The following is a 72089-nucleotide window of genomic DNA, read 5'->3' on the forward strand; positions in this document are numbered from 1 at the left end:
TTGATAGTGTTAAAGTGACTTGGCCACGCGCCCTTCACCTGTGATCAAGATATGGGGTTTATTACAAAACAGAACCCCCGCATGTCCTCAAAAAAGAATTCTCAAAGAGTTGGCGACTCTAGTACTCATTTTAAAAGACTAGACGAAACTTTGTAATTTGTGTTGATCCGTACAATGTGCATACTTAAATGTGTATTACCAAATATGTTACATGCTTAAGTGTAAAATCATAAGTCCATGAAAGCACGTATTTGTGTCACCCAAAGGCGCTAAGTTTATGATTTTATCAAAATAAACTTACCGTATAAGATTTTCTGAGCTCATGTCCGCTTAGATCTACTAAGATCACATAGACTCTTAACATGAATGCACAACTATGTCGTACTGTGTATACTTTCACGAATAAATGTTATGGTGAGTCGAAATCCAGCAGAGGTCATAACATAGAGCATGGTTGTAAACTGTTTACAATAGATAAGCTACAATCTCAGTTGTTCGCACATTGACGGATTATTCGATGATGGTTTGGTTTAAAGCGGGTATATACGATTTTGTCAAATATTTATGAATTTATATAAAATGTGTAAACAACTTATTATATATATATATTTCAATATAAATTATAATACAAGTTAAGAAGAACATGTGTCGAAAAATGCGAAATAAGTAAGATATTTAATTCTGAAATTGAAAACAGCTGTACAGCCGAATTCGCCAGCATGTATACCATACATGTACGATGTGAATCTAAACTTAGTTTAACGACTTATTTGAGTTCCTGCAACGATATCTATTCATACGACACACGAACACTAACTCCAATCCTAATACAAAGACGAAAGCTTCGGTTATTGTAGGAAAATATGTACGTCACAATCGGCTCGAGGCGCTAATTTGTCTTAGCTGCATTTTATGAAATTCGGCTTTAATGTACAATTTTTCGTGCCTATTTTGTGTAATTGTAACATATTTTATCAATATATTACAATTAAACACATATAAAAAATCGTATATACCCGCTTTAAACAGGGTTTTACTCATTTAAACATAAGTCGATATACATCGGTCGATTACGTCTAATTATTTGGACTAAGCAGGTTTTTAAAGCGTAGTTGTCTTACCCAGTTTTGACCTTAATTGACCTTTACCAAGAACCAATAAAAGCTTTTAAAAATTCCCGCCAGTAGGCCTGAGTGAACTTGAATTTGTTGAAAGTATCTTAACTAATACCTCAGTCACAAATAGACACCTATCACCGTCCGATCAGCGGCCGACGTATTTTTCCGCTCATCGGGCTGGCGACCGGCCGATGATCGCACGGAAACCGGGCCAATTTGTAGCATCGGGCGGCGTCCGGATTAATTTTAAGTCTTACTTAAAATTTTACATGACGTCGGGCCCGGGAAGAAATCGAGTTGAGATCGAAACAAGATCGGACGATCAACGCACGGGTATCGCCCGGCGATAGCCCGGCATCGGATTCATCGAACGTGTATCGGCAAAAGTAAAGGTATTTCCCAGGGACATATACATCGGTCGGTGACCGTCTGATTGCCGGAAGGCCTCCGCACGATGCCCGACGGACGCCGGACGATGCTCGTTATGATAAACGTACAATGAATCCGACATCGGACGCACGCCGGGCGTTAACCGTTCGTTGATCCATCTTTTTTTTATATTTCAACTCGATTCCTTCCCGGAAAGGGTAAAACAAACTGTGATATCAAAAATTAATCCGGACGCCTCCCGATGCTACAAAATGACACGATGTGCGTGCGATCATCGGCCGGCGCAAGCCAGATGAGCGGAAAAAAAAACGTCGGCCGCTGTTCGGAAGGTGATCGGTGTCTATTTGTGACTGAGGTTTTAAACTTTGTCACTCATCGAACGGCGGACGGCTCCGACGTGTCCAGTCTTCCCGATGCCTGGAGATCGGACACATCGGCCGGCGACCGTATTATTTGTGACTGAGGCAATAAACAAACTAAAAAACAATGCGTCTCGTATTAAAAACGTGTTAAATATTACTATGAAAAACTGGTTGAGTTTGTTTTGAAGCATAGCATGAATTATGTTCACAAAAGGAATCCCCACTATTTCTGTACATGTTTTCAAATGACACATACTAGTATAAACATATTTGGATATGAAACTTATGTTGGTACGGGCTTTGTGCTAAGAATAACTCACGTATATATTGTCAAAATAACTGCGTTTTACTGCCAGTTTGCAAAACAATTGTATTAAGGTCTTCGTAGAAACGTATACAATGTATAATTCTAATTTGCAAATAAAACAAAGATTTAAAACAATTCAAAATGTGACATAAAGATTATATACCAATGTATTATTTTGATCGTCCAGCATGGTCAAACCTGAGAACTTGTCCAAACGTTTAATTATTCAGAGATTTTATTTCCTTCTTTATAAAGTACCGGAAAAAGGCACCCAATTAGGAAAACAACTACAAATTTTCCAATTGCTGTCGCAAAAAATCCCAATTGAAGGTTTTCAACAAAAAAATGTTTAATTAATAAAATGCAACATTTAGTTAGTTTTTCTTTGCAGCTGGATGTCTTGAGCCTAAGTTTATATAATATTGACAGCTTGACAACACTTAGTTATCAATTTTAAATTATTTGGGAGCGAACAATCAAAATACACCAATTTCCCAATATGAAGACTTCACGACGCGATTTTCCCAATTTCAGTTTTTTTTTCGCGCTTATTTTTCCAAATTGGTCTGGTACTTTTCCCAATTGTGCTAAACAAATCGCTGTTATTTTCAGGAGTGATCAACAGTGAAACACGGCATTTGTTTATATTCAACCTCGATTTTCTTTTGCAAATACTGGTCTTCGCTACACGTTTACATTCTCGTAGTAGGGTCTGCTATAAGATTATTAAACCACGTTCATACTGATTTAAATTGAGCAATGCTCTGTGAAAAAGGGATTCAATGCATGTCGTGCCAGATTAGCCTGTGCAGTCCGCACAGTCTTATCAGGGATGACACTTTCCGCTTTTATGATATGGTTCGTGCAAAGAAAGCACAAATCAAGTTTAGGCGGAAAGTGTGGTTCCTGATTGAACCCATTGTTCACAGAGCACGGCCTAAATGTATATGGATGTAATGCGGCTAAGAACTGTACAGAAAAAAATATCCGCGACATTAGTCGTTACTCTTTGATTTTTATTGTCAATCGTCATCAAGAACAAAAACAAATTAACATAAAGCCGTATATTTCTTATTTCGTACATCAATTATTCATAATGTTTATTTATAGATCTTTGTGTTATACCATATATGGTTAGGTTTAGCATATATGGCATAGACATCCAGGGAACAAACGAGCCCCGTTCGCCTGTGGGAGAAATGTGGCGGGTCTTTTCAGATGGGGAAGTTTAAGGCGAAAGTGGAATTTTTCTTTATAAGAATGATAACATGTTTTATATTCCACTTTGTTATAGAACATTAATAAAATAATTTGTTACACGTGCTAAGTTAAATTATGCTCAAAACTTTATTTTAAAAAAGTTGGGAACAAACATACAACTGCTTCTTAATTTGTCATGTTTGTTCCAAATGAAGGCCTTTTTTGAGAAATGAAGCTTACACTGATAGGGACAGTTTTCAGTTATTACATATTGGAAAATACATGTGAGCCATGCTCTGAGAAAATGTGGTTTAATGCATGTGCGTAATGTGTCGTCCCAGATTAGCCCTTGTAGTCCACACAGGCTAATCAGGGACGACACAAATTTAAATGGGCAATGCTCTGAGAAAATGTGGGTTAATGCATGTGCGTAAAGTGTCGTCCCAGATTAGCCCTTGTAGCCCACACAGGCTAATCAGGGACGACACAAATTTAAATGGGCAATGCTCTGAGAAAATGTGGGTTAATGCATGTGCGTAAAGTGTCGTCCCAGATTAGCCCTTGTAGTCCACACAGGCTAATCAGGGACGACACAAATTTAAATGGGCAATGCTCTGAGAAAATGTGGGTTAATGCATGTGCGTAAAGTGTCGTCCCAGATAAGCCCTTGTAGTCCACACAGGTTAATCAGGGACGGCACATTCCGCTTTTATAGTATTGTTCTTTTTTATGAAGTCTCTTCTGAGCAGTTGAGGCGGAAAGTGTCGTCCCTGATGTAATAGCCTGAACGGACTGCAATGCTAATTTTAGACGACACTTGACGCACAAACATTAGACCCCCTTTTCAAGGAACGCGGCTCATATGTTTTGAGCCGGTGAATGGGGTCGATTTATTACCCCAAATAAGCCCTTAAATTTACTGTTAAGGAACATTTTGTTGAAGATTCGTGACATTAGAATTTAGAACCTCACAGTAAATCACAGGTGATCAACCATAATTGGTCGACATACAAATGCGAATTCAGCTCCAAGGAAGTCAAGTCAAGTCAAGTTAAGTAATATTTATTTATAAAGTCGGGTATATAAACATACTTAACACAAGCTCTGAAGAGCTTTGAAAACCGACTTATAAACTCAACATTTACACGATAACACAAAATCACATTCAGTATACAGTTACATAACTTAAGACACATTATTAAAAATGTTAAAACTGTTTAACATGACAACATGAGCAATACATGGCGACACAATATTGGATAACGAAATCGATTATTTATCAAACTAATCAATCAATTAATTATTTATATAATTATACACTCAAAACAATCATCCGAGCAATCTGCTAAAATTGAAACTACTCAAGGACAGATATCTGTAGATACAGATTATGAAACAGCATATCTATAGCATTAAAATATAAAATAATCTGACTAGAGTTATTAAACATTGATATCTAAGCACAATAATGGCTAAACAATATGTTTAGCACAAAAAGGTTTAATATCACTAATTTCAGTGTGTATTCTATAATATGAAAATAAGCATGTAGACACATATAGTATTTTATAATCCTCTTGAAATCAAATCAATAAAACGGGCATATTTATATGTGGACAAACAATAACATGCCTTATAAAATATCCAAAGCAAATTTTGTATTCGCATATAAGTATGATAGTTCACAGATGATAAACAAATGAATACCGCTAATTTCTGTAATGCATTTAACAGTATAAAATAATGAACAAATGTCCAAACACCATTGTTTTCTATAGCATAGGTTAAAGGCTCTATAAAGGTGAAGATCCGTAATTATTTACCGATTTTTAAATATATTTTTTTATATTTCATTTATAAAGGTTATCAAAAACCAATATATATATATATATATATATATATATATATATATATGTATATATATATATATATATATATATATATATATATATATATATATATATATATATATATATGCTATAAGACATTACAATAAAAAATAAGCAATACAACTTGTTTTGAGCTCAAAATAAAGCGTCCTCTAAGTCAATTGTGTTTACAAACAATCAGTTTATTTACATCGCTGTTTATTCGGAAAAGAGAAAGTGAAAGTGACTCAGGTCACCAAAAATATAACGATGATTTTTAACGTTTTCCGGTATCACCCACAAAGTAGGTCTCTTCTAAATGGTTAAAACGTCTTTCTGCTGGTTAAAAGTTGTTTAAAATAGAATTAAAATTTAATTTTCTTTCGGCTATTTTTAGCATATGTCACCGCTCTGAGGCTACACATCACGTTAGTTGCAAAAAATGTTAACATTTCTTCCAATTATGAAACGGGTTTATCTTCCATAATTCTTGACACCGTTGTACCTAAGCTGTTTTATAAGCAGTTTTTATGCAAGAGTAACTGAAATCCGGTAAAAATCATACCAGTTGATATGCATAATAATTGGATTGTCACCTTTATAGAGCCTTTAAAGAAATTGACATAAATTTCTCACAACTAAATATCGTACTGAAACATGTTAGTACTGCTTTAAAGTTTAAACACAAAATCGGAATGGAGAGCACCGAACTATTATACCGTTCATCATAAAAATCTAATGCTCGCTTTAAACTATCTATAACAGTACACTTTAACAAACCGGAAGGCCGTATTCGGAAGCTTGCCACGAGATCACTCAAGGTTCACCGTATTTACTGGTATCTTCGATGAAGACTCAGAAGCCGAGTTTTTCATATTGCCACCGGTCGACGTTGTTTGCAGATTTGTCGGATAAAATCGTGTTTAATGCTTGTTTGACAAATGGATGCATTCATTAATTTGCTATTATTAGCATCACTTAGTATTGCTTCATGTACGCTACACGAACTTTTCCATGCTCGTTATAGTCTTACCATATTGACCGATTTTTAAAATTTGCTGTTACAGCATCACTTAGTTAAGCTTCATGTACGCTCGGCGAAGATTTTTGCTCAGTTGCTGACTTATTCCCTTCTTTAGCAAAGGCCGTATTCAAGCCTCTTCCACCAAGAGAAAAACCCCTTTCAAAACATAATTTCTTTAAAATTGTACAATATTTAAAGTTTTACCTTAAAATATTCTTTCCCATTTTACAGTTTTCGTATTTTGACCCAAAAAATGGAAGGCCCGGTTTGTTTCGAAATTAAGATTAAAAGCCCTGAGTTGGTTGACCTAGTTTTCTCGTTTGCCAATACCTTCGGAAGCTTGAAACACGTTGGAAACAGCTTTTTCTACGCAAAAGCCTTTATGAATTAGTGATTGAATCTGTCGCTTGATTGCCCTTCTCTAAATCACTTAACACTGCTCGAAGATATTGTCTTGTCCGCACAAATGTTGAACCTATTCTGTCGATGACGATGATTTTCTCGATTCCTGTCGTTCACCTCCACACAACCCGAAGCAAGAGCTACTGTCCTGAACGCGTTTATCTTTGTACAGATAAGCTAGAAGTGGTAGATTTCCCGTCACCCGTTGTCCACTTTAAAACAAATCGCCGCTTGCTCCACGGTCTTGTGTGCTAATTTCCTTGTACCGATGTACTAGCTGTGGTAGATTCCTCACTTCCCGTATTTTACCTTTAAACAAATCGGCACAAGAGCTACTTATTTGCACGCCCTTTTCCTTGGACAGATGTAATGGTGATGGTGGTTTTCTTGACTCTCCCCATGTAGCCTCACACAATTCCGAGCTAGAGCTAGTTTCATGTAAGCGAAATTCATTGGCATCTAATATTAGAGGATCCATTACAAGCCCGTGGGTGACTGGCTCGATGTTTTGACACCGAGAATTGACGCATCCGTTCAGCTCCATCATCGTAGCTTCGCACAGCGTGTCCTGTAGACCCGACAAGAATTCACTGACACTTGGGTTATGCCACACCGATTTGTGATTCAGCTATTCCAGGTGGCTGGAGGCAGTTTTCTGCGTCGGAGAACGATCTTCTTCTTCTTCTTCTTCTTCAAAGTCTTGACGATCCTAGTGGATCAACCGAGTTGTAGCACCCGTCAGGCTCTTTAGCTATCAGTAAATTCCCAGCACTATTCCCAGAACAAACACTCTTTGAAATTGTATTAAGCGGACGCGCGGATGCAGCACCTTTCGACAACTCAAAAATTCTAAAGCGTTTCGTATGCAATGTAAAAAATAGACGCCGACATTGAAAATCAATTTTGTGAAGTCTCTGGCATTCTACTTTGGAAAGTTTGTGCTTTTTGTAAAGAACAGTACAATCAATGAGAGCAGTTACTTTCTGATCTTGTGTGTACGATTGCCACAGACATGGGAAGGATTTTTCGATCTCACTTTCTATGTCAAGGAGGATAGGATCTCGTACCGCAGACAAGCCCGAACATTCAAGGACCATGTGTTGAAGTGTCTCAGGAGACTTGTAGCACACTCTGCATGTGTCATCTACCTTGTTTTTACTAAAGGATGCCCGGTCACTCTGCAAAATGTACTTGCCACACATAAACTTGAGTTTGAGTAATTGCCGGTTCGCATCGTATGTAGAGACCGCCTGTTGTTGTAGAAGAGGGTGTGGTTTTCTTGGCTTAACCATGTTCATGTTAAGATTTTGCAAAGTTTTCATTGTTTTTGATTCAGCAATTGTCTGTTGTAACCATATATTATCTATTGTCCTGTTAACTGTTCTCTTCCAGTGTTCCTTCTCTGTTGGAGACTCGAGCAAATCTTCTGGATCGCCAAGTTCATATAGCCAGAATAACTTACGGATGTCTACAAACCAACTAGCGCTCTTGTTGCTCTTTATAGTCAACTGTCTAACAGCTATACGACGTTCCACTGCACTTTCACTTTGTAGACACACATTGTTATACATGATTAAAGCTCTCTTGTGTATTTGGATTTTTACTGGAAGGAGACCACTTATTGAGTAGATTGCAATGTCAGGTGTACTACTAGGTACCACAAGTAGTTGCTTTAGTATTCGTTTTTGAAAAATTTCGAGCTTATCAATTTGTGTCTTTTTAGGTAAAATAATTTCTAGTCCATATAACAGAATGGGAATGATATGCATTTTCAAAATATGTAGAATTGATGGGACGTCCAAACCACCAGCACCATAGAAACCTGACGACATAAAGCTATATACTGTTCTTCGTGCTTTTTGAATATTGTTTTCAACATTTTGTTCCGCTGTAGAGCTGATAGTGTGAGAACGTTTCAAACCTAGATGAGTACAAATATCAGCGTTTGTAATTTTATTTCCATATATTTCAAAATCTTCTTCAACTATTTCTTTTCTAGAACTTGTAACCACTTTGAGAGCCTCCGTCTTTTTAGGCTGTAAAATATATCTTTCGTAGATGGCAAATGTTTCGGCCATGCTTATAAAAACTGATGTTTCTCCTGGTTTTTTAGAATTCAATGTAACATCATCTGCACATGCACTAGTGTTGCACCTAACATCACCTATAACACATCCTTCTTCCGCCATCTCTAAACGTTTCAGCAGAGGGTTGATGTAAATTTTGTATAGGTCAGTACTGGTGATCCCTCCTTGTCTCACACCCTGAAGAACCTCAAAGGGGTCTGATCTTGAATTTGCCCATTTCACAACACTAGTCGACTGCATATGAATACTTTTAAAAATTGTCCAATGTCTATCATTAACGCCAGAGTGGTATAACCTGCGTAGTAGGTGATGATGATCCACAACATCGAAAGCGGCTTTTGCGTCAAGGAAAACAAGGTCAATGTCCTCTCCCTTATCTTTATACTCGCGGGAAACCTCTTCAACTATCAACGCTGCGTGAAGTGGTGAGGTTTTGGCAGTGAACCCCCGTTGGAAAGCACTCTGGTCTTTTTCAAGAGTTGGAACGAGTCGTATTTTCAGAACCATTTCCAGAATCTTTTCTATGACAGGTAGCACAGTAATTCCTCGGAAGTTACAAGCGTCGTTCCTGGAACCCTTATTTTTGTATATCGGTGTTAAAATACCAATTTTCATACACTCAGGCACATATCCAGATAACATGATAGAATTCAAAAGTTTCAAAATCACATTTTGTAGAATAGGGCCACCATTTATTACACATTCAATAGATAACCCATGGTAGTCAGGTGCTTTCCCGCGGTTTATTCCCCGTATTGCCCTTTGAAGTTCCTCAGGAGTAATTGGCTGTACTTCTGTTTCAAAAACCATATCACTGATGTGGTTACACTCTTTGATTACTGTTTTGTGATATTCATTGTCAAAATTTGGGTTTTCTGAATGTCCCGCTAGCGCTTTGAAATGCTTCTTGAAACCATCAGCTACCTTGTCGACTCCTGTGAAAGATTCACCATCTACATTTAAGTATTCAATGAAAGAATTCTTGTTCTTTCTATTTTTATTGATAAGTTTATGAAATGTCTTAGGATCTTGGGCTCTAGAGTTCAACATTTTGTCACGGTCTTGCATTGTTCTTCTGGCTTGCTCACAGCGGATTGAACTACGAAAGAGTCTTTTTGTGGTTTTGACGTTAGAGAGTAACTGACTATTTGGATCTTGCGGTTTGCCTTCGGTAGCCCATTTCTTATACGCTTCACGCTTGTCTCGAAGAGCGATTCCAATGTCTTGCGTCCAGACTTTTAGTTTAGGATTGGAGTTCATATGTTTTATTTCAGTTGAATGCAGATTCATAGTGTCTTTCATAACAGACATAATGTTCTGAGCAAAAACTTCGATATTCTGATTTTCTTTAAGTTCATTTGGTTTAAGCATTAATAAACCTTTTCTCATGTCTTCTGCAAATGATTCCTGATTGATTTTGTCCCATGTAACTTTAAACTTTTTTACAGATTTTTGAACTTTGTTTTTCAAAAGAATTAGTTTATTAACTTTAACCGATATTTGAACTGGGTGGTGATCAGATACATTAGAGTCGAGTTGGTTCAACACAATTTTTCCCATGGACTTACTGTTTGCATTTCTGAGTTTCACAAGAAAGTAATCTAGTTCACTTACTTCCCTGCCAAGAGAGTTTATGAAAGTTTTTCCACTGCAGTCATATTTTAAATTCAGTTCGTCTATCATATGTTTGATGTAAACTGTTCGTTTTAGAACTGGGCCGTTCACCGACAGATCAACGTTCAGGTCACCTCCTATAATGATGTCATGCGAGTTTTGATATTGAAGACTTATTTCTCTTAAGATGTCAACACATTCTAGAAATTCTGTTTCAGTTTCAAGTCCACCTGTCGTTGGGAGATATGCAGCTACTATCAGATATTTTGTATGTTCTAACGCTAGCTCCAAACACTGGAGTCTCTCATTTCCGATGGGTAGCTCTGTTATGAGGTGATTAATTTCTTTCCTCCATAACACTGCTACGCCAGCGTGGCCCCTGTTACGTTGTCCAGGAGGAACTGGATTGTAGAGATCACTGCATTTTCCTGCTGAGCAGATATTACTGCCTATTTCATTCAAGAGGTAAAGTTCATATTCATAAAGCCATGTTTCAGATAACAATACGAGTTGAGCAGTTTTAAATAGTTCATTGATGCATGTAACACTAGTTTTAACATTCTCGCAGTTGTATGCGACCATATTTATAGTGTCTGAGTTAGTTTCTTTGTTTTGTGCTATCTTCTTTGGTTGAAATCCTGGCGCTCGGCTAAAAAATGATTCTTGTCTATTGATTGCCCTTTTGTTAGGTAAATCGTTTGGCTTACAATAGGTTTGTTTGCATTGGACAGTTCAGCAGGTTGGTTATCAGGTTGTTCACTTTTGTCAGTATTAGATGGTTCGATAGTTTCGATATCAGGGCCAGTGTTACTAGATTTAAGCTTTAAGTCCTGTTGAATAACTTTATCGACTTTTACAGTTCTTGTTTGTGGTTCAGTTATTATATTGCAGTAGTCGCTAATGTTATGCTTAACTGTCTTGGACAGTGTTAGACTTGAATTACTCTTGTTACTGTTTGTGTTATACTGAGTGTTGCTTGGAGGTTTGTACGAACGAGACTTTAGTATAGGTCGTCCCTGCATCACAGCGTGGAGCTGGTTCCTTGGAAATGCCACGAATCCTTCAGGGAGAATAACGTCACCTTCAACCTTCGTCACACTGCCTGTTGATTGAGGCACACCAGTATGAGTTCGCCCATCTCTTTGATTTGTAGTGTTAGCATTTTTCATAACATTGAAGTATACTGTATTTTCATTCAATTTTTGGTTTGGAATAGTTTCTTGAGCAGTCTGCTGTTTCTCAATGCTTGTGGTAGTTGGTTGTGTTTGTGTACTAGATTTATTAGCGGTGTTACTTGATGCAAGCCATTGTGAACCAAAGCTTTCCAATTCTTGACTCACTTTTTTTAGAACTAGACTTGTCACTTGACTGTGAATTGAAGCTGCAAGCTCATTGTTTTCGGATGTACCATTCGACTGTGTTGGGTGGTTCGAATATTTAGCAGTTTTCTCAAGGGATTCAACTTTGTTTTCCAAGAACTCAATTTTATTCAATAGAGTTTTAATTGTCCTTTCTTGTTCTTCACATTTAGCTTCATGTTTTTTAATATATATGTCAGTTTTTGGCTTATGCTTGTATGCTTCTGATCATTAAATCATTTTGCAATTTCCTTATCTCTTTGTCTTTTTCATTCAAACCTTTTAGTAGAGCTCGTTTTTCGTCTTGGATAGCAATCACATCTGTGTCTGTACTAACCAGCTGGTTCCCCTGTAACTGCAGGTTGCTATCGCCAGACTGCTCTCCTGCCAGATTTAGCTGCTGATTTTCCCCTACACATGCCAAGCAGGAAGCTGTAATATTGTCAGTGCTAAACACAACACAATCATGATGACAAATACCCTGACAAGTTTCACAGACAATTTGATCCTGTTGTATGTCCTTACAACAGATATAGCATTGTTCAGTGTAAAGAACAGGTTCAGTGTTAATCTCTTCCTTGGTAAGAATGGCAAATGCATTTGAAACGGGTATATTTGGTAGAGCAGGAATGTTTAACGTAGAACGGTTTGCCGTTATTTTTACAGGTAGAGTCCTTGTATTATCATGCTTGGCACACAATGTACATGTGTATGGAGCATCTTCAGGTTGGTTTTTAACAAGTTCAAGTTCAGTGTCGTTCAAATTCAAGCATCCATAATGTATCCAATGAGATTCATTCTTATGATTTACTGTACATTCAACACCAGTTTTTAGAGTTCTATTACACTTGAAACATTTAACCTCAGGTTCATCACTATTGGTAGGTTTACTTTAAGTACTCTTCGCCCTAGTATTCATTGTGTTTTTTGAAGAAATAGAAGTTTTTGCCTTACTTGATTGTTCAGTTGCTATTGTAGAGTTGAGCAGTGCACTCTCGATACTTTCTGCCAACAGCTGATTCACACTGTCTAGGTTTACAGGTTGTCCATTCACAGTAGCATGCCTTACAATGTTCTGTATCGCTGAAAGGTGCTGCCCTACAAACAACTGTGTATTCTGTCCATTTACCATGAATTTACTTGTAGTTGCATAAATGTTAATAGTGTAGAATTTATATTTTATGGCATATGAAACTGAACTATTTTTCTGATCGACTGTCGATTGGATAACTGTATCATCTTTGACTGATGTATCATTTTTATAGAAATACAGAGCAGCTTCCTTAAGCAGTTCGAAGGTAGCCAGATCAGCGACGATTACAACATTGCCGTTCTTAATTTCGAAGTCCAAATGTTTTGTACGTCTAGCTGCAGATAGTTTTTTTGCTAGACTCTTATCCATTCGGAGCTGATATTCGGTTACCTTTTGTACTCGTACGGTCCGACTTCCAGAGGAGCCGGGTACTTCAGGTCCCTTACCAATCGCGAACCCTTGCTGTGCCCATCTTGTCCGTTGGACTGCCATGCCATCCATACCATTCCCAACCATTGTACCAATTAACAATCTGACCAAGTAACTCTTAATGCAAAGAGCTAGACAGATATTATAGTAAAATCAGTATAAAATGTGTACAATCGACGATTTAAAACTTAAAAAGATTGTTTGTTTAAAGTATCAACGCTCGTATGATCGATAGGTGCTGCATAAACAAACGCGCTCGTAATGCAAATGTTATTTTTATATTTATTTGTTTTCACTCGTGAAAAACAAGATGTCGGATTTTCAAATTTGTCCTTTCCAACTACAATTACACTTCTTACACAAACCGTATCTGGGTTTTACCTACACAAATGACTAAAAACCAGTCATATAAAATGTGTGTGTGACAATAAATTGTCTTAAAGTTCAGTTAAAATAAACAATTTGTAAAAAATCTTCTCTAAAATTCTCATCCGTTACACTTGTTTACATCGTGACGTCATCATTCACTATCCCATGCTGCTGTTGTGTGTATTTTCTTTAAATCCGCGAAAATATCTTCGTCGTACGTGCCGTTATAATCCTTCTCTGAGATCATTGTTGATATCTGTTTTGGTCGGAAAGTTGAAGTCACAGTCATGTTCTGATGATGACGTCATTGCAGGTCGCCTGATGACGTCACTGGTATATCATTAATTTTAACACGGCACGCGACTTCTTTTCTATAGACAAAGAAGGAAATCAAGTGTGGGTTATTCTGCTATAACTTATGGGCGGAGCTTAATGTTTCGAAAATAGTTCCGAATTAATAAAGAAAATATTGCAGTAAAATGCACGTGCTAAACCCCGCTCTAAAAGATATGTAATAAATGTAGCATGTATATAAATGTAATGAAACAATAAATTGTATATTTGGTGATAAGTGGCATAACCACGTCTACAAAGAATGTTATTTGTTAGGAAACGTAATTCAGAAAACATTTATAGCATGTCAGCTTTTCAGAAGCATCAATAAAGGTGACGTCATTTAGTTTCTACGATTGTTGTTTTCAATGAAATTGACGTCATTTGCAAAATATTTATGAATGAAAATGACGTCATATGTTTGTACAATTCAATGACGTCACTAAATAGTGAACTAAGTACTAAGAAGGGCGGAATTATTGAAAAATATAGATCACGTCATAAAGCTTGAACCAAATCAATCAGAATCGTGTTAGAATCGAAATAATATTTTTCTATGACGGTTTGTTGTCGAATAACCCACAGTAAGTTGTATAGATGCGTGTTATCAAATCACTCGCGCTTCGCACTCGTGATTTAATTCCTACGCATCTTTACTCCTTATTGTGGGTTATTCGACAACAAACCATGATAGAAAAATATTATTTCTTAAATAAGAGAGACCTATACATAGGCGTAGCTGAATATGAAACGATTATTGTGTTGGGCGATAAGGAATAATATGATTATAGGTGCTACCTAATTTACGGGCAAAAGCTTTTTAAGTTTTTTTGATAACCATGTATTTTTAATAAATATATGGACATGGACAGGTATCTGGCAGGATTCTAATTTTCTTTCGCAAACTGTTGTTAAATAGTTTAACTTTTGTCGCCACGAAAAAACTAGCCATTTTGTAGAAATTCTTAAACCACAGTCTAAACTGCATACATTTAGCTCTATAGTCACAATTTGAATGCAAATATTAGAATGCATCATGTTATATCATCCATATTATTTTATTTAAACATTCAAATATCACATAACACAGTACATATATAAAAAAGGTATGGGGTATTGTGTGGAGATACAAAACACTTCACATCATTTATTTGCACATAAAATAATAGTTACAAAATAAGTAATACTAAAACACTGTCATCAACCTACAGTACACGAGTATTTATGTATATGAAATTACAAAGTGGTGTTATTTTATTACCTTTAACAAAATTAACAATGCTGGTTTTGTACTAGCCATAAAACATTTATCATTGATTAACAAGTAACAACCAATTTATTAATTACACAATATAACGGAAATCATATTAATTGCATTATGCATTTACTAAACAAGCTATTTGCTACTATTTAGAATTACACTATCTTACTAAAAATTATCACAACAGGTACTTAGTGCTTTTACATACTTTTGGTAAGTTTTGTATTACTGGTTTGACATTTATTGGCAGACACTTGTCGATATACAGACTAAATTTGCATGGGAACTTTCATATTTTTTCAGCATAATTGCCTTCAAATTGTTAATTTAACAACCCTTTGACATTGTTTGCACATCTGATCTTATTATACCATAGCTAAATTTTGTTTATAGATAGACAGATATAGACTTTTCAAAGTTCTATAAAAGTTCACACATGTTCCATCCAAGTAAACCAACAGAACCAATAAAGATCACCACAGATTATAACTCTGTGTATAGTTTGGAAACTTTGATAGTTCAGGAATCCCTCCTTTGTTGATTTCTGTAAACCAACACTGTCAGTTTTGCTGGATAGAATGGCTTGTGTGATGCCCAGCTCTTGCCTTGGCAGATCAGCTTCTAAAGACGGAAAACCAACAAATATCTTAAAATCTGATCAATAATGCAGACAATTTATACATGTCTTGTTTTTGTTGACTTCGAATCTGGAAGATTTTTTACGTAAAATTGTGGTAAGAAAATCCAAAGGTATCGGATTTTGTGGTTTTAGGCCTAAACTTATTATAGTGATATTTAACCTTTCGGGATATCGGTAAAGTGCGAGCAGACGAGGTGTAAATACGTTAAAAATTAAAGCTAAACGACTAAAAAGTTAGATCGGAATATCTTCAAATTTTGCGAAGAAATGTGTTTCTAATGGATAACAACGACAACTTACCAGAATATTGCTCATGATCACACGTACAACTTCTTTCTGAGAGCGAATAGAAAATGCGTCACGAATTCTGACAAATAAACAGTAGGGTGTCGTTATTGAAATACCGCGATAATACTGGAAGAATAGAGATGCCAACACTAATGTTAAAAACAATTTTTTTTAACAAGCGTTTGTGATTTGTCAGGATAATAATAACAACAAGATATCGCAAAGATAAAAGCAAATAAATTCGACAGAAATCTGAGATTCGGCAATATATTTAAGACGGGTTATGTTCAAGTAAATTGTGTTTGGTAAAGACTGTCACTATGTAGTGAACCAGTCTTTGGCTTATACCCACTGAAGAAGATTATTCAGGGGAGATAATTTAGTAATGTCTTAATTCTGGAACGGTTGCGAAGAAAAACAAATAATGCGAGAATATGAAGTGCGATTCGCTACACAATTATGATGTCATTGATATAACTTTTCCTGAGGTATGTATTTACATGTGATTTAGCGTATGTCAAAATGTTTTTGATTTGTTCAAGGTCATAAATAGCATCGCGAAAATATATGTCGCGTGGCAATTTTTTTTAGACGTATCCATATGTGGTATTCTTATGTAATTTTCTGTCTAAATACCCAAGTGAGGTGACTATCGTTGGAAACTTTACACTTTGTGTAGGAATTTTATCGGTTTTGGCGTTATCAAGAGTCGAACATAAGTACAAAATTATAAAATTGTATTGCTTATGGACCAATTGCTAACGGTAATGCGAAAGTCATTCCGTTTCTTACATAATTTGACAAACGTTCGTGCAATTAAATTAATAGATCGAGACATACTTTCGCATTGTTTACGGTTAGTTATTCTGAAGGGGGGGGGGGGGTTTGCTAAATCTAAGTTGTTTCTCGTCAAATGATACTTTTTACACGTAGTTGCAGTATCATTTCTTACATCTAAATTTAAAATATACTGTACGGTATTGTACCTTAGATAGTTTATTCAAAATGTGAACGTGAAATAAGTACATTCGATCCCACATCGCAATTAATGGTGCTTGTCCCATAACAGGGTGCAAAATCGACGTGGTTTTCAGAGGGTTACACACGGGCTGGACAGAATGTAAACGCACCGTTAAGAACTTTATTTTTGCAAATAGCTCAAGTTATTGAAATACATTTGCACACATCTTCAGTGCATAAAAGGCAGTTTTTACTGCAATTTGTGTCGATATCCTTAGAATAAATCATCGAAAACGTCTGAAATCGGTGACAACATTTCACGTTGCGTGACGCATAGTCGTGGGCTTTTTGAATAAGAATACAGGCTTATTAAATAAAGTAATTCTGATGTTTTTCACCTTGCCACATGCAGCATAAAATCTGTCTTTTATGCACTAGTTAAATTTCTTAAGAAAAAAATCTTTAAAAAAAAATATTTGGAAAAAGCAGCACTTACCGGTGTGTTACATCCATAAACGTTCAATTGGGAAACCCCAACAAAGTCACGAGATCCTGCACCCTGATGATGGTCTGTGATTGAAAAAAACGCGTGTAAAATATAATAAAAAAATAACTCAGAGACAGAAACCAATTGTTATTTTATTTTACGGTTTTGGGGTTTAAAACTGTGTACCCTCATGGAACCATATTGATAAACATTTTCTTTGATGGTAACGACGAGATATTAAAATATAAATACAGTGAAACCGCATTAGCAGGAGATACACTTTTTTATGTTTATGAATAGAGGCAAATTGCCAAAGCGTGTAATACTAAACAAATACGCTTTACACAGTACACAAATATGCAACACCTACACAAATCTTGTTAAGGTTAGGGTCACCGCCTTGGAACGGTCAATTCAAAACAGAAGTGAATATCAACATAAACATTGAAGCATTTCAATTTGTATTCAACTCAACTCAACGCAACTCAATTTATTCAATAATAAGGCCTCCGGCCCATAATATATAGGCAGCAATAGAAAATCATTTACATCCCTCGATCAACATTTTTTGTAGAAATGATTTGGTAAACATAAGTACAACCATTGCGAATAGTTCTTTCACAACGGATAGCTGGTCCATAATATATAGTCAACAATAAAAAATGTGATAAATGTAGCAAGTATATAAATTGTGACGTAATACCCTAAATCTAGTTAACATTTGAGGGTCATTCATGTACAAAATAACGATGTCATGGTGCAGCCTGATTACAAGTTGTTAATTAATTTTCCATACCGTTTTTCCCATGTACTGTCAATTTAATAGACCAAAATGTCATTAATGTGTGAGTGTACCTTCCTTAATAAGCTGGACTTTTCCTTATATTACATACTAGCGTCTAGTGTTAAATGGGTATATAAACTGTCACTTTTTGCATTAAATAAGGGTACCGCACAGGCAAGAATGTAGTTGTACGATTTCTTGTTGTATTGGGCGAGACCCCGTTTATGGGCTTGCTTGTATCTCATAGATTAACTACTGTATTTGTTAATGGACTTTGGAAAGTTTATGAATAAAAATATATGGAGCAAAATAAAATGAAACCTTATCATCTATGTTTTAGCGTCATTGTTTAGATCGAATAACGCAACACATACTTTAATGAATAACGCTACAAAATGTAACGAAAACAAACTACAAATTGTATATTTGGTAAGTGGCATAACCACTCCTGCAAAGAATGTTATTTGTTAAGAAACATAATTAAGAAAACATTTTCATCCCATCATCAGACGTGCATTGTCGAAATAAACCACTGTGAAATAAATTTTACTCTATTTAGGCAGTGCTGAAATATAGCTGTCACGCGCGGCGGAGAATGGTCATATTACTCGGAATCAACTATAAAGTAATCATGTTTAGTAAAATCGAATCAGATTCAACAAAACAAACAATTTGATACCAATATGTAATATATTTTTAACACATAATGCAACTCAAAAAGAAAAAAAAACCTTATTTACAAATATTAAGTACGCGTAACGTCATTATTAACACGTCATACGACACAATGCATGTTCTTTCACGCTTAAGCTGCAGTTATTTAGTGTTTTTTTTTTCATTGTTTCTTAAAAATAGGGGACGTCGAGGTATGATAATCAGAAAAACAGGTTAGTTACTGATCTTTTTGTAATGTATTAGGCTCGGCACGATTGAAATAATAATACAATGTTTGCTTAAAAAAACTTTGAGATTTTCCGTGTAGATCTAGTTCGATTTTCCTATTCTATTTTTAAAGAAATAATTTACGACTAAGAAAATTGATGGGATAAATCGAATAGTAGGTCGGTTCCGAATAAAGAAAAGTTTATTTTGCTCGGCACGAAAATCTGAACCACTCGCCAAGGCTCGTGGTTCAGATTTTCTAAGCCTCGCAAAATAAACTTTGCTTTCAGCGCCAAAGCCACGCTGAGGCACATGGAGGCAGTTGCCTCGGCTAAAATGTGTTGAGCAATGTTGAAATTACAAGGAAAAAAAGGAAAATTTATGTCAAAGCAAAAAATCTGTATAAGAAATTGAGGCAATTTAATGAATTTAAGGGACTATGATATTGACAAACAAATATTATCATTGAGTACAATTGGTTCATGTTGAGGCAGATAATTATTTCATTTTAATAATTTCAATTGATGCCAAATGGCTGAGCAAAATGATTAGGAAAATCGTATATTAAACAAAGCGTCGCAATGTACACTTCGATGTTACAATCATTGTGGACATCGGAACGTACCGAGCGAAGTTCGGGTGTTTTACGGCCTGGTTTGGGTCTATTTTGGACCTAGACACACTTCGGGTGGTTGGCGTTTCGCCTTTATTGGAATTCTTCTCTTTATGGCCGGCGTCGAGTTTAATCCGGGACCGTTTCAGGTGGTAACAATCTTCGTTACATTTTCAAATTATGATATCCCGCGTATTAAACTTTTTTGATATAAAGATATATAGCATGTCAGCTTTTCAGTAGCGTCAATAAACGTGACGTCATTAAGTTTTTACGATTGTTGTTTGCAACATATTTATGAATGAAAACGACTTCATATCAATTACGTCACTAAATAGTGAACTGTATACTAGGAAGGGCGGAGTATTGAAAAATAAAGTTCACGTCCAAAAGCTTGAACCAAAATAAACAGAATCGAAATAATATTTTTTCTATGCTGGTCCGCCGCCGAACAACCAACAGTAAGGAGTATAGATGCGTGTTATCAAATCACTTGTGCTTCGCACTCGTGATCTAATCCATACGCATCTACTATCCCCACCGCAGGCCATTTGACAACAAACCACGACAGAAACATATTATTTCTTATTATTTCGTATAAAATAGAAGTACAAGAGAATAGTTTTGATTAAAGTCACATTTACTTACGCCATTGTTGAATGCGAATCAAACCTAATAAACAAAACTTATCGCCACAGTTGTTTTTTTATTTAACAGATAAGCTACGAAATATTGACAACTGGAATACCTAAAAAATATCAGTATGGGAACACTTTAAGGCCTTTTGTTTCCAAACTAGAACAAAGTCCTTTGAAATAAACATATTAACACCGCGAATAGAAACACAATGCGATTAATTATGTTACAAAGCAGCATGTTACTGTGGTTCGTTTCAATTAATTCATAACATGTATACTTGTATTAATTGTTTTCAATTATGTAATCTCTAACATTAAATCTATGTTTTTGTTATATTATTGAAGTAATAACCAAAGTTCATGGTATGTTAAAAAAGAACTCGTATTTTAATAACTTTTAGTATTGTCTGTGCCGTTCAAATCGTTCTGTGGATTAAATTATGCCCACCGTTCCTTCATCAGAATCAACAATTCTGCCAAGCACGTAGTAACTCTTGTAATAACTTGAACTATTGTATGTGCCGTTCAAATCGTTTTGTTGATTAACATAGCTAACAGTTCGTTCCTCAGAATCAACATTTCCGTCAAGCACGCAGTAACTCTCATTTCTTTCATTTCTTTCAACCATGTCTTCATAATTCATTTCTTGTCTTTCGTTTGATTGGCCATCTGTCAATTTGATCTTCCCACATGATAAAACTCCTCTGAAAAATATAAAATATGTACGACCAATGGCATGTTCCCATTTGGACTATGTACGACCAATGACCTGTTCCCATTGGGACTAACTTGAAAATCAGACTAACACTGATCCAACCAGCAAGCAGACATTGATCCAAATTCGACAAGAGATGTCGTCAATATTTACAAGTCATCAGGTGATGTCATTTGATATTTAAATTGACAAGAAAAGGGAAATGTACTGTTGCCAAAAATGTGCCCTTAATTAAATGTCCAGTTGTTAGAAGACAAATATGTGCCGGTGTTACAATCTAGACTAGCTGGACGTGCGCGATGACCTTGTTAACATCTTATTAACATAATTATTTAAATAATTCTAATACGACATTATCTGATTTAGTATTTATTCGTATACTTATGGCACCAAAAATGTTTAAAAATTGTGTATGACAAAACGATTGATACCATGTGTTTGGCATAGTAAAAAATGTTGTCTCAATATTGCATATGGATACATTAATTAAACATGGATGCACAAGTCAAACTAATATTAAGGGAAATGAAACTTTAAACATAGAATCAAGCCCCATGATAACGAATTACAAAATGACAACGGTTTTCGAGTTCCTTGGACATCGATGTTAACCTTTCTCTAACGATTTCAGCGACTTCAAAACATACATCAATATCATTAAAAATCAATTTTCTTTGTCATGTACACATAATTTTCAATGCTTATAACAGTTTTTTAAAACAATGCCAGGATTGATAATTCAATATCATTTATATTCGCTAACAAAACGCTCTACAGACGTAACATGTACACACGTTCATACCTTTTTCTGAGACAACCCATGGCAACTACACCTCCAACTGCTAAAATGATTCCGATTGGAATTCCAATGCCCACTCCTATAGCCAGAAAGTCTTCAAAACATAAAACATATTAAAGAAAAATAAGGTTCTTAAGACATGTACATATATGGATGCTTTTATTCTATATAATACACATTTGACATTGGTGTTTAAGCAAGATCGTGTTCGATGACAATTGCGTTTTAAATGTGAAATTTATATGGTTCATTAAGCATTCCTTCTACAATGTTTAATTTAAAAATAAATTGAAAAAAGCTACTAATTATATAAGATTATTGATGTAACAAATGTAAATTAACCACCAGTTGCATACCTCTGTTTGATGTTTTGGATTGGTGTACCTGATCCTGCGTATCTTGTTTAGTTTCACATGTCGGAACTGTTGTGAGACCAGTAGTCGATGAAAATTGTGTTGATGTATTGGCAGGTTGAACGGAGAACGTCGAAGGTGATATTGAGCTGGTTTCTGTTTCTATTTATAATTAAATAGTAATGTCACTGATATAAAATTGCATTAACCTGCATAAGATATATATTATGTACGAATCCGGCAGTATTGTTCTTCATTTAACTAAACTTTACACTTAAAGTATCACAAACACAATCTTAGAACCTACAGAACGGATTAGATTTGATTTTGTGGTATGTTAATGATGTAGTTTTAAAGTGCATTTCGTTTATAGTTATGAAGTTTCAAACCGAGTGCGGGATTGCATTATCACAACTGAATACTTCACTAGTATTGACACGTGTATGTCATCTCATAAGTATATTTCTGATTACTTTGATCTAAGATTATGAATCTCGGATTTCTTGAATTGTAACTTTTTTTATTGTCACTGGCTTTAATAATTTTATTTTATTACATTAATGAAACAATATAAGTTATTTGAAACTCTTAAACAATACCAATTCATGTATCTAAAGATAGATAAACAACCTTTTTAATACACATGTAAATGTTTAGTGTAAAGTTCGGAGCTCCTTAAATCTGGTTTAAACCCCAAGTGATTGTGTATTAATTTTTGAGGCGGTGATCACAGTTTTGTTCATGCCTTTTTCTGAGTCTGATTGTTTGGCAATTGGTTTCTTGCAATAAATAAAGAATTGCATTGCATCATTAGTTTTTTGTATCCCGCTAGTGCAGATGAGGTATCACTGTATGTCTATTTGATGTAATGTGTGTTAGATGCACGAGTAACACATTACTGTACAAGTATACTTTTTCAAGATTATTGATGCTTCGTACATTCAAGTTTTATTGAAGCAAGTAACACAAGTGTTACTGTGATTAAAGTAAAAGAATAGTGTAACATAAAACGAGCAAATATCCAGGCCTCAACATATTATGCCCTTAAATCACATCTTAATTCTACCAAATTTATCAGAATACTCTCGAAATTATGATCATATTTAAGTTAAGATCCGGTGATCCACGATATGTATTCCATGTGTCATATAATGCATCTATACAAGATCCGAGAAGTATAAAATAATATGTGTGTGAAATAATTATTCAAACGGTTTACCACAAAGAGCACGTTTGCTTCCTTGTGTTGCGAACTGCATAGTCATGTTATTTGTTGTCAGGAACGCATAGCGTACATCTTGATACAGCGTGAGATCTCCTAAAATAATGGCGGTCAGAAAATATACAATGACTTCGGCTTTATTGAGACTTGCCTAAAACATACGATAATTAAAACTACTCGACGAATAATACGTTAAAAACGATGTGTATTTTTGAATTGTAATAATTTATCTGCATATTGAGTTATCAATGTATTGACCTCATATTTATAACACCGCTTACCGATGGGATATTTCGGGAGCAACGTGTTTGCTCTGATAACTCCTGTCCAGTAATACTGTAAGTGTGTCGAATTAAAACCGCTATTCATGATACTGCGTGGGGATGCTGGATAGAGGCCTTCTTTTATGCATAATGCCATGCCTTCAACCCATGATGTCGCCATTTTGGATACAATTAAGGCCGTTGATTTCACGTCTGTTGTGCGACAAAAAAGTGCATTGCAACATTCTTGTTGGATTCTAATTAAACCGATTGTCGCAATACAAATATAATGCCACAGCGTTTACGAGATTATCCTTTAGGACGTTTGCTTACTATTATTAAACATACCTTCGTATATGTAATTGCTACACATTACTTTTTTATATTCTGCCATTTTGCACGGTTCCCATCGGAAATAAGGATAGTAGTATGTAAGACAATCTTCTGTTGCATTTTTCGGATTTGTGACATATGATTCATTTACTGAAAAATGGCCCATATTGCTTTACAAAAACATTCATATAATTATAGAATGTGTTAATATAGATTGAATTGAAGTATAATATATTTATTTAGGGGTAGAATATATAATAATAAAGCCATACAGTGTCATAAATTGCGCAAGTGTTACTACTCTTATACTCAACGTAAAAACAGACAGTGTTATAACAAAAAATTATTAACATGGTTTTGACATTAAAATAACAGAGAAAAACAATTGTGTCAACAGGACATATATTTTTCATCACTTTAAGCAGTATTATAATTAATACTTACAGTTAAACTGACCATAAATAGAATAACATTTTTTCCCGCACATGTTATTTGCTGAAGGTATGCAATTTTGTGAATTTGTAGCCGAAGACCCGTTTGGGCATTTACATTCTAGAGTCTGAATCAGACAAGAAAAGCACCATTCATTAAATAGCAATGTCTTTGCAAAAATACGTATGGTTTAGTAAAATTAGTATAAGTAACAGACCACGTTTGTTCGTTTTGTAAAATTCGTCCACATTTTATAAAATTGAAAATGTTGTACCGTCAGTAACATCATTTATTATCAATTAAATAACATATTCGTAAGCAGAGTTTCATTTGAATCAGTCATGAGAAGAAATTGTACGTTCAAACATATGATAGTTTCATTGGCAATTTTTATAGCCAATGGTCCTCCTCCACCGCCAAAGTAACGACGATATCGGATACTGGTAAACACTTAACAATATGTATTGATAAATATTGGTTAAAAGTGCAGAAAATGAGAAAATGCACTCACCGATTTAGAAAGAACAACGTCGTCTAGTGCCTTTATTCCGAAGAAACCACCACAGAGGTTGTAGCAAAACCCTATTGTAGTTACGTTGTATGTAAAATTGGTATTCAGTTCTCCACAACCTGCGTAATATCAAACAATACGAACATTAACTGCTGTCACAGTTATTTAATTAGTATAATTAGCATTTCACGTTTATCTTGTTATGTTAAAATGTTTCTTTCAGACTTTCTTTTTAATTAACAGCGCAAAAACACCGTGTGCTCAGTTTTTATTTTATGTTTATATAACAATTAATACTTCCGAATAGTCATAACAGTTTTTTGGTATGGATGGTCCCATTCCGGTGAAATCAGTTTGTACTATGGGCTTGTGCTTGACCGTCCGTCTGTCTTCCGTCTAACTAGCTGTTTTGGTTAGTTTTAGCTCTATACCCATCCATAGAGTCCCGATTCTATATCGATTTGACTTGTACTACGCATAAATCCGAAGAGACAAGCGCGCAAGGTCAAATTCCTTAAATAAAAATGTCGCGATCTAAATATAAAACTGTATCTTTTCTGCTTCCGTCTCCATTCTGTTAACTCTTAAGCTCAGTCTTTGTTGTCCTTTTTTTGCTTAAATATTTAGAGGCATGTGGCTTGTATCGAGTGAAGATTTAGTAGGTCAGATCATCTTAGATCAACGTTACATAAGGAAAACGGTGCATCTTTGCTCGTGTTCGCTTTATAATTATTTAATAAGAAAACACATTTGTCACTCTGTAAAGATGTGCTACGCGCAAACCCCATGTGTCATCCTCTTACACGAATGTCATAATGGGGGTCTAATGTACGAATTTGATGTTGTCATTTTAATATGTATCATGAATATTGCTGGGCCAAGTGTGAGGTTAAGCCCTCTAAAACCGGTTTGAACCCTCAGTGCTTTGCATTGGCCGTTCCAAGGCGGTGACCCCATCTGTATTATACTACGTGTGTATGTTGTGTCGCACTGTGCCGTAATGTTTTGGCAATTGGTCGCTCGCCATAAATAAAGGACCACGAATCTGTATATAATAAGAATGCAATACTGCTGGAGCAGCTGGATTTTCACTTGTGTATATTGCATGAATACGGGTTAATCAGTATATATGAACTCACGATAATGCAAACCCAAGTATATTTTGTCTCGCTACTTGATGACGTTGTATTGTTCCAGTCGGTTGGTCTATATGTCTGTCCTAACACTTTATATGCACCAAACATGCCCCGGCCGAGAAGTATAATATTTTCACAAGCAATTAAAATATTTTTAAATATGTGTGGATAGTAAAACGTGATACATAATATATACTAACCAATGAATAGAAACGGGATCTTTGCTTGTTGAAAGCCAATCCAGACCTCAGAAACGTTGTTATGAACACCAAGAGTTTCATTGATTTGAAAAGAATCATCGATATAACTAAGTTTTGGTTCTGCAAGACTGCAGTTAGCCAATCCCCAATCGGTAGAACCATTGCTTAAAAAGTAGTCTGCTGACACTGAAAGAATTATGCTTAGTTAATAAAAAGTGTGATATTGATATATGTTTGATCACAAGTATTACTCCAAATTTCGTACCGATTTCAAGCATGCTCTTATGTCATTAACACTAAAAAATCGGACACTCGTTCATTGCCGCGTGTTATAAAAACACGATGTGTGAAGAAACGTTTTTAGTTTTGTATAAAAAATAAACGAGCTGTTCGCGGTAGTAATGCAAACTTAATTGTGACAGCGAACGGGTTTTACGCTGTTTTGTAAATGTTGATAAACCTTAAATGTATCACAGCTATCATCCGTTACCGTATACACATACTTAACCATAAAAACTACGAGCACTTATTTTGCACTTATTTTACTTATAATAATTTTAGTTTTGAAATGGGAAGATGCATCGTAATAAAAAGGAAGGCAAATAATGTATTTCTTTAAATAGAACGTAGACTGGTATTTGAACGTCTGATATAATGCTTACAGACAACTAAACTTTTAATAGTGATTTAATGTCACTGTCATGAATTTGACAACATTTAACAAGGAACCTAGTTTCGAACATTGAACACATTAACCAAAACGTCATGATATTAAATTCTCACTTAAATTGTAAATGCTATCGCTTATCCATATGTAACGCCCTTCCTTGACAACACTTATATATATACAGTTAACACCCTTCCTTGACAACACTTATATATATACAGGTTACACCCTTCCTTGACAACACTTATATATATACAGGTAACACCCTTCCTTGACAACACTTATATATACAGGCATACTTTCCAGTTATTAAAATTTCAAACATAATCACGAAAACGTGTGCACTAATACGGATCATGCGCCGATGATGCAAGTGGTGAGATAATTCACGAAAGAATGACAACATTCTCCATTTGTTTACTTCCGTTTGATTCAATAGTGTCAACTCTTTCGCCGTCGCATGTTTAAATTAAAAAAAGGCATTCATGTACGTCAGAATACATTGATAACAAAAATAACCAGATACTAAATAAATCAAAGATACATCTAACAATGAAACGTTCAAATTAATGAAGAGGTATGTGTATCCATGTTTGTATTCGATATGTGAAACATTTACTGACAAAAGGTCTAAATTAATAAAAGTGTTGATCTTGTTCAAAACTTTTTTTTAATACTTTGAATAAATTGGTTGTCGAGATCCAGTGTTGTCATTTAAATATTTGGAATATCCATAGAATTGTAAAACCTGTGTAATAACGATAATACAATATATACTTACCTGTACATAGATATAAATAGAAAACTACGTTTATTTACCGTTTATTGTAACACCAGCCAGTATCAAAACAAACGTACTTTTGTAAAACCACATTATTCACATCGTTCTTTGATATTCAATGTGACTGAATGAGGAACTCAATTTGGTTCAACAACGCAGTTGTTATCTTTCACTTTCAACATCGTGATTTACATGGCTTTGTTACCATGCATTTTTCGTCGGTAATATAATCTTGTTAAAACTGATAACTACGGGTTAACATTGACGGTTGCAACTGTGTGTCAATTAGACGAAGCCATAAATAACACTCCTGAATTCATGTGGAAACTTAAATGAGTGTTGAATAGTTATGTTTTATCGTAAGTCTACGGTTAAATAAAGTAATAAGCGTTTTTTAACTACAACAACAACTTTACAACATACTAATATGTAGTGAAGTGATGTTAAAGAGATTTTAAGGTCATTTTCCCCCCAGTGTTGAAAGTATTGGATGTTTTAAGACATTGTTTAAAATATAACCATTGTATGGAAAGCCAAAGGGGACCCCCGCTAAAATACATATACTTATATAGTAAATATCGGGATTTTCATTTTTCGCGGAACTTTCACTTTCCGCAAAAAACCAAGGCCAGCATAGCCATAAAATACTACATACAAATCGAAATCTAAAAGGCGCGAAACTTTCATATATTTTCCGTCGGAACAATTATCTTTCAACCCTGGAGAGAATGCGGGCTCAAATAATCGCGCGGAACCTAAATATTATCTACTCTGTACAAATAGTAGTGTATAAAATCGCGCGGACCTTATCCACAAAGCGCGGAACACAAATATCTTCCGCGAAAATTAAGCATTGAATTACTGTACAAATCTCGGGTTGCTATGTAAATTGCGGGTTGCTAATGAAAAATCGCGCGGAAGATTCATTACTCCGCGCGATTTTCAATAGCATTGAATTACTGCACGAAATTCGGGTTGCTATGTGGTTACGCGATAAAATTTGATTGGTTCCGACACCTAGAAAGAACCTATCAAAACTCGCGTCTTATCCAGCATTCATGCAGTCATCATGATGACGGTTGTTTCACATTAACACAAAAAATTTTAAGGGCGAAAGAGTGATCAATTTTGATGACATTAGCAATGAGGTTAGTATTTAACATACATGAATTTTAATGCAATTAAAACAGCTCAAGAGTATCGAGTGTTGTTTTCACGGTTTGTCTATATGCAAACGTCTCTGATTAAACATAAACACCCGCAAAAACACGTCATAATCATATGTCGGCAAATAATGAAATATAGTGTTTGTGTGTAAGAAACATCTTCCCTTAAGCTCAGTTAGTAGAGAGCCAAGTTATTGTTATGGCAGTCGTATGCTCTAGTCCAGCGGCGTATACATCTTCAATTAAAAAGAAAAAGAACAAGGCTTTACAGGCAATTCATCCCAAAGGCAACTCGTACCTTGGTCAACTCGTACCCATTTTTAGCTCGGCGTTTTCGGAGAAAACCCGAGGTATTGTCATAGCCAGCTCGTCGTCCGCCGTAGGCGTCGTGCTAAAACCTTAGCATTGGCTCTAAAATCAAAGTGCTCCACCTACAACTTTGAAATTTCATATGTAGATGCACCTTGATGAGTTCTACACGCCACACCCTTTTTTGGATCACTAGGTCAAAGTCACTGTGACCTCTAATATAAAACTTTAACATAGGCTCTAAAATCAAAGTGCTTCCACCTACAACTTTGAAACTTCATATGTAGATACACCTTGATGAGTTCTACACGCCACACCCATTTTTGGGTCATTAGGTCAAAGGTCAAGGTCACTGTGACCCCTACTATAAAACTTTAACATTGGCTCTAAAATAAAGTGCTTCCACCTACAACTTTGAAACTTCATATGTAGATGCATGTTGATTTGTTCTACACGCCACACCCATTTTGGGGTCACTAGGTCAAGGTCATTGTGACCTCTAAAAAAATAATCTGACAAGCACCTGTAGCAGAGCGTGGCATCCGTTATGCGGTGGTCTTGTTGTCAACTCGTTCTTCATTCAAACTATTCAACTTGTTTCATTTGTCTTATTTTGTCACAATCGTAAAATTCTTGAAAGACATCAACCACAAGTGTCAATTTTCATCAACACTTTCGCTGCTTATACATATCTGCAGCAGACAACTTGCGTGAGCAATGCTTAGATAATTTAAGTTGAAACATCAAGAGGAAAATAAAAATTGTTTGGGTAGGTACAAGTTGACTAAAAAACAGGTACGAGTTGACCACAATGGGTAGGTGTTTACCACGGAACAATTTGACCGGCATGCAGAACAAGATTATTGATTATTATATTTAACTGTCACACAAATCTGAAAGATAACACAATGTATTACAAACACAATGACTGTCAAGACATTCTAAACTCTTACAGTTAACATATAACAGGTGTACACATCTGATATACTGACCAAATTAAATAACTCAAGATTTACACCAGATACGACACAGTTTCAAAACTTAACATTTTGTCTGCATGCCACGCCAATTTAGTCCAAAAATTTTGATTCAACCAGTGAATTCTGAGCTATATTTCTTAAAGCAGAATGCACATTATGTCTAAAAAGTGTTTTTCGGCTAATTTCTGTTATGAACTATCTTCACACAAAGCATCTGGTAAACCTTCAGATATTAATAGCAGAATGCAAATAATAAGTATAATGTCCTGTATTGTAGAAGAAATACATGTAGTAAAATAATATGATAGTATGAAACATGGTTTTTGTATTTTATAGCTGTAGCAGTGTTCCCAACTTGAACATCATCTTCTGTGTACATATCTGGGGCAGAACCAGCTTGCCCATCTGACATCTGTTGTGGACAACCGAGTCAGAGCCAGCTTGCACGTCATCTGTTGTGGACATCCGTGTTAGAGCCAGCTTGCACGTCCTCTATTGTGGACATCGGTGTTAGTGCTAGCTTGCACGTCATCTGTTGTGAACATCCGTGTAAGAGCCAGCTTGCACGTCATCTCTTTTGGACATCAGTGTTAGAGCCAGCTTGCACATCCTCTGTTGTGGACATCCGTGTAAGTGCTAGCTTGCACGTAATCTGTTGTGGACATCTGTGTTAGAGCCAGCTTGCACGTCATATGTTTAGGACATCAGTCAGAGATAGCTTGCATGTTATTTACTTGTAGACATTAGTCAGAGCCAGCAAGGACAATCTCTGTTGTGGATATCTGTCTTAGAGCTTGCACGTCATCGGATGTTCACATCCTTGTAATAACCAGCTTGCACATCAACTGATGTGGAAATCTGAGTCAGAGCCAGCTTGCACATCATCCGTTGTGGACATCTCTTTATGATTCTACTCTTTGCTTAGATTGACACTGTGACTTTAGTGTAATATGTTACAACCTTAAGCTATTCCTATTGTTGAATAAAAATATTGTGTCATTAAAATATATTTTGTTGGATAATTTGTATGTTGAGTTGTATTGTTTGGTCATTGCAAAGTATCAAGTTATTTTAAGACAAGAACAAGATGTGTTTGTGAAACACAATGTCCCCCTATATGACGTTTGACCTTGTAGAATGACCTTAACCTTGACCCTTCACCACTCAAAATGTGCAGCTCCATGAGATACACATGCATTTCAAATATAAAATTGCTAGCTTCAATATTGCAGAAGTGACATTACATGAGCAATTTTGACCCATATATTTGACCTTGAAGGATGACCTTGACCTTGACCTTTCACCACTAAAAATGTGCAGCTTCATGAGATACACATGCATGCCAAATATCAAGTTGCTATCTTCAATATTGCAAAAGTATTCATAAAATTAGCAATTTGGGCCACATATATTTGACCTCTGACCTTGAAGGATGACCTTGACCTTTCACCACTCAAAATGTGCAGCTCCATCAGATACACATGCATGCCAAATATCAAGTTGCTATCTTCAATATTGAAAAAGTACTCATAAAATGAGCGATTTTGGCCACATATATTTGACATCTGACCTTGAAGGATGACCTTGACCTTTCACCACTCAAAATGTGCAGCTCTATGAGATACACATGCATGCCAAATATCAAGTTGCTATCTTGAATATTGAAATACTGCAAAAGTGTACATTAAATGAGCGATTTTGACCCATATATTTGACCTTCAAGGATGACCTTGACCTTTCACCACTCAAAATGTGCAGCTCCATGAGATACATATGCATGCCAAATATCAAGTTGCTATCTTCAATATTGCAAAAGTTATTGCAAATGTTAAAGTTGGCGCAAACCAACCAACCAACCAACAGACCAACAGACAGGGCAAAAACAATATGTCCCTCACTACTATAGTGGGGGACATAAAAAGCTCATCTTTCATCATGTATTTATATTAAAATTCTTGAATGTTAGTGAAGGTACAGTTCATATAATTAAAAGCAATTGTAATATGATTGCTTGTGTTTTATTGCACAGTGAATACCATCTTGTCTTAATGCTGACATATAGAACGGAGAAATAGTAAACTGTCGTTTTTATATGCAATGGGATTGTATATCAAGACTTGTATGTTCAGATGAAAAAATTGCCATAATTTTTCTCTTTATATTTTATTCCTGCTAAATGGTTGATGCAATAAAGTTAAGTCTTTAATGACTTGTGTTTCTTGTAATATTATTTGTAAGCAAATTTGGCTGTAGTATTAGATGCATGCTGTACAAGATACTGTAGATCAACATTATATTGTTTGAGTATGAATAGATAATTCAAGGTGCACAGCCATTAATTTTGCCATCCACCATCTCCGATTTTGGTTAGACAGTTGCAAATTACTTGCATAAGTATGAAGTCTTAAAATAACTTAAGTATAATTGCTGTTGTGTTATTATTAACCTTTTCCTGCTCTGAGGAAATTTTAAATTTTCTAAATGCAAACATCATAAAACCAGAACAGCCTGCAAGTAACTCACAATCTGTTCAGGTTTTATGCTGTTTGCTGCTCATCAGTATCCATGGGTTGGAAACAAAGCCTTTAAAACTTTAATATAGTAAGAAAGGTCTTAAATTAAATTTATTCTCGAATGTGTCTTAGTGCGTTTTTGAGTGGAACAGGGTTAAATGTCTCATTTTGTTTTTGATTAAGCTTTTTATTGCAAATTCATTAAACATAAATTGGTAACCTTGGGTATCCAAAAGGAATCCAAATTTCACTAGCCATAGACTTTCCAAAATGCAATTGTTTCTGAGAAGTATTTTTCTCTAGAAGGTTGCAAAACTCCTAAGCAATTCCTTTTTGGGCTAATGGTAGGGCTTATGCGTGTAACACCCATTGACACATTATTAAATATACATTGAAAGGTCATTGTTCACAAAACAGATCATGATATAACATGATGCAGCATTGTGTACTATATCAAATTAAATGTTGCTGAAAACAGTAGAATATTCAAAGTATGGACATTTTATTCTGTTAATAATGCTATCTTTCTAACATTACAAATCAATAAAGCATGCTTAACAATAGCAGAACTCTTTTGACTTTTAATTATCTTTTCCAGTCTTTAAATCTTTACAAAATTCATTGTCCCACTAACACCATCCTATAAAACAGGTTATGGCTTCCAATTGTTAATCAACTATAAAGCATGAACAAAGGCACAAATATTGCAGTATCTTTTGCAAATGATACAAATGTCCATGGCCTCGATACGGAACAAAAAGCAAGATTTCTTGTCAGGCGGTAAGCTGAATCCTCAAGAACATTAAAAAAATGTCCATTTAATGCGCCACTGGGCCGTTCCTATTTAAATGGGCATCATGCACAGAACTTGGCCAACCAGGTCATATGTCCAAACATTTCAAGTTACTGTCACAGACTGCTTGAAGAACTAAACTGCTGATAAACAAGGACCTATGCTCAGATGTTGAAGCAGGACATGCACTGTGGGTTCCATCAACAGTCCAATCATTCTACATCATTCATGAAATCCATAGGCAATGATCTTCAGCTCATGACGAGATTCTGGAAATCTGATGTACTGCTCCATCATTGCTGACAAGACTCTACATGTTGAAATAACTGTGTAATGTTGAGTCCCTGAAATACAAAAGTATAATTCATGCTAGAGTTAAGCCATATTAATTATGCTTGATTGCATTTAAAGCTTTAGGCTTATTAAGAAATTCTAGAGTCCGTTTTCTGGGAATAATCAGTACTTTGTATATATGAAGATAAAGAGACCACTAATAAACAGGGTTGAACCCAAAATGTTCCCATCACTAGGTGAACACCATATCCACTACGCCAGCCTGACAAAGTAAATGAAGTGAAGCTTCTAAGTTATGTCTCATTTGATTGTTAACAAGAGCACCGCCCTGCGGGTTCAGACCTCTCATCTATTTTTTTTAAGTTGAAGGGACCTATCTCAATACTTCAATCACAAAGGAGGGAGAGGTGGGGTGGAGAAGGGTGTATAGTGTGGTGGTGTGGTCATTTATAACACTATCTTTCAAAAATGAAAAAATGATAACAATAAATATTTGTGTTTTTTAGCCATGTTTAAATAAAATGGGCGTGGGGTATAGTGTGAAGGTTTGGTCATTTATTAGATGATCTTTCAAAATGAAAAAAAAGTACTTTTTTCTTTTGGGGGGGAGGGCGTGGGGGATGGTTTGGGTGGAGTCTATTGTGGTATGTCAGATAAGAGTTGCTTTGTAACGCTTATAAAGAAGTTATGGAAATTTTAGCAAAATTTAATAATTTCACCTTGAGAGTCATGGTCATTCAAAGGTCAAGGTAAAATTCAACTTGCCAGCTACAGTAACTTATGATAGCATGACAGTATTTGAAGTTTGAAAGCAATAGCCTTGATACTTGAGAAGTAAAGTAGATCAAAACACAAAATTTAACCATATATTCAAAGTTACTAAGTAAGAAAAGGACCATAATTCTGTCAAAATGACAACCAGAGTTATTCAACTTGTCCTGTACTGTCCCCTTATGATAATTTGCGAGTGTTCCAAGTATGAAAGCAATATCTATGATACTTTAGGAGTAAAGTGGACCAAAACACAAAACTTAACCAAAGTGTCAATTTTCTAATAATAAAAAGGGCACATAATACTTTCAAAATGCCAGTCAGAGTTACATAACTTTGTCTGCACAGTCCCTTTATGATAGTAAGTGTTGCAAGTATGAAAGCAATAGCTATGATACTAAAGGATTAAAATGGACCTAAACACAAAACTTAACCAAATTTTCACTTTTCTAAGTATAAAAAGGGCACATAATTATGTCAAAATGCACGCCAGAGTTATCTAACTTTGCCTGCCCAGTCCCCTCATGGTAGTAAGTAAATGTACTAAGTTTTATACTTGATACTTTATGAGAAAAGTGGACCTAAACACAAAATTTAACCGGACGCCGACGCCAAGGTGATGACAATAGCTCATAATTTTTTTTCAAAAAAATAGATGAGCTGATAAATAAAATGTAACAGATTGCACACTTGATTACACGATTTTTCATTAATACTCCTTTGGCTTTTTATTTACATATGAAGGCACGGGCCACTTTCTGCGAGCCTTACAAAAAAACTAACCATATTTGCAATTGTCAAGCCTCCTTCACATAAAATTTACCTTTGCTTATTCCAATATCCTTTTTCCAACAGACATTGTGCGCTCACGTACCATTCATGGTGCCACAGTTTCACAGAATTCCTACAAAACAAGGGCTGTTTGTAAAACATGCATGCCCCCCATATGGGTTCTCCGTTGTAGTGACAGCCATTGTGTGAATATGTTTTTTGTCACTGTGACCTTGACCTTTGACCTAGTGACCTGAAAATCAATAGGGGTCATCTGCCAGCCATTATCAATCTACCTACAAAGTTTCATGATCCTAGGCCTAAGCGTTCTTGAGTTCTCATCGGGAAACCATTTTACTATTTCGGATCACTGTGACCTTGACCTTTGACCTAGTGACCTGAAAATCAATAGGGGTCATCTGCCAGCCATTATCAATCTACCTACGAAGTTTCATGATCCTAGGCCTAAGCATTCTTGAGTTCTCATCCGGAAACCATTTTACTATTTAGGATCACTGTGACCTTGACCTTTGACCTAGTGACCTCAAAATCAATAGGGGTCATTTGAGAGTCATGATCAATGTACCTATGAAGTTTCATGATCCCAGCCCCAAGCGTTATCATCCGTAAACCACCTGGTGGACGGACCGACCGACAGACAGACAGACCAACATGTGCAAAGCAATATACCCCCTCTTCTTCGAAGGGGGGCATAATAAATGAAGTATACATTTACAACTCAAATTTCTTTTAAAAGAATGTGTAGGTAACTCAATTCCCTATATATTACTTTATTGTAATAAAATAAATTTCTTAATATTTAAACAGACATTTAACAAAAATTAACTTGATTCATCAAATTAATCATAATCGAATAATAGACCAGTTTCACAATATGAACACCGATACTATTTTAAGATATCAATCATATCACATGACGCGTCGAATTGCAGAACGAAGCTGAACGTGTAACTGCATTTTCTTTTGCTATGCAAATTGCGTTGAATATCAAGATTTTAATGCGAACTGACACTGGTTACAATTAAGTCAAACATATGCATACAGACAACCATCACATGTCATGCTGTGTTAAGTCAATAAATTAATAAGTAATTCTTATATAAAAATTATAATACCTAAATAATAATTCAAGGACATAATATTTAATACTATTAGTGTATATTAATAAATTATATTTAATCTTTATAAATAACACGAGATGTGTTCATCAGAAACACAATGCCCCCCTACTGCGCTGCTTAAAAAAAAGTTTTGTTTTTTTTTGACCTTTGACCTTGAAGGATGACCTTGACCTTGAACTTCCACCACTCAAATTGTGCAACTTTATGAGATACACATGCATGCCAAATATCAAGTTGCTATCTTCAATATTGCAAAAGTAATGGCCAACGTTAAAGTTTTTTTTCGGTCGGACGGACAGACTGACATACTGACTGACTGACAGTTCAACTGCTATATGCCACCCTACCGGGGGCATAAAAATACGAGTTACCCATAAGCATCAGAGTAAATGTGGTCTGAAGACTAAACATCGATTATTGCACAAATCGAAGTCATAAATTAGCAGTATACAATACAAAGTATTATAAGACTACAATTCTCAAAGGTATGGATGTATTAGTGTGTGAACTATTTCATAAATCATAGAACATGTAAGAGTTGAATCAAGCATAAGACAAATTCCTATAAAATAGAAGAAAATGACACTAATGTTTATATTATATTTAAAATATATAGGTATAAAGCACTTTATAATTATGATAAAACTGGCTAATATCTATAAAGTATTTAGTTTCTGACAATCTGTTTGGACAGATGACTTTCAATGTTGACAATATCTTTTATGTTCAATAAAAGCAACAATTGAGAATTTGGCGTTAAATTATTCCAAGAAACAGCTACGCAATGCTACAACCACGAGAAGGCATGGTCCCATGGAGGTGTCATTAATTGTGTTAAATGACCAGATATCTGCAACCTGTGGATTATGACATCACGTTGTTATTTAGTATTTGTCTGCACAGTATCTGATCATAACGAGGTTATGGGTTTGTGGTGAATACAGGGGCATTTAAACGCAAGATCTATCAATAAACAAAATAATTGATTGATCGCCCAAATAATGCGCAAACAAAGAGTGTCAGATAATCCAATAAGTGTTAGACTGTCAATTTACACACACTTAGTATTGAAAGCCATACTTGGAGTGTCAGAATTTGTGCAAAAAAATTGAATACAAACAAGTACTTTAATCAAGAAAATGTATTTCATATATTGGCACTTAAAATGGAAAGTATATATTAAGTAATCAACGGCTGATTCTGACGAAGTCAACTTGTGTTGGCAATATCATTAAATCGCTGAATGATCAAAAGCAGAGCGATATTGCGACGCACTATTAGAAATCTCTACACATTAAGCCTCATTCTCGAATTCTGCAAATCATTTGACTACACGCTATTTGCTTATTGTGAAAAGGGTCTATTCACTTATTAATATTTTAAAGAAGTAGATTTTCCATCACTACAGCAGCTGCACTTTCTTAAAGGAAGTTTGGGAGTAAAATAGATCTACTCCAAGTTTTTGTCACAAAAAACTTCCAACATACAACACTTTCAAGTGGAGAATTAGCCGCATTTAGTGGATGATTTAGAAACATGATTAATTAAAATTATAAGTAATAGCTATTGAAAAGTTAAGTTATCCAGTTATTCTTGCTGCAATGTGGATAAGAATAATACAAACCAATAGCTGACAAACCTGATATCAGTGATGTGTTGACCTTTGAAGTTGAAATTGAGACCTGAAATCTGTCTGTATAGAGAGGCACAATTTGTTTGGCATATCTTCAACCATTACTGGCAACACACACCTACAAAATTTATATATAAATTATATTAAAACATAAATTTATTAATAATTTTATTTATTAATTTATGACGAAATGTTTTAATCTAGGTCAGCTATAACGAAACTAAAAACGGATTAAAAACAATACCTTAATTCCTTATTTTAATTAATAGGTTGAAAACAAAAATAAATGTATTAATATATTGACGTTCAACTGAACGAATACAAGACACAAGTACATTACATTACAATAAGTTATTATTTCAGTCGCATTCGGAGAAAACTGGGCTTAGTGCATCAGCGTAAAGTGTCATCCCAGATTAGCCTGTGCAGTTCGCACAGGCTAATCAGGGACGACACTTTCCACATAAACTTGATTTTCGGTAAGGAGGGACTTCCTTGAAATTAAAAATACCATAAAAGCGGAAAGTGTAATCCCTGATTAGCATGTGCGGACTGCACAGGCTAATCTGCGATGATACTTTACGCACATGCATTAAGCCCAGTTTTCTCAGAACGCGGCTCATTTAATTAACAATTGTCAACATTATGCATATTATCGGATAGTTTTACACAATATTAAAAAGTACAAATAAAAACCTGGTAATACATGTAAATGATCGTATGCAATAAAGTTATTGATCCCAATCTGATCTATTTCCGAATTATCTGCGAATCCATCGAGTAGAAACAATAACCATGAAATTCGCTCCGCCATCTTGAAACGTTATACTGGGTCTCACTAAAACGCTTACGGAATTTGCATACAATATAGATAACGTTGAAAACTGCATACGATATGAACAAAGAAGGAAATTGCAGACGGTAATCGCTGTCCGTTATTATGGTGTTTATTATGGTTTAGTTATTTTAATTTTAATTTTTGATGTTAAAAATACACGATGGATACTTAAATATTGATGTTGACCTTTTTTATTTTGATATTTTATGGTGTAGATTAACCTAAGTTAATATAACAATCAAAACAGTAGGGCATGGAATGGCAGATCAACATTGTTAATTTTCGGATAAACTTTCTGGATTTTGCCAAGGTATATTTGTTCATAGATTTTCAGTTTGTTTGCTTCAAGAAGTAGTATGTGGATAAAACATTTCCTGTAAAAAGAATATATTTCATCAATCATAACGTGTTTATGAGACGTATTGGCTCTCATAATGACGATTTCTGTCTGTTACACAGTTGTCAAAATCTAAAACGCTTCACAATTTATCTGTCAAATCATTTCTTATTATACGATTTTAAAATGACATCAACTGTAGTAACACATCTTTGATAAATTTTAGTGCTTATATGCTTCTCAAAGTTTTCAACTTTCACTTTATTGATTTTTAAGATGATTGATCAATTGATAGCTGAAAGACAGTCAAATGAATATGGAATTGGGTTGTAGTAGATACAGTCAAGTTACCATTACCGGATCATTACCCATAGAGGATCACTTTCATGTTCAAGAATGCGCTTCCCGATAAATAATTGTCAGTTTTGGATGATATTTTGAACACAGCATTTTCAATCACATATAGAAAACAATTATAACAAAAACAAATGAATATAATTTACAACTGGCAATGTAATTTGGGCATTGTAAACAACACAGGTCATGTTTCGACAGTTCAAATAGCGTGGTAGAAGCCCCCTGAGTGGTTTCGATCACGTGATCCGTTATGGCTACAACTGATCTGTTAATGCATGAATTCTGCAGCGAAAAAAAGGTATCACAAATAAATTTTGCCTGCGTTTAAAAATAAGACTATATGCTGAATCAGTGAGCAAAGGTAATATTTAATCAAACTGATGTAAAAGAAGTCTCAAAACATTTATTGCTTTTCACCAGAACAACTTTATTACGCTACTGATCCGGTAATGGTAACTTGACTGTACATGTATTATAAAATTTGTGTTAAAAATCTGTGTGCAATCCTGTAATGGACTGTAAGCAATCACAATTCTATTTGTAACACCAGAATTAACCCTTTACATGCTGGGAAATTTGTCGTCTGCTAAAATGTCGTCTGCTGAATTTCTACAATTAGCATTTCTTCGATTAAAAAAAAAATACTATCAGAATAGCAAACAGTTTGGATCCAGATGAGACGCCACGTTCTGTGGCGTCTCATCTGGATCCAAACTGTTTGCAAAGGCCTTCAAAATTCGGTTCCCGCACTGAAAGGATTAATGAATGCGTTATCAATGTCAGTTAAGTGTTCATGATCAAGTTGAAATTAAAACAGTGATGCGCAAAGATAATGATTTGTTAAAACAAATATAGAAATAAAAAATGTAGAACAACACAAATTTGGAAGTCACTTTAGAGACTATAGTTTCCAGTTTTAGACAATTTAAAGGTTGTCTGCTCATATGTTTTGGAATATTGGTAAGATTGTTACCAGATTCAATACTTGTGCGGGCATTTTTTTTATTTGTAATATATTATGTTTAAATATAATTAAAACCACACATATATATTTTGCAAAAATTTTGTTAAGGCCTGTATCTTGTTGTTTCAGTGAAGAAATCCAATGATATACATGTAGGGGCATGCGTCCAAAGCTGATCCACATCATAACATACTGATTGGGAATAATGACATAGTACCAAAAGATGTGCTTATACTGTAATTAGCAGGTATGGTATGACTCACACCATGTATTGTTTACCTCATTTGTGTTTAGTATTTATTCTATTTTTTCCATTAGTAAAAACAACATATGATTTATTGATTATCTTATCCATGGTATGCGGATGTTTAGATAAAAACTAACAAAATTTATTAAACAAAAATGCCTTAGCTCTTTTCACTATGCATATCTGGAGGGAACAGAAATAAATTATGTACAAAACAAAAATCTTATTTTCATGTTGATAACAGTGTATCATTTGATTAATAATGTGTTGTGTTATTTTTACAAATATTAAGTTCAATAAGAAAAACAACAATGCAGGGAAAAATAAAGTGTGGTTACCACTGTATTGATGTATTATTGATGTGTTTGTGGAACGTTGCAGTCATAAATTATCAGTCATTGTTATATATTTTCATTGCAGATCTTCACAAATGAACCTGGCAGATCCTGGTGCAACCTTACCTTACCATGTTTACATCTAACCGTCAGTTTGAGCTGTGTGTGGGTGGTAACACGGACTATATACATGTATTGCCCAGTAATTGTCTTGTGATGGACCTTTTTAACATATCAAGTATTTAATTGAAGACTTAAGAGGTCAGTTTTCATCAAAGAATTTAAAAATACAGTTTTATTTGTAAGGGTGAATATGTGGTTATAATGGCATAAATGTATATCTTGTGTCTGTTTTTTAATCAGCCTTTCATCCATAATTATGAATTTTAAGCATGATAAAGTATTTTAAGGGAATATAATGTAGACATGTTATGTTGTTTCTGCACCAGCATTTGAATACAAGAAATTCTATGCTCACTCAGCACTGTTTACACATTGTCAATGAATTTGCTTGTTTTAGTTTCCAAATCTGTCTGTCTCTAGCTCCCTGTGAATAATGTACTTTTTTACATTGCATCCATTGATTTTAAATGGGGTGTATTATGCACATGTCACACTTTTTTTTACAAAAACATTAAGGTCAAAGGTAAAATATATGGGTCAAAATCATAACTTTTGCAATATTGAAGATAGCAACTTGATATTTGGCATGCATGTGTACCTCATGGAGCTGCACATTTTGAGTGGTGAAAGGTCAAGGTCATCCTTCAAGGTCAAAGGTCAAATCTATGGGTCAAAATCGCTCAAAAGGGGACATTGTGTATTGTGTTTTACAAACACATACCTTGTTATGTTATGTAATGGCCTTTCAATCATCTTATTTTTTTATGAAATACGCTGGATTTGTCTTTTCATTTCATCCATGATATCATTATGTTTTTTTTGCCTGTTACATTTTGCGGCCCAATGTACGTGTTAAGCAGTTTAACCATTTACAACGGCATTTGTGGCGAGGCTTACAGTCATAAGGTTGGTCATTACATGCACTGCATATCATAAAATCGTTTGGCTTTTATTGACAAAATTTGCGAAAACGGTGTCCAAGACTAAACATGACAAGTGTCGCAACTTCGTCCCCACCTGGGAATTCAGAGCGCAAATTTCAGATTATAATGTGTCAGATTTTACACTTGTATAATGAAGAAGTCATCTCTTGACAAGATGGTGATGTACTGATCTCGTTCCAAGCCACACATGATACTTGTTTTGATTTTAATCAAAATCGGTGTTAAATAGTAAACATAAAAAGTGTCACAAATTCGTCCATATTGAGAAGTCAGAGCTAAAATTTCTGATTTTAATTTGTCAGATTTTGCACTTTTATAATGAAGAAGTCATCTCTTGACAAGATGGTGGTGTCCTTATCTCGTGCCGAGCCACAAATGATTCTTGTTTGGGTTCAAAGCAACATATAAACGAAGATTTTTTTTAATGTACTTTGTTTTAAATTCTGTTCTTTGAAAAATGCATGTACTTTGTTTTAAATTCTGTTCTTTGAAAAATGCATAATAAGTCATCAACTATTATAATTTTATGAAAATATTACTTTAATTTTGGTTAATGCAGTTATTGATATAAATTGTTTTAACGCATACGATGTAGATAACGTTCGCGAACCACAATAGAAACGTTCGTTGAGTTCACGTTTAAACGCGACGGTCACGTTCTTACAGTGGGTATTATTTGTTGATCTTACTTCACTTTATCGACCATTTGTCATTTAACAGCAGAACACACGAACAATCAAAGTAATATTAGATGTAAGCGATCGTTTTTTTTCCGTTTAAGTTTCAAACATTGGCTCGAAAAAGTGTGTGCAAAGGCTCATTATCGACAATAAAGATAACTTAATAATAAGCTGTAAAAACAACAAGCAACAGTTTATGTCTTATTAAAATATACGGTCAGTACAAACATATATTGTAATATATGCTACTAACAATCGTTAAGTATAAACTGTAAGCAAACATCAACAATAACAATAACAGTTCGAGTATAAATATAGGTGAATGGAAAAAGTGAAAATCATTTAATTGTCTTATTCGCGATCATTTCGTTTCCGGTTTCCGTGCGATAGTCCCAAATAAGCGTCGCTCTGGCCGTAATACATAATTACCGTCTTTTGATTATAGTCAGTATTTGTGAACCTGAAAACGTGTTTTATAAATCTGGTATCATCGACGCCTTTGTTGGATATTTAAAAAAATCGCTTTTTTATTCGTTTGCCGTTCACCGTGAAAGATCTATAACCATATTGTCGCCAAGTGTAGCCAGCCAGATTTCCATTTTCTTCACAGTTTATTAATGGAACGCTTGAAGGCGCTATTATTATTGCGGACGGATGACAAATTCAGTTATCAACGGCAAAAGAAACACATTTGTAATGAAGTACCTGATACTATACAACAAGAGGGCCATGATGGCCCTGTATCGCTCCACTGCTGAAAAAAGGCTATTCAAATATTCTCTGCATGTGCAAATGCTTAAATATAGGCCTATAGGACGAGAAGATTTTGAAAATTTTCACAAAATAGGCCTTATATAAGCATATGTTAAATTTTGTGACCCCCGGGGCAGCGTCAAATTTGACCCCAGGGGCATAATTTGAAGAAATTTGGTAGAGGACTATTACATGTCTCTACATACCAAATTTGATAGACCTAGGCCCAATGGTTAGGGACGAGAAGATTTTGAAAGTTTTCACAAAATAGGCCTTATATTAGCACTTATACTAGCACTCACGATATGGCCGGCTCGTGAGCCGTGAGCGTTAAACATGAATGGTTACCGACTTCTATCCGCCTGGCGCCTGGCATTGTGATAGTAGTTGGGAGGTACATGGTATACACGCAAGGGTGTCTCATAAGCCGAATTGGCTGGCCCTTTCAATAGGGGTGACACTATAATAAAAAAGACCTTTTATTAGCATATGTTCGATTTTGTGACCCCCGGGGCAGGATCCAATTTGACCCCAGGGGCAAAATTTGAAGAAATTTGGTAGAGGACTATAAGATGTCTCTACATACCAAATTTGATAGCCCTAGGCCCAATGATTATGGACGAGAAGATTTTGAAAGTTTTAACAAAATAGGCCTTATATAAGAAAATTTTCATTTTTGTGAGCCCCGGGGCAAGGTCAAATTTGACTGCGTTTTAGAAGTTTCAACGTTGAAATGGGACGTTTCGGAAAGCTTACATATTATGAAAAGACGTTTTTTTATGTTGCCGTGTGTGTTTTAACAAATATAATTTTACGATCATTGCTTGATAGCATTGTAATTATTTTAGTGCAGTCAGACGCAGTAGCCGCCGAAACGTACACCTACTACGTTTGTTAAGTGAAATGTCTGTGCGCCGTTATTTTGCTAGATTTCGTATAACGTCTTCCTTATGAACTGCATAATGTTACAACTTTGATAAAAATCTTTAACACTCAATTCACCATTATTTTTGAGTTAATCATAACGCTTAAACGGACTAACTAATGTACATGGAGAAAGTAAATAAAAAACATTTTCTGGAGCAAGAAGTTGAAAAACAAAACATTACACATCAATTTTGACTTCTATTGCAACCAAATTTAGGTTCGATGATGACAGCCAGATATTGCTCTCTATTAATTGAATGTTTGAAAAATTCGTTAGACCAGTATCATGCGAAAATGGATCTTATTTAATTGTGGTTCCCTCATTGAACTTATGTTGTCTGTCGACTTTTAGAATAATGTGTCAGAAATAAATGTATTGCTTCAGATTCACGAGCTTATTTTTAAGAAATGAAATATGCAAATGTATGTTATATATATTTTTTTCTGTTTCTTAAACGTATCTTATTTATTTGTGACTACGTGCTTATTTTTTTTTAAGAAATGAGAGATTCAAATGTGTCTTATTTATCTTTTATCCATGTCTTAAATGTGTTTTATTTATATAAGACCACATTCTATACTGCCAGTGTCATGCGAAAATGGATCTTATTTCTCAATATCCACCTTCACACTTTATTCTTTATTAGCGCCGTCTTTCATTAGGCTATCACTATTTAAAGAACAGATTACTGTGAAATTAATAAAAATGTACAACGGTGATATTGATCCATTCTCGTTGTTAATTTTAAATGTACACAACAGTTTAGCAATAAATGAAATCAGTTATTTTGACAGTTAATCCTTTTTTTCCAGAACGGTAGCCAGGTGCCTGTGTATTGAGCTGACAAGATAGGGATCATCACAGCAGGTTGCTAATACACAGTGTAGACTTCCCCTGTTTTATTATTGTATTTGTTATTTACCTGATTGGAATAAATGAAGTGTATTCAATCGGGTCTGCTGGCGTTATGTTCAATGTCATTTTATGTGAAAAGCTGGGTTTCGGACATAATTTCAATCGTTTTGCTTTTCTACACAATTTTTGAAATAATGAATATATTGGCGCGATGAAACATGATTTATAAATCAAGCTGACAGAATAGTTTCAGTTCTTAATTATGTGTACGGTAATTTAATTCCCATCTCTCGCTTAACTTAACGTTCAATGGCACGCGCACTTAACAAAATTATAAAACATCAAGTGTTTCATTTTATTTCTTTTTATAAATTATGCACACATATTATATGTTATAATTTTTACTCAACCAGAAAGAAATAATAAAACCTGGTTATATATAAAGCGCTTTACTTTTGCAAAATGCTACATTAAATAAGGAAATATCGTATGTTTTTGTTACGTGCTTGATATATTTATAAAAAAAAGCAGTTTTTTGTAATACAATATCGGAATTTGACATTTAATTTGATGCAATCCACACAACAAAAATTAGCGGCCAAGCGCAGTATTCTGCGCTCGGCCGCTGATGGTGTATTATATATATACAATTATGATAAGAAACAGTAGTAGACAACAGGCATCTGGTTGATAAGAAGAACTTATATATTTATTGGACGTGAATAACATCACCAACTAAAAATGTTTTGAAATAATAAATTTGCACAGAATAATTGTATAACATTATTCATCTAGCGGCCAAGTGCATTAATCTGTTTTACTGTTTAGTAATACCATCATTTTTAAACTGATAACTGAAATAAAGAAATATCGTGTTTTTTTGTTAAGTGTACGTGCTTGAATTAATTATTGTATTGCATGTGCCGCATTTAAAGATACTACATCCGCACATCAGACCAAGATAGATATATTTGACATAAGACCACACCACAGTGAGGCGTTATGAGAGACAGTAACGATAAGGCTGATAGGTGACATTGACGCACAGACTGAACAAAGTTCATGTTATGTAATGTACGAACGAAAGGCCGCACGAACGTACGGACCGACGGACGAAGGAACGAAGGGACGGACGTACAAAGGAACGAACGAACGGACGGATTAGCGAATTGACGAATGAACAGACGGACGGATTAACGAAGAAGGGACGGACGGACGCATATATTCAATGCGCTTTCGGTAAATCTTTTGCGCTTTCGGTACCGATACCGAAAGCGCGCGCTTTCGGTTAATCTAGTAACCCCACTTGTCACTCACTCACAGCTTCTTTCGCATATTCAGTCCATCAATCCCCTTCTTACACTTAGTCAATTAGTGAGTTCCCTCCGGCTCAATATTTTCATTAGCCGAATTTACGGTAGATCACATACATTCTTTACATTCTATCAGTTTTATGGCGTTTGATGAAAAAAAGTTATAGCCAAATTATTCAATCAGTGTAACTGTAATTCAATCGCGCACTTGTAAACTCGCACTGTCAGTAAATCGCATGTTCATTCGCGGAGTGAGTCCGTCCCTCAAACATTCTTACAGGCAGTCACTCGCTTACATAAACAGTCGCGCAGTCGGTCGATCACACCGTCGAAAAGTAAATCGCATAGTTAGTCAATCACTCACTGTGAAACTCAAAGAGGATGCAAAAATCTAAATATTCATATTTAAAGAGGATGCAAAAATCCTAAAGCGTGCAACAAATGTCCTTCCTCAGACAACATATCGCAAAATCATGAATTGGCAATAGTAATTGTATAAGTGTATATAGAATGTGATAATATTGTATATGTAGTATACATGTTCTTAAACGACAAAGAACTACTTATTTTGTTATAATATAAAACTATATCTGAAACCCCAAAATCATTTAGAAGTTACCTTACAGTAAAATACACATGAATCCCAGTTCGAAAGACCCATTTTGCAATCTTCAATAGCTATGCAGTACATAGTTACAACAATAATGTACTTTATTGGGTTCAATATTGGCCCCAATCCTGTGTATTATCCCCGTTCATTGATATCATGCTGTGGTCACAGAGCAGCGATCATTATCAGCGGTGATCAAAACTAACAGGTGCACAGGAAAAAAAATGCATTAACCCATTGGTAGGTCCGTTGAGAGCTTACGAGGATTATACACATAATGTGGATATGCTGGGGTCTGTCATTTATTGACGCTGTATTTTTCAATGAACGGAGATAATGCACAGGATTGATATTTTATTAATTAACTCTTTTTGCTGATATATATATATAAAGGCAAATAAAAGCATTTGTAAAGTATATCAACTGACAGGAATATGTTATACATCTTGATTCTGATTTAAATCACACAGCTTTACATTACTTTAATATTTTCATAAAATATTTGATGATATGTAAATCACGTAAGAATGCTTAAAGAATCGATATTTCCATTGCGTCTGATCTTCAAATTGTATTTTTGAAAACTGATTAACACGATAAGTTAATAAAGTATGTCCGTCTCTCTTATATTAAATACATTGTAAACAAGTGGCTTTATAACAACAACAACCACAACATCATAAGTGGTATTACATAAATGGAGAATGAAATATCTTTACCAAATATACAATTATAATTACATTTCTATATTTCTTTATTTGCTCATTTTCAAATGAATAATATAATGAGAATTTTATTCCGTGTATTTAAAAAATCGAATTTGGCGTGTAAACGCTTATGCAAAAATCTACCAATTTTATTTTAATAGTTTTCTGACTCCTTTATCAAATAATAAATACAATCAACTGAACCAGAGGTATATTTATAGAACAGAACAGAATATATTTTAATTTGTTTCACAGGCCACATAAAACAGTACATAAATTGTAACAGCATTTAGTTCACAAAATTTTATTTCTCAAAACAGAAGTTCGAAGTAACAACAATTACAGAATTATTTAGGGAAGGCGATCAGTGAGTTTACTTTTTGATTTTTGTAGCATTATCAATCAGTATTTTTTTCCATTACGGAATTTATCTAAAAACAGACATTTACTATTGTATGCTAGAAGCTTTATTGTAAGCTTCATTGCTGAAATAAATGTTGTTGTTGAATTTGATAGATCTCATGCTTATTTATCTGTCTTCTTTAAAAACGCTGTGTCTATTTTTGATACATATCGGGTATTAAAATAGTATTAAAATAATACAAGACACTAGATACATATCGTTTAAGGTTGTATCAAAATAAGGTACATGAAAATTACTTTTGCCACAATAATGGTAATTACTTTTACTATTACACACTACAACTTTATATACATATATCAAATGGTAACATTTACGTTTATAATAAGTTTAATACACATAAAGTATTACATTTGCAAATTAGACAGATAAAACATTATTTCTAGTGAACCCTAAAAAACATCAATTATCACTAATTTTACGAGGAGTATAAGAGGTTAACAAGTTACTGGTTCCCTAACGAACCCCAAAGTTTATTTTGGTATTCCATGTTAAGTTTTCATCATTTTTGCTTATTACACTTAATTAACCAGCTGTATATTTTGCGATCATATTATCTAAATTTAATAATTGTAATTTGCCAACAAGTGACGAAAGAGATTATACAGAGATTTGAAAGTTGAATTCATGTCATTTGTATATTAATAAATAATTCTTATTCAATTGAATAGTAAAAACAAGTTAACGACCTATCTCTCCTACTTTTTGTCTATGTAAGTGGAAATTAATAACATTGTTTGGCCTAAATACCCATCAGAATTTCTACGAATTGTCGGAATAGTTCTATAATATAGATGTTTGTTTTATTTTATAAAACTTTTTCTATCATAAAGAGTTGTACACATTAGCGTTTAGCAATTTTATGAACTGAATTCGATAAAACGTATAATCGTACTATTTAATCGCTTAAAAGTTTCTCTACGGTTACCTTCCCAAACGTTCGATGGGCGAGTACCCTATTTATAGTATGGGGACCTACGTACGTTCAATCATACTACAATTTTGAAACGGATATTGCAATAGTTTTTAATCACTACACAAGTGCATGTGCATGTATGTATTATACATAGGAAATGCCATAGCGTGTAAAATAAACTGTATTTGTAGACTTATGACTTAGGCACCACGCCTCATGTTCAGTGTTATCGTACTATTTGCCCTTCCTAGCTGTATAATCATCACTATCATTATCACCGTGATTGATATAATCATGATTATTAGTATTATCATTAGCACTATCATAATCCCACCTTTATATTACTGACCCTATACTGGAGATTTTTCAACAACTCTTTTTCACAATATACGATGATTTATCGTATAGACTACTGTTTGTTTGATATTTGTGACATTCTCTTATAAGTAAGCTCACAAGTTATAACAAATTGTTATTGTTTTGTAAACTGTGAACACTAATAAGATACTGTTCTATCAAGTTATTATTTAATTATCTCATTTTTACATAAAAGTTTACACCAAATGCTTAACGTTTTAAAGTAGATACATGAAGATATTTTTTACCATTTCGAGTATGCCCTTATTCCATTAGTTACCATGTTTTTTTCTTGCCGATATACTTTGAAAACTTTGAATTATATTTATTATTCCATATGAGCAACAGGAAAATGCAAATTCAAAACATTTGAAATAAATATTAGCAAATACATAATGAGCCCCGCTCTGTGAAAATGAGTTTAAATGCATGTGCGTACAGATTCGTCCCAGATTAGTCTGTGGAGTCCGCACAGTCTAATCAGGGACGACACTTTCCGCTTTTATGACATTTTTCGTTTAACGAAAGTCTCTTCTAAGCAAAAATCGAGTTTATGTGGAAAGTGTCGTCCCTAATTAGCCTGTGCGGACAGCACAAGCTATTCTAGGACGACACTTTACGCACATGTACATTAAACCCCTTTTCACAGATCGAGTCTCTAGTATTTTATTAACCGGTGTATCATCATTCCAACGTTCTAATATTGTTTCATTAAATAAATATAAATTGACTGTCGTTTTAAACGTGCGGGGTAAGAACTATACTGCTAAAAATGTTATATTATATTATACATATATCTTATAACATAAAGCAAATTATGCTCTAACTGGAATTTAAATTCTCGTAGCTGTTCTGTTGTTTTATAGTCCTAGGTGCTCGGATTCTTACTCCATATTTTTTTTATTAAACAAATAAATCATATTGTACGGTCATTACACACTTCCGAACAGACGGCACTTCTCTTTTTGTGTTAAAATTTAGTGGCTGTAAATCTAACCAATTATTTTGTTGACAGATAAATGTTATTGTGTGTGTATAAATAATGAGAAGATGTATAAGCAATGTACATCTAACTTATTCCCGTCGCCGATTAATATACAAAATTAATTTATGTTCTTATTTAAATAATACATACAATGATTTACAGTTAGTTATACATTTAAACTCTGTTCTTAGATACAAATCGAGTTGTTAAATAACGACAGCATTTGTAACACATTCTAGATTATCGTCACATCAAACTGATAATTGTTGCGGAAATTGATGGATATTAATTAGCATGGGGTCTCTTAACTCGAATACTACTTCTACTAATTATTATATCTTGAATGTTTGTAGTAGGCCGATTGGCTTATATTTAAGTTAATATAGTTCAACAATATATCGGGAAAAACACTCAATAGCAAAACGTGCTCGGTTCTTAATACCATTTACAATCTCATAACATATTCGTTAATGTATATTTAATAAAACTGGACCGGTGAACTCTTTGTAATGTACACATTCCCGCGACTTTTTTTTGTTAAATATTATAGCGCAGTAATTTACGTTGCTTAAACTCGGGTCGCCCTTAATCTCATTTATGTATTTCGAGGTTTCAATTCACAAATAAAATCAAATTAAGTCATCATAGGTGTGCGATTACGTTTCTATATTTTATTTTATTTTAAACGGAATCGTATATAGTATACATATGCGAAATTGCAAAGAAAAAATAACGAAAAATTACACCCGTAACATATTACCGACGGACTTCAACCGGTTTTAAATATTTTCTTTTTGATTAAACTATCGGTACTATGGATAATAATGCTACTATATTTAATAAAATATCACATTTACAAGTGTTGCGCATCTTAGTGACGTGTAAATAATGATTTAAATCCATTTTATTAAAGCCCGTCTGCATTTTCCTTCTTTGTCCACATCGTATGCAATTTCCTTCTTTGTTCATATCGTATGCAGTTTTCAACGTTATCTATATTGTATGCATAATCCGTAAGCGTTTTAGTGACGGCCCGTTATACTTACTGAACGCACTATTGTGTCACACCGGTCTTACTGGTCTTATGCGCGCTAAGCATTGTGGGAAACGGACTTTTTTCCATCATGGCGTTGGTAAACAAAATAAACACGGAAGTGAAAAATGGTAATTAATTATTATCAAAAACAGGCCCCATCAAACCGGGCCAGCTGTAATATATACATGGATGCAGTTTGTGCTTCAAAAGGAGCCACTTTTCCTGTCAGTCTATTGTTTGTAAGAATCACCTAACACGTAACTAAGACTAACTAAACACGTTGCAAGACTGTATCTTCGAAATAGTAAATAAATCAAAATCAAAAATAAATATTTATAATTAAATACCTGCTGAAATTTGAGAACGTAAACGATTTAAAATAAACGCTGTGAACATTACAAGGAATTTTTACATGTAGGCCTCATGTGTGAGAGGATTAATCAGGGATAAACTAAATGGAGTTCAAAGGATCTAACATTTTGAGGAGGACGTCATGGTATCTTGGACATTTGGCACTTTCATATATTTATTTAGTAGATACTGAAAATGCTGAATGTGCTAATTGCAACATCAAAGACGAGCAGGTGGGATTTTTACAGCTTTATTTTTCTTGACATAAAGTTGTATGTTTTCCATTTATTTATATGGCGCTGTAGTCTTATTTATAAGACGCGCAAAGAATTTAGAGATACTTTTTATATGGGCTAAATTCTTTGCTCCAAATATTACCCATATAAAAAATAGCTTAATATTTAAGAGCGTCAAAAATTTGGACTAATGGCGCTCAATTTTAGCTCGGCTGTTTTCGGGGAAAACCCTAGGTATTGTCATAGCTCGTCGTCAGATGTCCGCGTCGTGCTAAAACCTTTACATCGGCTCTAAAATCAAAGTGCTTCCACCTATAACATTGAAACCTCACATGTATATGCACCATGATGATTTCTACACACCACACCCATTTTGGGGTCACTCGGTCAAAGGTCAAGGTCACCAACCTCTAAAAAATTCTTTTAATAAATTTCATTTATTCAAAACTGCACCGCAGCCTAGCTTGGCACCCATAATGTGGTGCTCTTGTTTATATATAATTTTAAAAATGTATTAATAACCAGAATAGTTTATACATGTATAAATAAAAAGATACAGCCATGAACAGTGTGTTTTAATTTTTAATAAATATGCTTTGATTGCGTATATGCAAAACAATGAAGTCCATATATTGTTAACTGATTTTTAAAATGTTGAATGTCACATATTACGTACCAGTCCGTTTATATACCGACACTTTATGTACCACTATCTGACACTTTATGTACCAGATTTATAATATAAAGAGATAACTAATTTAATATGAATGTGTGTTATTGATGAAATGTATTTTGTGTGATAGTATTTATGATTTTAGACTTATATATTGGCCATAGATTTTATATTTTGTCAGATTGTCTAATTGTCACTGAGTGTCTTAGTTTAATTTATTAGCCCAAGTACATGTAGTACTTAATAAATGATTTATTAGTCTTACCTGAAATTGAAGTAAATTATAAAAATTCATTTGTCTCTTATCTTATCCTGACTAAGGATTATAAAGTCTAAAATGTTTGTATTATATTGTATAATTGAAATGTGATACTTTGAAGAGAAGAGAGAATGACCTTAATGTTCAAACTGTAAAAAAAATAAAAATTATTTCCTTCTTTAGACTTTAATCATGTTTAGAGAATAACCTTAATTCATCAGGACTGCTATGAATGAATGGACAATAACACCTATATTTTATGTAGGTGGTACATAAAGTTTCAAAGTACCGGTAGTACATGAAAGGTCTGGTACATGTACATAAGGTGTTCCACCCTAAATTGTTCATGGTATCAGTGTTTCAATAATGTAGTGTTTCTTATTATGTATTGCTTAGGTTGTTTTGTTTCAAATTTCAAATTTGCATTTATTTTAAAGCATTTTCAGTCAAATATTAATTCATGGTCGCTATGGTGTAGAGAATGATGTCCGCTGGGCGTGGGTTCGATCAATACTCTGGGAGTTCTCCTTATCGTCTCCATGGACAACAAGTTCTGGTGTACCAAGTAGTTGTAGTAGTAGTAGTAGTAGTAGTAGTGGTGGTGGTTGTGGTGGTGGTGGTGGTGGTGGTAGTAGTAGTAGTAGTAGTAGTAGAAGTAGTAGTAGTAGTAGTAGTAGAAGTAGTAGTAGTAGTAGTAGTAGTAATAGTAGTAGACTCGTAGTAGTAGAAGTAAGATCAGTAGTAGTAGTTGTAGTTGTTGTTCTTGTTGTAGTAGTAGATAATTAATTAATTAGTAGTAGAAGTAGTAAGAGTTGTAATGGTTGTGTTTGTATTTGTATTGAATTCTGATAATACAACACAATAATGCTGCTGCTAACAATGATGATGATGAATATGATAATGCTGCTGCTGATTGTGATGATGATTGTATGATGGGACTTTGGTATTATAAAATGTGTGAGATTCAAACACAAAACCTGTTGGATAATAAAACTTCTCATTTTATGACAAAAGAGCTAGATTGCAGAGTAAAAAATAAGTATAAAATTCGCTAATAGGAAAGCTACCATTAAAGGACCATGACTTGTGGGCTTCATCAAAAGCAATGCATGAAACAGTTATATCTCTTTCAAATGCACTCAATATTGCTGTTCCAATTGATATGCTCAGAAATGCTTCTGGATGGGCATATACCAATGAGCACTTTCCTTCAGTTATTTCCTCTAAAGACACATTAACAACACTGTCGCCCTTAGCAGGAATTCCGGACGCCCCCCCCCTAAGATGTTCCCTCACCAGACATTTCCCCCATTTTAGTTTTAGTGCTTACATTACCCCCCCCCCCCTCACAATAAATTTATAATGGTTTGGTTGAAGTAAAATCTTGATTTATTATCAAAATGATTTTTTTGCTTATGTAATCTTATGTAATTGACTTTTTATATGAAGCAGCTTGTTTGTTGTTTTCTTTGGATTAATCATTCATTATTTTTGTTAAACTGTTTAAGGAGTGCATGTAAATCAGTAAGACGTGCATGTTGGTGTACTAGAGGAATACTAGAGGAATACATGGGATATTCTCAAAATCTTACACATGTTGTTTTTAATATAATTAAATAGGATCAATTGATGAATTAATTCAGTTTGAGTCAACTTGGGCTGGGTTGTGGAACTATAGTTATTTGTTGTTTTAAATCCAATTAAATAGGGTACTATGTAACTGTCAAAGAAAATATGCATTCATACGCATTTAAGCCAAGTTTTGGATGTCACTGATATTTTCAATTTTACTAGTACCTAATTAAGACTAATTAAAACAGAATTGGACTTTCCTTGCAAAGTATTTATTATTAATAATAAAATAAGCTAATGTAATCAAAACATATTGATATTTTAATAATTTAACTCAATGATATTAATAATATTTAAATTTGCCCCAAAAAACTAGGGCAGGTAGATAGGAAGGATTTTTTTTTAAAACCAACAGTGTTGTCAGTGTAAAATATTTGTAAAGCTTCTTCAATTTCAGTTTTACATTTTATGACCTGCAACACATTCTATGCTGCTTTATTTTACTATGGTAAGTCATTAAAATGTTATTTATTTTTCAACTATATAATGTGCTAATCTCATATAATGAATTACTACCCCATTTAAAGATGACACCTAATCTAAATTCATTAATACAATAGTTATAATTGTTTTATTGTAACATACTATTCCACTAAAAATGACCATCATAGAACATCAATGCTGTGCTTTTACTAAAATTTTCATTGATCTCAATTATTTAAAGAAAAAAATCTATCAGGCACTTATAAAAAAATATATAATTAGGGTGTCAAAATTTAACAAACTGGACAAGTCAATTTGAACTTCTCTTGCAATGCAAATGGAGCCACTTGAAATACCAAATTGTTCCCATACTAGTCGGCAATATAGCTATGACATTGTGTCTATTCATAACATGCACCAGATACACCTTCTGAAACTTTTTGAGCGGTTTTGAAAACGCTATTTCATTGCAAACTTTCGTCAATAAAGGATACATGTTGTTATACAACCGTTTTATTGTAACATACTATTCCACTAAAAATGACCATCATAGAACATCAATGCTGTGCTTTTACTAAAATTTTCATTGATCTCAATTATTTAAAGAAAAAAATCTATCAGGCACTTATAAAAAAATATATTATTAGGGTGTCAAAATTTAACAAACTGAACAAGTCAATTTGAACTTCTCTTGCAATGCAAATGGAGCCACTTGAAATACCAAATTGTTCCCATACTAGTCGGCAATATAGCTATGACATTGTGTCTATTCATAACATGCACCAGATACACCTTCTGAAACTTTTTAAGCGGTTTTGAAAACGATATTTCATTGCAAACTTTCGTCAATAAAGGATACATGTTGTTATACAACCGAAAGTGAAAGTACAGTTTAAAAAAAATGAATAAAGAGCGAAATTGTTGAAAACTTACGAAAATTTTAATTGATACTAACATAAGACCGTAAGACTGAACAAAATTATACTTAACTTTTAAATCATAACATGAAAGTTTACTTATAAAGCAAATTCTTCATTCATCCGCGGACTTCTTTGTGTCGTAGTCATAAATGCCTCCAAATGGAGGTGCGTGATGCGTCTAAGTATAGAGGTGACAATAACGTAGTGACGTCACCATTTATGTATAGAATGCTGAACGCACTGATTGTGTTGCATTTGTTACAAAGTATCTGATTGGTTATTTCTAAGTATCGGATCCAATCAAATTTTTCGGGTAACTAGGGATTCTAACACCTAACAACCCGAGATTTGTACAGTTATTCAATGCTTAATTTTCGCGGACGATATTTGTGTTCCGCGCTTTTTGGATCTGGTATTTACTGGATTTTCTCTCTTTAATAGAAACCTTAAAATAGCATTCTACAATCTCCGCGCGATTTTAAACACTACTATTTGTACAGAGTAGATAAATAAGGTTCCGCGCGATTAATTGAGCCCGCTTTTTCTACAGGGTTGAAAAATAATTGCTCCGACGGAAAATATATGAAAGTTCCGCGCTTTTTAGATTTCGATTTGTATGTAGTGTTTTATGACCATGCTAGCATTGGTTTTTCGCGGAAAGTGAAAGTTCCGCGAAAAATGACAATCCCGATATTTACTATATAAGTATATGTATTTTAGCGGGGGTCCCCTTTGGCTTTCCATACCATTGTCCTCCAAGTCAAACTGTTTGCCAACACTAGATTTGCTTATTCCACAGAAAGCTTCGATTTGCTATTGTCGGCTGAGTAACTACTTTGAAGTACCCCGGGTACTCTTAAGTATACTACAATGTCCCCGGGGTTAGGACAATATTCTTAAAAAAGGTACACTGGAGGCTTTTATGCGTATTTTCCGTTCCCGGGGTATATTGCAGTATACTTAAGAGTAAATAGGTGTACATTGAAGCAGTACCTGAGCCGACAACGACAAATTGAGCGTCAGTAAGGTGATTGTAACACATGTAATTCTTTTCATGGCCACTTGTACTGCTTACCGTCATAATCTAGACAAGGCACTCGAGGGCTGACTAAAAACCATCATGTACAATATCCGAATGTTGAAATACATTGTTTGTTGATCAATTTACAAACAAAATATAACGATAAGTACATTTCCAATGATAGCTAAATTTTCGCAGAAAAACAATCATTTTGTATACATGTGTTTTTTCAACGCGTTGTTCTGATTTTTATCATTTATTTTATCAAAGTATATATGTAAATTTGACGACTCCTGTCATATTCACCAACAAATTGGGATTTCTAAACACACACATTATGTCTGTGATGTATATTTCTTTCACGGGAATATAAAGATTGAAAATATAAAGAATAATTTCTAAAGAATATAAGATAAATGTCATTGATTTACACGAACAGTAAACACGTGTTTGCTCAGCATGCTTTATTTTATTCATTTGTTAAATCTTCCTTAAATTATTATCGGTTAATTTTCTTTGCGAGGCTTTTTATATGCCTTTAACTATTTTAATATCGATACATGTATAAGGTGTCGCTGAATTATGTTTTGATTATATTAATAACGAGATCTTATACTATAATCAGTTCTAACGACATAAATATTTGCATTCTTCAATTTTTGATATCACACCTCATTCCAAAAGACAGCACACGACAACAATGAAATTAAAATAGTTTTTGTCTACACAGTTTAAAATAATAAGTTCATAGACTTGTCAACAATAATGTTTAAATACAAATAAGTATTAACATGTAATAACGAATTCCTTTGCCTTATTAATTATAATACTTAAAACTTTGTAAAAGGAACCAGAATTTCATTTATCAATTAAAAGTAGATCCATTTGCTACCATGTAACAAATGCAATTTAAGTTAAACACCTAACGTTTCTTTTTTCAGACTTACACTCTAAGGCAAGGCTGCTCAAGAGTTTTCATTAAAGATATTCTGCTATTTAAATGAAGTATCTTTAGTAAACTTGTACATTTAAATGATAATTGTTTGCTGTAATATTTCAAATTAGTAAGCACAACTAAACTCAAAACCCGCATACATCAATTTGAAGTTGCCCTTGCCCTAAAGATACAGTCAAGTAGTTCCGTCTTGTTTCCGTCAAACGTTACCAATAATACAAACGAAACTTACAAACAAACGCAAACAATGCAACATTGGTTTTAAAAAGCTATGCTATTTAATGCCTATAGTAACATAGCATTTCTCACTCATCTTAGTACAAGTCCTATCTCCATCTTCTCACCGTTTCATCCTAATTCACTGGGTAAAACAATACAGTTAAATAAGTAGTCGCTGTTATTATTAAAAGTAAGAATACGAACTATGAATTACGTGATAATATCTTAATATATTCCATATTATATAGATGGCAACGCATATAGGGTAGAACTCAGGATGTAAACATGAACTAAGTACTATTGATTCCAGATTGTAATTTATAACCTGTATAACAAAGAATGAAAAGAATAAAAGATTCAAAGCGGAGCTGTTTTCTGTTAATTTACAAGGAGTGCGAACTCTTTTGAAAGTTTTCTATTATCCCTCACAGTGGTCTCCCCATACTCCTAGTTAACCTATATAACGTTATCTACTCCAAATACAAGACGAGCTGAATAAATAATCAGATACAGGTTTACAATAGTTATAAGAAACCATAAGCATAATATGTATACATTGTTTAATATAGTTTATTTATTACTCTTCGTCAGCGAACAAACGATGTTAAAATCGACATTATACAAAAGTAAACTTATGAACACATGTGTTTGAAATATTATTTATAGGTATACAATTAAATCGAATTGATATTGTTTATGGAAATAAATCTCATAGAGGCCAATGAAAACAGTATTCATATGGTATAAACATTGAATATATAATATCATAGTGCACCAATATATAAGGCAATTAAAGGATAAGCACATCCACATGTATTATCAAACAAATGCTGATCAAAACATATGCGAAAACAGTCTGGTATTCTAAGTACGAAAACGAAATTCTAGAATAACTTATGTTTACTGTTAATGAAGTGATAGCGTATTGATCGCAACATAAGAAACAGACTGGTAATCAAGTTCCGAAAATAAAATTCTATAATACATTCTCTTTAGTATTTATGATCTCGGTAACAGAGCAAGTTTGTTATAATTTTAGCGCATTCCTTTGACCCCAGATACAGGTTTTTGCAAAGTTTGACGCGCCTACGTGCGGAACGCTTGTACACGTATATGCCTGCTTGTTGTTCAAGCGGCAAGTTTAATGAGAAGTCTACCCGTCACATTTGAATGGCGAGTGCAATCATGAGTGCATTTTGGGATTACTCCACGGGCAGAAGGAAGTAAGCGTTCTACGATATTGGCACACCATGTTAAGCACTTGTGACACTGTACCGCGTATAAACTTAATACTACCGCACAAATTACGGATTTTTCTCTGGGCAGCACTCTGGATGGGATTCCGAGATTGCATAAGATACATATCGGTTACCGTTCTTCGGCATTATCTTGAATAAACCAGGGGTGGTATTTCAGAAACATCTCAAGTCATTTCTTAAATAATTTCACTTAAGTTCAAAATTACAATGTTTTGTATTTCTTTACTAAATAAGGAAACACATGTGTTTTGGTATTCCTAAAATAGCATTGTCATAATGATGTTATTAAAATGTATATCTTGATGCCAATCTATTGCAATATGAAATGAAACACTTACGAAAATTTCCCAATTTCAGGATAAGAATAAAATTTAACATAAGATTCTTCTGGAATACGAACCCAGGTCTGTGCATGCATATTATCGAGAACCGGGCTTCTCTGGTCGCATTTGTCACGTGTTGCCGGAGAATGCTCTTCCACTGCATCTTTGAACAAATGTCTCACTGCTCAATTCATATTAAGATACTCATTTAGATTGTTCCTATGAGGTTATCTAAATAAAGCACTGATAAATCATTGGCATCCATAATCATTGTTAAGAAATCGCATCAGTCTATTCAGGAATACGTATTAGGCCAAGTGTCTACAAACATCTACAAGGAAGATTACACAGCTATCCAAAACATTAATGCATTCTTTCGTCAACACCTGTTTCGAGTGACTTATCACCTAACACTGCGTGTGAAAAGTCAGTGCTGGTAGACATTAACAATGACTATATGGGTGTAGTATCGGATCATGTTATGAGTATTCAATGGTCTAAGGGAAGTAATTCTGTTATACCTATTACAAGGATTATTGTTAGAGTGGCATCCCCTGATATGCACATGTTTATAGGGCTCTTATTTTGTTAATAGTTATTTTAATCCAAGTAATCGGCCTCGAGCCGGGTTTGACACTACAATGGGTTAAACGCAACGCCTGTGCGCTACCTCAAGTCCTTTAATATCCGTTTGCATGCATGTATTCCAAAATTCATATCCGTAAAGTGATAAAGGTATAACCACTGCGTGGTATAACGTTCTAAGGGTAAGCGGGTTTAAACCTCCGGGATGTAACCCACTATTCAGTAGGTTTAGGAAATAAAACGTTTTTCGCTAGCGTCGTTCAGTGATTTGGTTGTCGCATAAAAGACCTAGGTTGTTATACACCATTATTTAATTTAGTTGTTGCTTTCCCATATACCACTTTCTTTCACGACAATACGGCACAATGTCATTTAAGACGATACTGTCACCCTTGTCGGAGTTATACTCGAACCGCCACTGCTTGGTTTACTTGTCACAAATAGATATGATGCAGTGTAGCCCATGGCTGGATAGAACACATATTTATAGAATGAGATTATACATAGTAAAGCCTTAAACATTACTATAATCATCTTACCAAGATACAAGATACAAGATACAACAAGATACAAACTTTTATTTCAAGTCGGTTAACAATAAATAACAGTATAACATTAGCTATGTATAGCTATTTACCGACACATATAAATAGTAATATGGTTATGTACAAGGCATAAATAAATAAATAAATTTTCATATTTCTTGTTAAAATATCAAAGGCATATTTAGTTTACTAACAAAGCACATGATAATAACTTAGCAGCTATAAAATAACTAAGCAACTATATAATAACTTAGCAGCTATATAAAAGATATAAACACATAAAAAAGTAAGCTTGTAATTAAAACATAATTATTTACTTAAAGGATTTACAATAGTTGTGATTAAAGTATATTTACTTAATAATGATTAAGCTTATTTATAAAAAAGCATATATCACAGTGTGCATGAAACATAAGAAACATGCAAGCAACAAGCAGCCAAAATTTTAGCAACTTAAACAAGCAAGCAACAAAAAGCCAAAATTTAAGCACTTACATATTTAATGAAAGTATATTTTACTTATAATGATTTAACTTACATATTTATATTAAAATCAGGTTCGTTGCATGAGTAAAAAGAAAAGCGTATATCACAGTGTGCATGCAACACAAAAGCAAGCAAGCAACAAAATCTAAAAAATGTAGCACTTTAAACGGGCTAGCAACAAAAAGCCAAATAAAAAGTTTTTTTTTTTTTTTTTTTTTTAAGCAACTAACATATTTAATAATAATCAGTTTCGTTGCATGAACAAGCTTATATCACAGTATGCATGAAAACATAGAGCATGCAAGCAACAACAAAAAGCAAAAAATTAGCAACTATGTTTGATACATGCAATAGGAGCAGCGGCAGCTCTCACCGTCCCAAGAGCTAACCAAACTGGAGAACTGGTTGAAATGTAATTGGTCCCTGAAATGTTGGGGGAGAGAGTTCCACAGTTTGGCAGCCCCGAAACGGAAAGAGTTGATGCCGTAACTTGATGTTCTTACTTGGGGGATTTCAGCAGTTCTGGTGTATCTAAAATAATAGGAATTAGGTTTAAGATTTACAAGGTCATTAAGATAAATTGGAGTTTGATTATTGATTATTTTAAATGTTTCCAAAATAATTGATCTTAGTCTCCTAATTTTTAATGAAGGCAATTTTGACTTATTCAATAAATCGTCATAAGTTGAAACATAATCGTCATAAATAAATCTTAATGCTCTCTCTTGAATTTTTTCCATTTTCTTTGTATTTACTTCCCCACAGTAATGCCATACTACAGGACAATAGTTAAAACTAGATAGGATAAAAGAATGATAGATGGTAAGTTTACCTAATTTACAAAGGTGTTTTCCAATTCTTTTCAAAACATTTAATTGCCTTGAGGCTTTTTTACATATGTTAGATATATGGCTATTAAATTTAAGTTGAAAATCGATTGTGACACCTAGTAATTTTACTTCTTCGTCACATTTAATAGTGTGATTATTTCCAAGATTGAAGGATGTAATATGTTCTCTAGATTTTTTTCCAATGGCAATGCCTTGAAATTTATCTGGGTTGGCTTGCATTTTATTGTTTGAAAACCAAGCTATTAGTGTTTTGCTATCTTCTTCAAGAGTACTAACAACGTCTGTTAAATTCTGTCCTGAGTATGAAAGGGTGTTGTCGTCAGCATAATTATACAAGCTGCTATTTGAAATGAAATAAAAAATGTCGTTTATAAAAATGTTAAATAAAACCGGCCCAAGAATAGACCCTTGAGGAACTCCTTTGTATAGGTGTAAATACTGACTATTTAAATTTCCCATACGGACACACTGTTTTCTATGTGAGAGGTAACTTTTTAGCAAATCGGTTGAGTGTTCGGGCATACCATATGCTTTAAGTTTTAGCAGTATCAAGTCGTGAGGGAGACAATCGAACGCTTTAGATAGGTCCATTAAAATTGTAGCAACAAATTAATTTTCATCCAAGGATTTTTTCCAATCTTCTATTATTTTTAAAAGTGCAGTTTGGCAACCATAGCCTTTCCTAAAAGCAGATAAAAAAGGGTTAAAATGATTGTTAAAATATGTTGTTAATTGTTCATTTATTGATCGTTCGAAGATTTTGGACAGTGTGGGTAAAATACTAACTGGTCTGTAATTTGCTTTATCTAAATTACTATTTTTTTTATGTAATGGTTTTACTTGAGCTATTTTAAGTTTATCAGGGAATGTTGAATAACTAATACTAGAGTTTATAATAACGGTTAAAGGACCAGTCAGAACAGGTTGAGCTGCCTTTAGCAATTTACTTGATATACCATCAATGCCTACTGCTTTTTTAGTGTTTAGTTTTCCAATTTGCTTTCCTACAAAATCTTCACTGACAGGGTTGAAGGTAAAACATTGATTAGGTTTGATATTTAAGGATATCATAGATATGCTAGGGTGATTTTCATCAACTGTTATGGATTCATTTCCTATGTTTTGTGCCACGTTTACAAAAAAGTTATTAAATATTTCCCCTACTTGTTCTTGATTAGTAATAAGCTTGTCATTTTCGTTTAGAATGGTGTCTTTATTGATATTACTGCCTTTGTTGGTTAAAAAAGGTTTGACAGTTTTCCAGAAATCCTGAGATTTGCATCCCCCTGTACACCTTTCAATGAAGTAATTATTTAAGGATTTACGTTGTATTTTGGTTACAAGATTTCTTTGTTGTCTGTAATTTTCCCAATTTTTTGTATTCTTGTTATTTAAATATTTGTTATGGAGCATTCTTTTTTTATAAATTGCACTTTTTAATTGTTTATTCATATATGGCACTGGTTTCTTTTGGACTTTTTTCATTTTAATTGGTGCATGTTTATCAGCTACATTTAAAAAGTGTTCCTCAAAAGTATTATAAAGTTTATTTACATCTGGTTCGTTAAAGTCGACACGTGAAAATTGTGTTTCTAACTCAGTTTGAAAAGAAATGATATCAAAATTGTTAAAACTTCTGTAATTTCGATATTCTCGTTTTTTGGTGGGTATGCTATGTTTTAGCTGCACACCAATAAGATTGTGAACATCACTTAAGCCACAATTAAAGTTACAAGTTTTTCCTAAAAGTTCTGGTTTATTTGTTAGAATGACATCTACCAGACTTGGGTCTGCATTTTTCGTAAAACAAGTATGATCTGTAATTACATTTTCTAGGCTAAAGATATCGCATACATCAAGTAATGGTTGACTTTTACTGTTACTCATTATATCATAATTTAAATCTCCAATCAGTAACAAATGGTCATATTTTTTCATGCATTTATCTAAGATCAAAGTACAATCTTTTTGAAAGGTTTCATTGTCTAATACTGATGGTTTGTAGCAGCCAAAAACTATCCATTTGAATTTACCAAGTGTAATCTCTATAGAAATCGATTCGATGTTATTAAATTCTAGATTTGTCTTTCTGTCACATGCAATGTCAGACCGTATATATGCGGCTATACCTCCTCCATGTTGGTTTCTATCAGCTCGCCATATGTGGTAACTATCAACTTCAAATTCTGCATCAGGAAAAGAGTCATCTTTTTTTGTTTCTAAAATAAACAGAAGGTCAACAATGTTATCTGTAAGTAATTCTTTGATGTAAATAAATTTGTGTCTTAGACTATTTATATTTAAGCTTGCACAGATGAAGTCAGTAGGATGTTTTTGTCGTAATACATATAGAGAGTCAAATATATTGTCATTTGTCACTGATGTTTCTTGTGAAGAGGAAGGATCTGAGCTTGCAGATAGATCGAAGAAGGAGTCTGCGAAATGGAAGCGAGTACAGGCGTTGCAAGTCCAAGGGGTGTCATTTTTACCCATCTTGATGTAATCATCGGGCGATATGCCTTCACATTTAATGTGTACCCACTGTAGACAGGCTTCACAAAAAATAGCCTTATGGTTTTTGGCTACAGGTTTATAGCACTGACCACAGGGAAATCGAATCGGACCAGGATTAAGTGCCACGTCACCGCACATGAAAAGTACCACATCCTTCCAGTGAATATTACTATGGTGGATTTCAATGGAGAGTTACAAGCTGCGAGAAGTTATGACAAGTAGCGACTTTGAACAAAAACAGCAAACGTTCTATTTCATTAACAAACAATTCATTGTGCAATTACATCAGAAATATTTTGATATCCGCTTACGTGTTGCTAAATGAGTTAAATGGTATAAAATAACTTTATGTGAATGCACATTCGGGCGTAGTTTTGATCTCGGGGGTAATTTAACGGGTGAATAGTTTATATAAACTCCTAATATACGCCAAATGCACAGGCTATTTAGTACTTTATATTGCCTTTAATAGGATGTAACATATCAATACTATTCTAATGTTCAGATCAATATGCGAAATTCTAAAATTCTTACTTTGCACTAACATGTGTATGCTCTAATTGTCAAGGTATCCGGCGGTTTTTTTACAAGTACATCAAGGTTTAAATTGTTAGTGTAAATTGGTCATTAACGAAATAGCTTTTTTAACACGCACTTAATAAATGCCTTACAATAATTTAATGGAATTTCATACCGTGAAAGCTTACTCGGTTCAATGCGATGGTCTAAAACAAGGTTATCCAAGTTTTAAAGCGTGATTATTAATTTAAGCTTATAGTATTTTCCACTGTATTTCTTACGTGAGGTTGAACAATTACCGGCCGTTGGCATAATTAACGACACGCAACCCATTCTGTCAGTTATGTGTGGTAGAATAATTGTGGACAGTATTGAATCGATAACAATAATGTGCCTTTCAAAACCGCCATTTCAATCGTTCGCGTGTATAACTATAGAATAAAATCGTCATTATCTTGCCTACATAAATGGCTTCATTAACATTCTTTCAATCAATTCTGCTCTCCCCTGCGTGAATTAGATCAAGAACGTAATGACATCTCTCATTGCCAGTATTCGTTCTTCTCTTGGGTTTATCAATGTGGAGGACGATACCGGTACCTAATTTGGGCAGTTAGAGACACATGTTTTTGCGTGTCACAGTAACACCACACGGTGATCATTTTAGATTGTATTCCGATTGCCTTATAAATTGTTAACTTAAAGGGAACTATGGACAAACCGTCACCGAATGGTATCCTAATGCGCAAACAAATCAACGAAGATCGGAGAGACGCACAGTGCCGCTTCTTATCGATAGTTCACTGAGTTTATTTTTGTTCTTTACGTTGTGGTGTTTATTTTGCACTCAAAAGCACGTCAATGATATTGATGAGGCAGTGTCCAAACAATCAAATACAGCACAAATTGCAGATCTGATCCAGTTTTCTCGCAATTAAATAAGTAGGACAACCATAGTCGACATTCCGTATGTTTACAATCGGCGATTGCAGCGAGGATTTAACATACATCGTTAGACAGGGGGGGGGGGCATTACTTGTATTCTTCGTAATGTATATCTGATATCCTCAACGTATCAACTTCTTAAAGCTCTGTGCTCTAATTTCGGATGATACAATATTATAAAATTGAGCTCCATGTTTGAGTATCGTCAGTGGTTGATTACTTGCAAATATGTGTTGTTCATCTAACACAGGGGTGTTCTTACAACTCCAAATATTATATAAAAGTAATACTTATTGATTTAAGAGCTTTATATTATAAAAGTAAATTTCATTTTAAATATAAGTTTTATAGTGCTAATATTATCAACGACAACTACAAAATATATCGTCGCTGTCGTTCTCAAACCTCGTAGCTCCAAACTTTTCAAAATATTTTTTTCGTCTTTTCCGAATATATGAAGTCTGGCGCGTGTTTTGTGCTAAATCTCGTAGCTCTACGCCAATCAGAGCCCTTGAAAAAGCCACGTGACGTGACGAAATGTTGAAGAATGATTGTTGGCTTTTTTCCCGGCGAAATGTCGTAGCGACGCCATTTCACCTATAGGTACGTCGTTTCGTTTGGACAAATTTGACAAAAACGTTTTAATATTTTTTTTATTGCAATTACGAGGTTTCCTATAAAAAAATGAGACGTTTTTTTCTCTGTCCTGAAAAGTTGGCATTTTGTAGCTACGAGGTTTGAGAACGACAGCGACGATATGTGAGTATGGCAAGGCTCACAGACTGTACGGGCGGATGAAATTAAATACAAAGTCAACATTTTGTACCGTTTTAGAGACGAATTCGACCTTCATATTTAATAAAATACGTACCCTGATCTCAGAAATATCCGAGTATACTATAATCGCCGCCGAAGTAAGTTCTAATGAATTGCACTATTTTGCAACAATTTTAGTGTGTGTTTTTTTATAAACTTTTGCTGTTAATATTTAAACAGAGCTTTTCATATGAGAAATATGTTTAGTCCAGATTACTTATAATGATGATTGTGATGATTTAGATTAAAATGATGATAATAATGATGATTATGATGCTGGTGATATAGATGGAGGTCGTGGTGGTGGTGGTGGTAGTGGTGGTTTTGATGATGGTGGTGGTGGTAGTGCTGCTGCTACTGATGGTGATGATGATGATTATGATGATGATTATGATGATGATGGTGGTGATGATGATGGTGATGATGATGATGACGATGGTTATGATGATGATCATGATGATGATGATGCGGAGGAGGAGGAGGAGTATTTGGATGATGAGGATTTAGTATATTAGAGTAATATGATCGTATTCTGAAGTAACTTACGAGTGAAGATTAATACGGGTGACAAATCGATTATATATAAACGGTATGTAGATATGTTGTTATTAACGGGACCTTGGTTCTCCTTTATTTTTACATGGTATTGATGGCATACTGAGATAAACAGATTTGTGATTTGTGGTTGTGTGTGATACCCAGACAGGTTTATGTAGCACGTTGTATTGTATATAACGTTAATGTTGTATAATTGTATAATTATATAAATTAAGTAATTAAACTAATTGGAGACCGAGTTTTGGATCTTATTCGGCATACAGACTAATAGCGTTCGAATTGATCCATTAATATTTTTTTCAAAGTCTCAATACAATTTTGTATTCACAATTACGGGCTTCACCAAACAAAATAATGTAATGATTGCGTATTATGTGTTTGTCATATGGCACTAGTGAATTGGCAAACATTGTATGTCGTAATATAATGACACAGTTTTAACTGAAATAAACTCGCCTTGAGAGATTTACACTGAGTTGTAATAGTGCTTACTCTCATTATTATCCCAATTTATGAAAATAACTTGTTTATTTCAAAACACATTTCAAAGGCTTTTCACAGCGCCAATAAAACAGATAACCAAAAAAAACGAATCAACGTCTCCCAACAAAGTGCGGGTTCATCGGCTTTTAAAAGTACATATCTTTAGTAAAAGAAATAATCGAGCCGGCGCGTCGATAATGCATTTAACGCAATGATTTTGGTGAAACTTAGTTTACAAAGTTACGATGTGTTGGTCGCATTGAAAAACAAGGGCTGTTTGTAAAACATGCATGCCCCCCATATGGGCTCTAAGTTGTAGTGACAGCCATTTTGTAAATATGTTTTTTGTTACTGTGACCTTGACCTTTGACCACGTGACCTGAAAATCAATATGGGTCATCTGCGAGTCATGATCAATGTACCTATGAAGTTTCATGATCCTAGCCATAAGCTTTCCTGAGTTATCATCAGGAAACCATTTTACTAGTTCGGGTCACTGTGACCTTGACCTTTGACCTAGTGACCTGAAAATCAATAGGGATCATCTGCCAGTCATGATCAATGTACCTATCAAGTTTCATGATCCTAGGCATAAGCGTTCTTGAGTTATCATCCGGAAACCATTTTACTATTTCGGGTCACCGTGACCTTGACCTTTGACCTAGTGACCTGAAAATCAATAGGGGTCATTTGCTAGTCATGATCAATCTACCTATCAAGTTTCATGATCATAGGCATAAGGGTTCTTGAATTATCATCCGGAAACCATTTTACTATTTCGGGTCACCGTGACCTTGACCTTTGACCTAGTGACCTGAAAATCAATAGGGGTCATTTGCTAGTCATGATCAATCTACCTATTAAGTTTCATGATCCTAGGCATAAGGGTTCTTGAATTATCATCCGGAAACCATTTTACTATTTCGGGTCACCGTGACCTTGACCTTTGACCTAGTGACCTGAAAATCAATAGGGGTCATCTGCTAGTCATGATCAATCTACCTATGAAGTTTCATGATCATAGGCATAAGCGTTCTTGAATTATCATCCGGAAACCATTTTACTATTTCGGGTCACAGTGACCTTGACCTTTGACCTAGTGACCTGAAAATCAATAGGGGTAATCTGCTAGTCATGATCAATCTACCTATGAAGTTTCATGATCATAGGCATAAGCGTTCTTGAATTATCATCCGGAAACCATTTTACTATTTCGGGTCACAGTGACCTTGACCTTTGACCTAGTGACCTCAAAATCAATAGGGGTCATCTGTGAGTCATGATCAATGTGCCTAAGCGTTCTTGAGTTATCGTCTGACAACCACCTGGTGGACGAACCGACCGACAGACAGACCGACCGACCGACAGACCGACATGAGCAAAGCAATATACCCCCTCTTCTTCGAAGGGGGGCATAAAAACTATGTAACTTTTGCTGTTTGGAGATTAAATTTTGGAAAAATATGGTCTTTTATTTTTAGTTGATTTCCGATGATAATGTAATTTTTAAGGATCATGTGATTGATTGCATACTCAACATGAACAATTTATTGATATTATAAATGTATACATACGTGTAAAGTATATTGTATAGTGTTATATTTATACAATACATAAAATAAAGTGAGATTAAGTTTTTCGGTAATTAATTGTTTTTCGTACCCAACAATTGCATCATCAAGTAGGGGCTTCCTACAATGGGCGTTTCCGGCGCATCCCACAACGTATGTCACCGACACAGTTTATCAAGCTTGGCCTATAACTGGATGACTGCGTCATGTCTGTTTGAATCATATCTATATTAAAGGGATCTTTTCACGCTTTGGTAAATTGACAAAATAGAAAAAAGTTGTTTCAGATTCGCAAATGTTCGTTTTAGTTATGATATTTGTGAGGAAACAGTAATACTGAATATTTACCATGGTCTAATATAGCCATTATATGCATCTTTTGACGATTTTAAAACCTAAAAATTATAAAGCGTTGCAACGCGAAACGATTGAATAATTTGGAGAGTTCTGTTTTTGTCGTTAAATTTTGTGAAACTACGAAGATTGCTTATATAAGGTATAAAATACGTCAAATACGTGTACTCGGCGGAATAGCTCAGTAGGCTAAAGCGTTTTTACTTCAGGACTCTGGCAGGACTCCAGGGGTCACTGGTTCGAAACCTGGTCCGGGCAATGTTCTTTTCCTTTTTTTAATTTTATTCTTGATCTTTTACTGGAGCTTTTACGATCCAATGTTTACATTTATCGATATAAAGCATTTAATGAATAAGTTAAAAAATGCCAAAATCTGTGAAAAGGCCCCTTTAAGACTGCTCTCGCTTCTGTTTTTGGTGATGACAAAAGTTTTCCTTCTTGTTGCTCCTATAACGTAACGAACATTGAAGGGTGTCTACAATTCCTTTCTAGTAAATCATTGACACAAAAATGTAAGGCATGTACTATTTCTATCACCCTCTGGGATGGAATCCATTTTTTCAAGGGTTGATTTAAGAGCATGTATAAAGAAAGTGGTACATGTAACTTCATGCTTCCTCATTGCAGTAGCATACCAGTAAACAACAACGTGTATATAGCTAAACATGTACCTTCTTTTACATCCAAGTCTAAGTAGCAGCTGTGGACCTTTAAAAGAGGATCAGAGAGCAATGCAAACAGTGTACACTCATTCAAAACTCAAGTCACTTAAGAGCTTTTTCAAATAATGTTAAGGTGTTTATCTAGTTAAACAAAATTGAAGGAAACAATATGTTTATTTTTCTTAGACTTATAAATATACAATATCAGTAATATATCAATTAAAATAATGCAAATCACCAACTGTTAATTTATGTTGGTGCTATAATTGTCATATGTTGACCTTTACAATAAGCATGAACGTATTGTGACTCACTTACATCACTGTTTCTTAGGAGGTAATTTGAATAATTCATGCAGTTAAAAGTCAAATGAGAGTAACTTACTGTCAACTGTTCGTAGTATATAAAGTAGCAGGATTCCTAAAACTATAAGTTAAAAAACATTACTGGCATATATATATACCACTATTAATACAATTAATAAAATTGGCATTAAAGTACACGTTTTCAAATATAATGTTTTATTGTCAATGCCATGAAACCTTTTGTTCAAGGTTAAAGATTATTAATTTTAACTATTCTGCATTCCAAAGCTAGGTCTGCATGTGAGCTACATAAACATGCATTAAAATTTGATGCAATTCATTTATGCTAGGATACCTTACCTGAACCATTTTTTGCATATTTTTATGTTCTATGTAACTGTCTGGCTTTTTTCGGCGAAGTTGTATACGCCAGCTTTTCATCTTACCTGACCTTTGTAACTGTCCAATAAAATTCAAATAAAGTTTCCCGCGGCTAGGTCAGAATGAATACACTTCATTTATCCCATAGGCTGATTTGAGCATACGTTCAGAACATTGGAAACATGTCCGCGTGTTTGTAACACTGTTTTACTGCGTGTTCAGCATGAAACAATTTTATCTCTAATGAAAAGACTTAAATAGATAGAACAGTTAAACACTCAATCTCGACATCAATACAGTTTGAGC

At 34.3% G+C, this 72089-nt stretch overlaps 2 protein-coding genes and 2 long non-coding RNA genes across 7 annotated transcripts in view; 1 reads left to right on the forward strand and 3 right to left on the reverse strand.

Moving 5' to 3' along the window:
- The window catches only part of LOC127861200 (uncharacterized), a 15004-nt gene extending 14565 nt beyond the window's left edge, over nt 1-439 (reverse strand). Inside the window, exon 1 of the mRNA XM_052399610.1 lies at nt 302-439. Coding sequence (XP_052255570.1) covers nt 302-324 — 23 coding nt within the window. The 5' untranslated portion in view covers nt 325-439. The remainder of the gene's footprint in view (nt 1-301) is intronic.
- Nucleotides 440-20502: 20063 nt separating this feature from the next.
- LOC127861186 (uncharacterized) lies at nt 20503-28168 on the reverse strand. 3 transcript variants are annotated; one of them, XM_052399589.1, is made up of 10 exons: nt 27898-28162; nt 26412-26597; nt 25076-25194; nt 24577-24691; nt 24148-24282; nt 23818-24012; nt 23534-23632; nt 22318-22476; nt 21965-22055; nt 20503-21151 (listed from the first exon to the last, which is right to left on the reverse strand). In XM_052399589.1, exons 1-10 carry the CDS (start codon nt 27950-27952, stop codon nt 20881-20883), a joined length of 1425 nt encoding a protein of 474 aa, XP_052255549.1. In that variant the 5' UTR covers nt 27953-28162; the 3' UTR covers nt 20503-20880. The 3 variants fall into 3 exon arrangements, with proteins under 3 accessions (XP_052255549.1, XP_052255551.1, XP_052255550.1); XM_052399591.1 differs by lacking the exon at nt 24148-24282 and having other exon boundaries at nt 27898-28168; XM_052399590.1 differs by lacking the exon at nt 23534-23632 and having other exon boundaries at nt 27898-28168.
- A 5144-nt stretch (nt 28169-33312) lies between these two features.
- LOC127861209 (uncharacterized) lies at nt 33313-39053 on the reverse strand. Its single transcript, XR_008040120.1, has 4 exons — nt 38928-39053; nt 38238-38349; nt 35509-35589; nt 33313-33964 (listed from the first exon to the last, which is right to left on the reverse strand). It is a non-coding gene; the product is annotated as an uncharacterized LOC127861209 (long non-coding RNA).
- Nucleotides 39054-39055: 2 nt separating this feature from the next.
- Nucleotides 39056-43548, forward strand: LOC127861204 (uncharacterized). Of its 2 annotated transcripts, none has more exons than XR_008040110.1 (3): nt 39056-39152; nt 40857-40974; nt 41395-43548. It is a non-coding gene; the product is annotated as an uncharacterized LOC127861204 (long non-coding RNA). The 2 variants fall into 2 exon arrangements; XR_008040109.1 differs by lacking the exon at nt 39056-39152 and adding an exon at nt 39262-39379.
- Nucleotides 43549-72089: the final 28541 nt, after the last annotated feature.

This window comes from Dreissena polymorpha, chromosome 15 (genome assembly GCF_020536995.1).
Source record: "Dreissena polymorpha isolate Duluth1 chromosome 15, UMN_Dpol_1.0, whole genome shotgun sequence".
NCBI classification, from domain to species: Eukaryota; Metazoa; Mollusca; class Bivalvia; order Myida; family Dreissenidae; genus Dreissena; species Dreissena polymorpha.

What these genes read in the sequence shown, in the direction of transcription:
- LOC127861186 (XM_052399589.1), bottom strand. Translation starts at nt 27,952, where the DNA reads ATGTGGTTTTACAAAAGTACGTTTGTTTTGATACTGGCTGGTGTTACA. An exon ending in AAGCAAACGTGCTCTTTGTG is followed by an intron (nt 22,477 to 23,533) that starts GTAAACCGTTTG and finishes AATTATAAATAG; the next exon opens with AAACAGAAACCAGCTCAATA. An exon ending in ATCCAAAACATCAAACAGAG is followed by an intron (nt 22,056 to 22,317) that starts GTATGCAACTGG and finishes TATGTTTTGAAG; the next exon opens with ACTTTCTGGCTATAGGAGTG.